The sequence below is a fragment of the Palaemon carinicauda genome, chromosome 20 (genome assembly GCF_036898095.1).
Source record: "Palaemon carinicauda isolate YSFRI2023 chromosome 20, ASM3689809v2, whole genome shotgun sequence".
Lineage (NCBI taxonomy): Eukaryota > Metazoa > Arthropoda > Malacostraca > Decapoda > Palaemonidae > Palaemon > Palaemon carinicauda.
The window spans coordinates 110,615,956-110,688,044 of record NC_090744.1 but is presented as its reverse complement, the minus strand read 5'-3'; the positions used below and the strand labels follow the sequence as shown (position 1 = coordinate 110,688,044).

General features: G+C 42.1%; 1 long non-coding RNA gene across 1 annotated transcript; it reads right to left on the bottom strand.

Moving 5' to 3' along the window:
* Positions 1 to 40,287: 40,287 nt before the first annotated feature.
* Positions 40,288 to 71,500, bottom strand: LOC137659602 (uncharacterized). Its single transcript, XR_011047596.1, has 3 exons — positions 71,435 to 71,500; positions 52,442 to 52,558; positions 40,288 to 40,479 (listed from the first exon to the last, which is right to left on the bottom strand). It is a non-coding gene; the product is annotated as an uncharacterized lncRNA (long non-coding RNA).
* Between the last annotated feature and the right edge of the window lie 589 nt (positions 71,501 to 72,089).

The window sequence follows — 72,089 nt, the reverse complement described above, 5'->3', positions numbered from 1 at the left end:
AAAGGAGCCATGCAAGCTATGCAGGAATTTTCCCCTCTTCTCAAAGGACACTTGGTGGTGTTGATGAGCGACAACACCTCTGTAGTGATCTACTCAAACAAACAATGAGGTACTGTACAATGTCTCGGTAGCTTTACCTACTAGCAGTAAGGATACTCCAGTCGACGGAGACCAACATGATTAAGCTTTTGACCCATTCCATCCCAGGCAAGAGGGACGTTGTGGGAGACAAGCTGAGCAGGATACAAATAGTTGGGGAAGAATGGTCTTTGTGTTCTCAGATAGCAACAGAGATCCTGAATGTAGTGTTCCTCGACGATAGAACTCTATGCCACAGCCCTGAATAACAAACTGTCTATTTATCGCTCACCAGTTCCAGACCCAGATGCCTTCCAACACACTTGAGATGGCCTTGACGTCTATGCTTCTCGCTATTCTGCCTGTTAAGAAAAGTCCTGAACTGAGTACAAGCAATTCTGACCCCTCTGATGACTTTCGTAGTCACCTAGTGGCCATAGATGGAGTGGTACTGGGATCTTCCATTTCTCCTGTCAGAAACCCCAAGAGCTTCCTCTTCTCCCCGATCTGTTACAACAGCCTCATGTCAGGACATTTCACAGGGCAATGAAGTTCCTTCAACTTCATGCAAAGTTATCCAGCATCTCCTCTCACAGAGGCTTTTCTCAAGAGACTGCGCAACAGTTGTCTGGATACTTCTGCAAATCCTTGGCAGTAGTTAACCAGGTAAAATGAGCCTTCTTAGACAATAGGTGTTGTAGGAAGGGTATCCTTCCTCTCAGAGCCTCTGTTCCATTGATAGCAAATTTTTTGTACTGCCTGCATTCCATTGATAGCAAATTTTTTGTACTGCCTGCGTAAGGAGAAACTCTACGCCATTTCTGCAGTAAAAGGCTATTGCTCAGCATTGAGTCAAGTCTTTAGACTGAAGGGAGTAGATACCTCTTCTTAAAAAATATTTCTATGCTCTTTCAAAGTTTGAACGGACTTGTCCTCAAGTTGAAGTGATGCCACCTTCATGGAATGTAGTGAAAGTTTTGCATTCTTTGAAGAGGGCACCTTATGAACCATTGAGGCAAGCCTCAGATAGGGACCTACCCTAAAGATTTTTCTACTGCTCACCTAAGCCTCAGGTAAGTGAGACAGTGAGCTTCATGATCTGAGGCGAGCCTCAGATAGGGACCTACCCTAAAGACTTTTCTACTGCTCACCTAAGCCTCAGGTAAGTGAGACAGTAAGCTTCATGATCTGAGGCGAGCCTCAGATAGGGACCTACTCTAAAGACTTTTTCCTGCTCGCCTAAGCCTCAGGTAAGTGAGACAGTGAGCTTCATGATCTCTTTCAACATCACTCATTCAAGGAGTAGAGTCAGGTTTTGCTTTCCTTTGCTCCTAATTTCATAGCTAAAACCCAAAATCTATCGTTGCCTGATTCCAGGTTTTTATCCTTTCAGATCATGACTCTTAGGGAAGTCACCAATGATCCTGATCAGCTATTACTGTGCCCTGTGAGAGCACTAAGGTGCTATCTCAAAAGGAGTAGATCAGTTAGACCTCCCCTGCAACATTTCTTCAAAAAATCGAAGAAGATTTAGAAGAACAATTTCGTTCCGGCTAAGAGAAGTTATTTCTGAAACTCTGATGACCCCTTTCTCGGAAGGGGTACGGGTGAAAGCTCATGATGTAAGAGGTATCATTACTGTATCTCTTTAGCTTTCAGAAGAAACTTGTCTATGATGCAGGTTCTTCAGGTGGATGTTTAGAAACGCCAAACAACATTAACCACCCACTACCTGCGTAATGTAATCCATAGGTCCATGGATACGTTCTCCCTGGGATCTGTCATAGCTGAACATCAAGGAATCTAGCTACCTCAGCTCCTCTTATAGAAACAGTAACTGCAAATCTAAGGCTGAGGTTATGTGTGAGTCTGTGATAAAAGTGAAAATTAACTGGTCTTCCCTTTCACTCTTTCCCTCTCTTGGGGTACAGCTTCGGAAAACCTCGCTAGCTGGACTTGATCTACTAGTTAGGTACTGTAAGCTCACTCAGCTTGTAGTTATTCCGTTTACAAATATGGGAGCGTCTTTTCCCCACACTCCTTACTAAGAGGAGTGTGAAGTAACCAGGCAAACCCAATAATCCATAATATTTTCTACAAGTAGTGCCAGCAAACCCATTGCTTTGCCAGGCTTACAACACAGAGGTTCTGGTTCGGTTAAAACCATTAAAGGCAGGTGGCATGATGCCCTCTGGAAATTTTCATCTGGTGCTCAAGGTGTATGGAACCTTTACTCTTTCAGCATCACAGATGTACAAGTTTCTTGCTTGTTGGAACAGGGACTTCCTCCTACCTGAATATGAGTCTTCTTGGTACAGGACAATAGTTTGTATTTGTATAAGAATAAATCACAAATTTTAGAAATAATTTGTATTTTTCCTAACTATACAAACCTGAATCTTTTATTAAAATTTTCCTGCCAACACCAACACCATACGAAAGTCCTGGGTGTCTTCTCAGGGAGTTATCAGTGAGCTAACAGGAGTGCTGCTGCCTCCCTACAACTTGTCGGTTGTTTACGCCTCGTTAGAAGTTTTAACTGCCGTGTTCCAGCTTTGCTGTTATCTATTCTCCTAAGTAAGGAACTCAAGTTTGTATAGTTAGGAAAAATACAAATTTCTTTTATAAGTATGAAGTTTCCTTGTAAATTCTTTTAAAGATTTGTTCACAAGCATGACTAGAATATCACCTACTGTATAGAATTACCTGTTAATCTCTAAAGATATCTCCTTGAGTGATGAAGGACAAATGAATTTAGGAATAGTTGAAAATCAGTAATATTAGCCGAAAGAGGGAATTTCTAAAGAAACTGAGAAACTACGAAACACTTTATTTCAGATTTAAGTAATTCAGCTATCAATTGTACATACTGTACAAAATAAGGCAAATCTGTATGGGCTGTAGACGAGTTTCTTTTGAAATTTTAATAGAAGTGTACAATCATTTTAGATACTATAATGTGTATTTTTCAATATTTAACTTAGCCGGTGATTATATAAGCTGCAACTCTGTTGCTCGACAGAAAGCTCTACGTTAAAAATCCGCCAGCGATCGCTATGCAGGTAGGGGGTGTACTTCAACAGCGCCATCTGTCGTGCAGGTACTCAGTACTCAATGTAAACAAAGAACTCAATTTTCTCTCTGTCGGGCTACCGGCAAGACCTACTAATTCGCTGTTGCTAACTGGATTTGTTTTCACAACTATTGGTGAAGTACACTATTCTAGTTTTGAGCTTTCGCTATGCAGGTGTTTTATCTTCATCTCAAAACTTGAACTCGTTTAGGATAGATTTAATTATGGTGACAAAGAGAGTATGGACTTTCTTTCACTTTTAAATGGCCGACCCTTCCCTTAGACGGAAGTGTGTTTAGGCTTTTAGTAATTATCTTATCACGTTATAGATTTTCCTCTATATATTTTATATCTCTCCGCCTTTATTAGGCCTCTTCTATTAACTTTCCATTTTTTATAAACATATAAATAAATTTTAATGCTTTGTTTATATAGACCTTTCCTGAGAGTAGGCGGTCCTAACTTGGAAACCGAAGTTAATCAACATTGAGCCCTTTATATCGTCTTTAGCTTTTAAAGGATTTAAAACTTTTTAAATGTAATATTTTATGAAAGAATTTCTTTGATAGTCTTCGTACTGTTTTCAAAGATGAACTAACGTTTAGTTTTTTATGCTACGCAGTTGTTGACGTTCAGGACGTTCAACATGCGCTCTATCGTTACGATAGAGAGAGAGTGTATCACGGTTTCACTTTGCAGTAAGAGTAAATCGATTCTGACGTTTTGTTCATTCTTTCTTAGCTTAAATGTTTTAAATTCTAATTTAAAGGAACTTTTTATTTGAAAAACCTTTCAGTTTTTTTCCTTTAGTCAAATAACATGTTTTTTTTGACGATATATAATTGGGCTCTTCTCTTAGGTGCGAAATCAAGAGAGAAAGAGAGAGAGAGATAGAGACGGAGGGAGAGAGAGGAGAGAAAACGTTCCGTTCAAGCGGGTAACGTTGTTCTCGTGTTACTCTCGTCCCTAGTCTCTGTACGGGGAGGAAGGATAAAACGTTTTTAGGTTTTTATTCTCGTCCCCAGGCTATGTGCGGTGAGAGATTGAAAACGTAGTTATATGAACTAGTGTTTAGTCTCTTTCCTAGCCACTGATTTTTTTTTTATCTTAAAATATGTTTTCTGTTTTTTGCTGGTATTATGAGCTTGCATTATACCACTAATTTCGCAATTACTACCTTTTAATGAAGGGTAGAATTGCGTGTTTCAGGTAGAAATAAGTGCAAAACAGAAAATCGAAGTGATAAAGTGATATGCGCAAAGTGTTACAGTGTTGCGTCCGAGGCGCAAAGTGTTACAGTGTTGCGTCCGAGGCGCAAAGTGTTACAGTGTTGCGTCCGAGGCGCAAAGTGTTACAGTGTTGCGTCCGAGGGTTCGTCTGTTCGTGCCTGTCGTTCACCTAGTCCGGGACCTCTTGCAAGCTCCCAAGCCCAGGGGAGAAGTAATGTCAAAAGACTTATGGGTTCGAGAGGCCTTGACCAACGAACAGACGTTTTCCCTCTATGGTATCGGGTGTTTCTTACCAAGATTTCCCCTACCATAAGACGAGAGAGACGTTGTTTCTCCTCGCCATCCGTAGGCTTTTCGCATAAGAAACCTGTCACAAGGTTTCGAAGCCCTTAAGCGAAAGTCAGTCCTTTCAGGACAGGTCCAGCGTCCTGGTTACAGCCATTAGGACAGCTCTGACCCTATGCAGTCATCGGATAACTGCTCGCCGCCTAACAAAAGCGTAGCACAGACTCCGAAAGTCTTTTTTTGTAGGCAAAGTGTTGCGGTCACAGACGTTACCCTCGTCTATTACCACAACCATTTCCGTTGATCCTTAAGGGGTTGTATGGCAAAACATGCAGTACAGTATATGCTTGCCTCCCTTATGGAAGACTATTCTGCCGATTAGTCCGTTGAGTCTAGCCGTTTATCTCATCGATATCCTGGCTTTCAGCCAACCTAACGTTCCTTTGTGCTTACTGTTGACGTTGGCGTAGCTTAGTCACGTCAGTCAGGTTGTTTAGAACCACACTCGATGCGGTCTCGTGTGGTTTTTCAGCCGCATTTGGACGTTAGGCCACTGGCTGATGCTCCTGTTGACGTTCTAGACGTTCACTAGCAATCGGAGTTGACTTGTTTTGACGCTGTGCGTCAACCTCCGCATTCTAGAGTTGTTTTGACTGCTCAGTCTAGGCAGTCAAAGCAGTCTCGAGTGGACGCTGTACGTCCTCACGCACCTGTTGTGGTTGACAGTTCAGTTGTTGACAGTTCACAGACTGTCAAGCAGTTACATGACGTTGCGTTCTGGTCCGCTACTAATGCACCAGTGAGAGACTCAGCTTTTATCGGACAAGGTTCCTGTAGATGAGGAAGTTGCTGTTCTCCCTCCTACTGATATTCCCTTGAGGACTCTGTCAGATGGAGAGGAGCCTTAAGCTGCTTAGCCTCCTATGGACTTTAATTAAATCATGATGATTTTTTTTAAGGATCTTCGTCCGGATCTTGTAACTGCTGCTCCTCGTTCGCCTAAACGTCAGAGCTTACACTAGGCCTAGCTACTTCGAAGCCGTTGTTTTTAAGCTAGTGCTCTCTCGCTCTCCTAGAGAGCGTTACGTTGGCTAGGCGACTGGTTTTTCACCAGGAGGAGTTTGGGGGATACAGCCTTTGCTTTCCCTTCTTTTTAACTGGTTTATAGAGCGAGAGTCTGATATGACACGAGAGAAGTTCTCGGCTTGGGAGTTCATGCCTCTGCCCAGATAGACTTCTCAATTCTGGTAGACTCTCCCTGGCGCCTAGCCAGGAGACGCTCCAAGTTGTTTACAGGTCAACTTCTCAGCTGTTGTCGAGCCTTTGAAGTTTTGCTGTACTATTATGTCACGCATAACAAGGCTTTCAGGGATGGTAAACGGTTCCGCCTCAGTCGCTAACCCCGTCTGTTGCCACACCTGCTCCCGTAGACCCTAAATGGGCTTTGCTGCAAGACATGCAGTCCAAGCTTGCGTCCTTGATAGAGGACTTAAATGCGGAGAAGAACCTTCTGGCCAACAACCTTCCAACCGGTCGGTTGTGCGCCCTGTTGACGCTGAGGTAACCTACTCGCGTCTGCCAGTTGAGGTGGTTCCTCCACCGATGCGACCCAGTGTGGGTTGCCAGCCGCACGTTGACGTTAAGCGACGCTCGGAGGTGGTTGTTGACGTTCAGGACGTTCAACAACCAGCAGAGGTGACTTGTTGTGACGCAGTGCGTCAACCTCAGCAACCCGGTAGGGTGTTGACTGCACAACCCAGACGGTCTAGACAGTTTCGGGTTGACGCTGTGCTTCCTCGCGCACCCATGGTTGTTGACAGTTCACAGACTATGCAGCAGTTCCATGATATTGCGTCCGGCTCCGTCACGCATCCACCAGTGCGAACGGATTCAGCGAGTCAGACGTTGCCCACTCCGTTGCCGTTTCCTCATCAGTTTCGGATGAGGAACCCTCTGATGAGGACGTTGCTGAACAAGACGATCAGCCCCCAGCCCTGCTATCCATCCAGAAGATGCTGAAGAAGGAACGCTGCTCAGTCAGGCTGTGGATGAGTCTGGTAGGGACGCTGTCATCCGTGGATCAATTTGTGTCACTAGGAAGACTACACCTCCGTCCTCTTCTATACCATCTAGCTTTTCACTGGAAAAAGGACAAGACGCTAGAAGCGGTCTCGATCCCGGTTTCCGAAAAGATAAAGTCTTGTCTGACTTGGTGAAAGGACTATATCAACCTAAGAGAGGGTCTTCCCCTGACTGTTCAGACTCCCAACCACGTTCTCTTCTCGGACGCATCGGACGTAGGCTGGGGTGCGACATTAGACGGTCGGGAATGCTTGGGAATATGGAACTCGAGTCAAAGGACAATGCATTTCAACTGCAAGGAGCTACTGGCAGTACGTCTGGCCTGGAAAAGCTTCAGGTCTCTCCTTCAAGGCAAAGTGGTGGAGGTGAACTCGGACAACACCACGGCTTTGGCGTACATCTCCAAGCAAGGAGGGACCTACTCTCTGACGTTGTACGAGATCGCAAGGGACCTCCTCACCTGGTCAAAAGGTCTAGACATATCACTAGTAACGAGGTTCATCCAAGGCAACTTGAATGTCATGGCAGATTGTCTCAGTCGGAAGGGACAAATAATTCCAACAGAATGGACCCTCCACAAGGATGTATGCAAGAGACTTTGGGCCACCTGGGGCCAGCCAACCATAGATCTCTTCGCAACCTCGATGACCAAGAGGCTCCCAATATTTTGCTCACCAATCCCGGAACCAGCAGCAGTTCATATAGATGCCTTTCTCCTAGATTGGTCACATCTAGATCTATATGCATTCCCTCCGTTCAAGATTGTCAACAAGGTACTGCAGAAGTTCGCCTCTCACGAAGGGACAAGGTTGACGCTAGTTGCTTCCCTCTGGCCCGCGAGAGAATGGTTCACCGAGGTACTTCGATGGCTAGTAGACGTTCCCAGAACACTTCCCCTAAGGGTGGACCTTCTACGTCAGCCACACGTAAAGAAGGTACACCAAGGCCTCCACGCTCTTCGTCTGACTGCCTTCAGACTATCGAAAGACTCTCGAGAGCTAGAGGCTTTTCGAAGGAGGCAGCCAGAGCGATTGCTAGAGCAAGGAGAACATCCACCCTTAGAGTCTACCAATCAAAGTGGGAAATCTTCAGAAACTGGTGCAAGTCAGTATCCGTATCCTCGACCAGTACCTCTGTAACTCAAATAGCTGACTTCCTCTTATATCTGAGGAAAGAACGATCTCTTTCAGCTCCCACTATCAAGGGTTACAGAAGCATGTTGGCATCAGTCTTCCGTCACAGAGGCTTAGATCTTTCCAACAATAAAGATCTACAGGACCTCCTTAAGTCTTTTGAGACCACGAAGGAGCGTCGTTTGGTTACACCTGGTTGGAATTTAGACGTGGTACTAAGATTCCTTCGAACCGCTACAATCAGCCTCCCTGAAAGATCTCACCTTAAAGACTCTTTTCCTGGTATGCTTAGCCACAGCTAAAGAGTCAGTGAGATTCATGCCTTCAGCAAGAACATCGGATTCTCATCCAAAACGGCTACATGTTCTACAACTTGGTTTTCTAGCCAAAAACGAGCTGCCTTCTCGGCCTTGGCCAATATCGTTCGATATTCCAAACTTATCGTATGGTTGGAAATGAACTAGAAAGAGTCTTATGCCCTGTAAGAGCTCTTAAGTTCTATTTAAAACGAACTAAACCTTTACGAGGCCCGTCTGAAGCTTTATGGTGTTCAGTTAAGAAACCATCTTTGCCTATGTCAAAGAATGCTTTATCCTATTTTATCAGACTGTTAATACGAGAAGCTCATTCCCATCTGAATGAGGAGGACCAAGCTTTGCTGAAGGTAAGGACACACGAAGTTAGAGCTGTCGCAACTTCCGTGGCCTTTAAACAAAATAGATCTCTGCAAAGTATAATCGACGCAACCTATTGGAAAAGCAAGTCAGTGTTCGCGTCTTTTTATCTTAAGGATGTCCAGTCTCTTTACGAGAACTGCTACACTCTGGGACCATTCGTAGCAACGAGTGCAGTAGTGGGTGAGGGCTCAACCACTATAATTCCCTAATTCCATAACCTTTTTAATCTTTCTCTTGAAATGTTTTATTATTGTTTTTGGGTTGTCCGGAAGGCTAAGAAGCCTTTCGCATCCTACTTGATTTGGCGGGTGGTCAAAGTCATTTCTTGAGAAGCGCCTAGATTAGAGGTTTTGATGAGGTCCTGTTGTATGGGTTGCAACCCTTGATACTTCAGCTCCTAGGGGTCGCTCAGCATCCTAAGAGGATCGCGAGGCTCCGTAAGGATGACGTACTTAAAAAGGCAGAGTAATTGTTCAAGTCGACTTCCTTACCAGGTACTTATTTATTTTAAGTTTGTTATTTTGATAACTGCTAAAATGAAATAAAAAAATCCTTAGCTCATAATAATGTAAACATTTATTGCTGGTCTCTACCCACCCCCCTGGGTGTGAATCAGCTTATATAATCACCGGCTAAGTTAAATATTGTAAAATGTTATTTTTATAATAAAATAAATTTTTGAATATACTTACCCGGTGATTATATATTAAAGGACCCTCCCTTCCTCCCCAATAGAGACGCAGTGGACCGAGGAGAAAATTGAGTTCTTTGTTTACATTGAGTACTGAGTACCTGCACGACAGATGGCGCTGTTGAAGTACACCCCCTACCTGCATAGCGATCGCTGGCGGATTTTTAACGTAGAGTTTTCTGTCGAGCAACAGAGTTGCAGCTTATATAATCACCGGGTAAGTATATTCAAAAATTTATTTTATTATAAAAATAACATATTTATTCACTCTCTCTCTTATTACAATTTGAAACGGTCATAAATGAAACTACTTTGAAGAAAATCTTGCAAGCAAATATGAAATTTGAAGTTTGAAAATTTTTATTATTTTCATAAAAGTTATATAAACAAACAAGTTGAATATTGTATAACTTAGATCTTTTGTAAATAGAACATTTTATTAGTTATACTACTCAATTTAAAAAATATAATAGGGTATATAGTATTTAGTTAATTGATATTAATAAATAAGTTAATTCCATATTCAGAAGTCTTGAGTTTTCTAATATTCTAAATGTTGCTCCTTCTTCAATTACTTGAAACACTCCTTATAATTTCTAGACAATTTTGTGCATACCAGTTGATCCCCTAATTTGCATTTGTTAAAGCTAATTTCCATCTAAGAACACTGTTTTTAGAAACTCAGGAATCAGATCAGTTTTGTTTGAAATCTAAATTATTAATTTAGATCACATGTTAAAACATTTTTATTAATTGAATCTATTGAACGCCTGTGTGCTTGAATTTTGGTTTTTATGAATATCTATGAACAGAAAAATTATTTTTTGTTATAATCTGATCTAATAGCAATTTTTATATGATATTTTATGTTTGAGTTTGCTTGTCAAAACATGTTATTTGGCTTAAATTCTAAGAGGAGATGTTCATAAAATATTTTTTTCAGGATAAAATATGTCACTTGCTTGAGATTAACAATTGTCTAACGTCTGACAGTTGATATAACGGTGATGTCCACTAACCACAAGAAAACTTCTGAACTTCTATGCCAGTGGAATTTTGGATCTGTGACTTCAAGAAAATAAAATTCAAGCCATAGTTTTAGCTGTGGGGATAATTAATAATTTTCAAAATTCTTGTGTAGATCTGTTTACATCTAGGCTCTTAAGTACCTTGATATTGTTTAATTAATTTCTTTAGCTGTTAGAATTCAACTGCAAAACTGATATTTTTCTGTAAATGCTAAAATCTGTTGTTCTCTTTGCCTTATAGTAGTCTTCTGACATTTACTGATTAAGTCTTAACTACCGTAAATGCTAATGTCAGTTTTTATTTGAAAATTTCAACACAAAACAAAGCATAAGAGTAAGTTATATTTTCTTTGCAATTTTAAATATCACTCAATCACCATTTCAACAACTTCGTTCACCATTTTAGTCTTTTGCTATCTCGTGTCATACTAAATTTACTAAAACCCTCAGTATTAACTCTCACTCTCATCAATGTATTGTCATCAATTGAAAATTGTACTTACAATATTTTTCGTCTTTCTACGAGTTATAAGAATGTTGGTAATGCCTCATTTTATCAGTACTATAGAAAAGGTTATATAATTTTCAGTTTTGTCATACTTTATTCTAATTTTATTTGACCACACTGCTTGTATGTTTGCCATTCTTCTAAGTACATGTAGGATAACGTTTTTATGTTACTTTAATTTGTACTTCCGATAATTCATAGTTATAATTTCTATATATCATTTAAGATGACAAAAATACATGATCATAGTACTATTATAGATCAGAAAACATCAGCTAAAGCTTTTGATACTAATATTAAATAGCTATTTTTTTTTACAAACAAGCATTGTGGTATTATAAGGTCATTTATTTTTCTTCGAAATTATGTTTAAAATCTTTAATCTAATTATATGGTGTAATAGATGTTTTAAAAACTATATAATATAACAAGTTAAGATATTTCATCTTAACTTTATTTAATATACTTTATGATGAAGTTCAACTGATCACCTGTTTCTAATCAGGTGAGGTCCTTTTGGGTGATAATCTTCATTTTAGAGTGATTTCTATTCTTCATTGTATTTCTATGATACTGTGCTCCTGGTGACACCTGTGGATATTGGACTAAGGCTGATAGGTTGGAAAGCTACTTAACAATTAAAGTTTTTATTTACCCTAGCTTGGAAAGCTACTTAACAATTTAGGGTTTTTTACCCTATGTTTTAGCTAATGATATAAGGTTTTGTTTCTATCCTTAGCTTCCATTAGTCCCGTCTATTCTGTGAATGTTTGTTGGTCATTAAGCTTTGCCTTTAATTAGAACACACCATATGCAGTTTGATGGCATAAAACCTATGAGTATTTTTATGTTTTTGGGGAGTTTTCTTACTACAGTTTTAGAAGCTTAATTTAGTTCCAATTTTTGTGCTGTTTGATGTAAAGCGTGCTTATGGTGTTGAATGATATGGGGAATTGTGCTTGATATAAGGATAAAACAGAGAATGCAATCTTAGAAGTACAGGGTGGTTTTAGAAGAGGTAGGGGTTGTATGAATCAGATTTTTACAGTTAGGCAGATATGCGAGAAATATTCAGCAAAAGGTAAGGAGGTGTACAGTATGTTGCGTTTATGGATCTGGAGAAAGAATATGAGAGTTGATAGGGAAGCAATGTGGAATGTGATGAGGTTATATGGAGTTGGTGGAAGGTTGTTGCAAGCAGTGAAAAGTTTCTACAAAGGTAGTAAAGCATGTGTTAGATTAGGAAATGAAATGAGAGATTGGTTTCCGGTGAGAGTGGGATTGAAACAGTGATGTGTGATGTCGCCGTGGTTGTTTAACTTGTATGTTGATGGAGTGGTGAGAGAGGTGAATGCTCGAGTGCTTGGACGAGGATTGAAACTGGTAGATGAGAATGACCATGAATAGGAGGTAAATCAGTTGTTGTTTGCGGATGATACTGTACTGGTTGCAGACGCGGAAGAGAAGCTTGGCCGATTAGTGACATAATTTGGAAGGGTGTGTGAGAGAAGGAAGTTAAGAGTTAATGTGGGTAAGAGTAAGGTTATGAGATGTACGAGAAGGGAAGGTGGTGCAAGGTTGAATGTCATGTTGAATGGAGAGTTACTTGAGGAGGTGGATCAGTTTAAGTACTTGGGGTCTGTTGTTGCAGCAAATGGTGGAGTGGAAGCAGATGTACGTCAGAAAGTGAATGAAGGATGCAAAGTGTTGGGGGCAGTTAAGGGAGTAGTAGAAAATAGAGGGTTGGGCATGAATGTAAAGAGAGTTCTGTATGAGAAAGTGATTGTACCAACTGTGATGTATGGATCTGAGTTGTGAGGAATGAAAGTGACAGAGAGACAGAAATTGAATGTGTTTGAGATGAAGTGTCTAAGGAGTATGGCTAGTGTATCTCGAGTAGATAGGGTTAGGAACGAAGTGGTGAGGGTGAGAATGGGTGTAAGAAATGAGTTAGCAGCCAGAGTGGATATGAATGTGTTGAGGTGGTTTGGCCATGTTGAGAGAATGGGAAATGGCTGTTTGCTAAAGAAAGTGATGAATGCAAGAGTTGATGGGAGAAGTACAAGAGGAAGGCCAAGGTTTGGGTGGATGGATTGAGTGAAGAAAGCTCTGGGTGATAGGAGGATAGATGTGAGAGAGGCAAGAGTGCGTGCTAGAAATAGGAATGAATGGCGAGCGATTGTGACACAGTTCCGGTCAGCCCTGCTGCTTCCTCCGGTGCCTTAGATGACCGCGGAGGTAGCAGCAGTAGGGGATTCAGCGTTATGAAGCTTCATCTGTGGCGGATGACAGGGGGAGGTTGGGCTGTGGCACCCTAGCAGTACCAGCCGAACTCGGTTGAGTCCCTTGTCAGGCTGGGAGGAATGTAGAGAGGAGTGGTCCCTTTTTGTGCGGGGGGTGGGGGGGAGTGCCTTGGTATATAATATGTATGTATATTTCATTTGGTTAGATCATAATTGTTATATGTTGATTGACTGGTTTGAATGTGCGATAACAAACTTTGCTAAGCTATCAAGTCTATGATAGTAAATGATTTTATATGAAGGTCGAGAAAGTAATTATCTCAGAGAATCTATAGTCGGATACTATAACAATAGTCTTCTGTAGTCTCTCTAAATTTCCTTCGTCTTGTTGAAGGCTGATATTTTTTTGTTGGTTAATAGTTGATGGTTTGATGAGTTGGAAATGCTAGTGTTTTTAAGGACTTAGGGCTTTCTGCAAAATTCAAAGTCCTGTAACATGATAATTTTGACTTTCTTAAAATTTACTTCTTTTCATAATAGGTTTATTACATTTTTCATTGAAAATGTGGAGCTCAATCAAAGATGTAATGATGATTTCATAGTTTAGTTTACTTTTTATCTCATTTTTTTCTGAAGGCTTCCTGTTTGTCTCCTCCTTAAGGAATAGTTCAAATAATTTTGCTCCAGTGGTTATTGAAGCAAAGTATTGAAATTGAATTTGTTTTTAGAGTATTTCTAGATACAGTTTCTGGAGAATTAAATGGTACGCTAAAGTCAGTAGCAACCAATAACTAGTTCTTGATAATGGTAATAATTTCTCATTCTGATTTCCTGGGATATTCACCTAAAAGACACAAGAATATATATGCTTTTCATCCCTGGGATACTTATTAATGGTTTTAAGCCTTTTTAGGAAAATCAGGTAAACGGTTATGATCTTCCCATATCATTTCAGAATATTTTTCCTTCATACAGTACTTAGTATTGCAAAGTTTTACAGTGCTTTTTCCAAGTTTCAGGATTATGCTTGACTTGAGAACATTTTTAGGCCACTCTAGCTGACAGTTTTAAGAGGGTCAGCTTGGTTTCAAGAGATTGAAAATTTTTCCAGGTTTTTATGGACGGGTTTATGGGGCCTGGTTTAAAGTATCTCCTAGACTAAATTTTAATATCCTGTGCATTTATTCCTGAGTCACTACAGGGTATAAAAGGCTTTTTGTAGTATTAAGGCTTCTTTTTGGCTCTGTCTTTTTAGAAGTCATGCAAGGTTCCCCTTGTTTTATGAGTTTTCTCTGAGAAAAGATTAGTTACGGTATTGTGTAATGCTGTGATTTACCTATTTTTTGTGATATGCTTCTTATTTCAGATTTCCTTAAAACTTCTTTCATAGCACCCCTTGGTCTGTGTAGGTATTTGAGGAACTCCTGTGCCATGGATTGTGGATAAGTTCAGGCTCTACGAGGTTTTTTAAGGTTATTTTGGATACTCATTTGTATATGCAGTAATTTGGGAATCCTATATCTATGGAGTTATTCAAGTGTTTCTTGATTCAATAAGCTTTCTTAGGCACTTGTTCAGTTGACCAATTTTTCGTATTTCCTCGTTTCAAGATTTTTTGTTGCACACTGGTTTATTTAGGATAGCACTCAGGCTATGGAATTATTTGAGTGTCATTCCTTGGTCCAATCAGTTTTTCATGACCCTTCTTGGTGTTGGAAGTTATTCTGGACACTTTCATCTTTAGTGTTGATTTGAACACTTCTATGGGGTTGTTCTGGACACTCAATGGATTATGAAGTTATCTTGGATATTCGTTGATACTAAGTTATTTGGGACATTGTATTGCCTATGGAATTATTTAGAGCAATTCTTTGTGTAAGGAGTTACCTGCTACACACCTTGGTCTAGGGAGCTGTTTAGTACATGGATTGAATTGATTATTTCTTATCATTCATTATTCTCGTGTTTCTATTCAATTTTTGTCAATTACTTTTGTTTTCAAGAGTTCCAGTTTTCTTGTTAATCTTTGTAAGTGGTAGATATGAGATTTATACATATTTTCTACCAATTTTACATTTATTTTTTGGGATATTGAAAAGAGAACTTCTTTATCAATTGAATTCAAGGTATGTTGCTAACATGTAGCACTTTAAATTTTCCATCCTATGCTATCTCCTAGACGATCATAAAACTAGCAAGAGATTTGCTACATCCCCTTTCATATCTTAAATAAGAAAATATTAAAAGTATAATATCCTGTAAATTATTGTTTGTTGTTAAAAGAGACCCATGCACAATAATTAACTTTAGTTTTTCAATATTAATCTTACCCGATGATCATGTAGCTGTCAACTCTGTTGCCCGACAGAAATCTAAGGTCGGGATACGCCAGCGATCGCTATACAGGTGGGGGTGTACACAACAGCGCCATCTGTGAGCAGGTACTCAAGTACTTCTTGTCAACAAGAACTCAATTTTTCCTCTGTCGTGCCACCGGCAAGACCTACTAATACGCCTTCCCTAACTGGATTTGTTTTCACAACTTTTTGGTGAAGTACACTATTCCAGTTTTGAGCTTTCGCTATGCAGGGGTTTTATCTTCATTTCAAAACTTGAACTCGTTTTGGATAGATTTAATTATGGTGACGAAGAGAGTATGGACTCTCTTTCACTTTTAAATGGCCGACCCTTCCCTTAGACGGAAGTGTTGGTGACGAAGAGAGTATAGACTCTCTTTCACTTTTAAATGACCGACCCTTCCCTTAGACGGAAGTGTGTTTAGGTTTTTGGTAATTTTGCTTAACAAAGTTATAGATTTATTTTATATCTCCCCGCCATTTATAGGCCTCTTCGATTAACTTTCCATTTATTATAAACTTATAAAAATTAATTTTTATGTTTGTTTATATGCGACCTTTCCTAATAGTAGGCGGTCCTTACTTGGAAACGAAATTAATTAACATTGAGCCCGTCATATCGTATTTCCTTTTAAGAATTTATGCTATTTTAATTTTAATGTTTTTGAAAGAATTTCTTTGATAGTCTCGTACTGTTTTCAAAGATGAACTAACGTTTAGTTTAGTCTCCGCAGTTGTTGACGTTCAGAACGTTCAACATGCGCTCTATCGTTACGATAGAGAGAGAGTATTTCACGGTTTCACGTTGCAGTAAGAGTAAACCGATTCTAGCGTTTCGTTCATTCTTTCTTAGCTTAAATGGTTTTAATTCTAATAAAGGAACTTTTTATTTGGGAAACCTTTCAGTTTTTTTCCTTTAACAAATAATATGTTTTAACGATATATAATTGGGCTCATCTCTCAGGTTCTAAGTCAAGAGAGAGAGAGATAGAGACGGAGGGAGAGAGAGGAGAATAAACGTTTCGTTCAAGCGGGAAACGTTGTTCTCGTTTTTTACTCTTCTCCCTAATCGCTATAGGGGAAGAAGGTAAAACGTTTCTAGAGTTTTATTCTTGTTCCCAGGCTTTATGCGGTGAGAGATTTTAAACGTAGTTTATTTGATCTAGTGTTTAGTTTCTTTTCCAGCCACTGAATTCTTTATCTTTCATTATGTTTTTCTGTTACAATGTAAAACTGTTTTTGCAATTACTACCTTTTAATGAAGGATAGGATTGCGTGTTTCAGGTACAAATCACTTAAAGTTTCGAGTTCAGTGAAATAAGTGCAAACAGAAAATCAAAAGTGATAAAGTGATATGCGCAAAGTGTTACAGTGTTGCGTTCGAGGGTTCGTCTGTTCGTGCCAGTTGTTCACCTAGTCCGATACCTCTTACAAGCTCCCAAGCCCAGGGGAGAAGTAATGTCGAAGGACTTATGGGTTCCACAGGTCTTGATCGACGAACAGACGTTTCCCTCCGTGGTTTCGGGTGTATCTACACACGTTGCCGACGTGATCACCCCACCCACACAAAGACGAGAGAGCCCATTTATTCCTCGTCTGCGGAAGAGGTTTCTCGCAGAAACCATGGACCAAATCTTGCAGCTTTTAAGTGCAAGTCGGTCCCTTCCGCGCAAGTCCAACGGCCTAGGTGTAGCCACTGGGTCAGTTCGGACTCGCTCCAGTCATCCGACGACTGCACACCTCCCAAGAGAGGCAAGGTGGTACCGCAACAGGCAGTAACTCCGTCTGTTGCCGCACCAGCTGTTTTAGACCCTCAGTCACAACGGACAGTAGCTCCGTTTGTTGCCGTCTTTCATAGACCCTATTGGTCCATGCTGCAGACTATACAGTCTCAGCTTGCTCCTTCATGCAGGAGTATCGTGCTGGAAGGTTGACAATGCACCTGTTAATCTACAACCTGCCACGGTTGTGCGCTCAGCAGATACTGCGGCTGCCTGCTCCCACACTCCACCTGTGAGAGCTCCACCTCCGATGCGCAGTCGACCCTGCCAGACGCATGTTCATGCTGCACCCTCCATTGACATGCGTGAGCTACCGCATCAGCAGTGGGAAGGTGCTGTAGAGCTGCCGTGTTTTGACACAATGCGGCATGCTCCGCAACCCATGCGGCATGCTCCGCATCCCATACGGCATGCTCCGCAACCCACGGCAGTCCCTCCCACGCACCAACACTCCGCTTTTGTTGTTGCCAGCTCCCACACTCTGACTGCGGAGAAGGTTGACGATGCACCCGTGGGCCTACACCTACCACGGTTGTGCGCCCGACATGGCTTCCTGCTCCCACACTCTTGTTGTGAGAGCTCCTCCTCCCATGCACAGTCAACCCTGCCAGATGTATGATGACTCCCTCAGACACACGGAGCACTCCGTTGCCGTGCGTGAGCTACCACAAGCTGCCGTGTTTTGACACGGTGTGTCAGCCTCCGCAACACACTGTGGTTACCGCCACTCGCCCGCAGCAAACTAGTCAGTCAGGAGTTGAGGCTTCCCCACACAACTTTGGTTGTTGCCAACTCACAGACTGTCAAACAGTTACATGACGTTGCCTTCTGGTCTGCTACTAATACACCAGTGCTGTATGTCCTCACGCTCCTGTTGTGGTTGACAGTTCAGTTTTGACAGTTCACAGACTGTCAAGCAGTTTCATAACGTTGCCTTCTGGTCTGCTGCTTTTGCACCAGTGAAACCCTCACTGAGATAACCTAGCTTTTCTCGGACATGGTTCCTGTAGATGAGAAAGTGCTGTTCTCCCTCCTTCTGATATTCCCTTGAGGACTCTGTCATTTGGAGAGGAGCCTTAAGCTGCTTAGCCTCCTATGGACTTTAATTAAAGCATAACATGCTTCCAGGGAGGGTAAATGGTTCCGCTTCAGTCGCTAACCCCGTCTGTTGCCACACCTGCTCCCATAGACCTTGGGCTTTGTTGCAAGACATGCAGTCCAAGCTTAGTCCTTGATAGAGGATTTTTTACGGAGAAGAACCTTCTTGCCAACGACCTTCCTACCGGTTGGTTGTACGCCCTGTTGACGCTGAGGTATCCTACTCACGTCCGCCAGTTGAGATGGTTCCTCCACCGGTGCGACCCAGTGTGGGTTGCCAGTCGCACGTTGACGTTAAGCTACTCTCGGAGGTGGTTGTGGACGTTCAGTGTGTCTCTGGGAAGACGTTCAACAACCAGCAGAGGTGACTTGTTGTGACGCAGTGCGGCAACCTCAGCAACCCGATAAGGGGTTGTCTGCACTACCCAGACAGTCTAGACAGTTTCGGGTTGTCGCTGTACTTCCTCGCATCCCCATGGTTGACAGTTCACAGACTGTGCAGCAGTACCATGATCTTGTGTCCGGCTCCGTCACGCATCCACCAGTGCGACCGGATTCAGCGAGTCAGACGTTGCCCACTCCTTTGCCGTTTCCTCATCAGTTTCGGATGAGGAAACCTCTGATGAGGACATGGCTGAACAAGACGATCAACCCCCAGCCCTGCTATCCATCCAGAAGATGCTGAAGAAGGAATACGGCCCTGTCAGGCTGTGGATGAGTCTGGTTAGGACACTGTCATCCGTGGTTCAATTGGTGTCACTTGGAAGACTACACCTCCGTCCTCTTCGGTTTCATCTAGCTCTTCACTGGAAAAGGACAAGACGCTAGAAGCGGTCTCGATCCCGGTTTCCGGAAGATAAGTCTGGTCTAACCTGATGAAAGGACATTATCAACCTTTTATAAGGTCTTCCCCTGACTGTTCAGACTCCCAACCACGTTCCCTTCTCAGACGCATCGGACGTAGGCTGGGGTGCGACCTTAGGCGGTAGGGAATGCTCGGGATTATGGAACTCGAGTCAAAGGACAATGCATTTTAACTGCAAGAAGCTTCTGGCAGTACGTCTGACCTGGAAAAGCTTCAGGTCTCTCCTTCAAGACAAAGTAGTGGAGGTCAACACGGACAACTCCCTGCTTTGATGTTCATCTCCTAGCAAGGAGGGACCTACTCTCTGACATGGTGCGAGTTCGCTAGTGACCTCCTCTCCTGTTCAACAGGTCTAGACTTTTCACTAGTAACAAGTTTCTTCCAAGGCAACTTGAATGTCTTAGCAGATTGTCTCAGTAGGAAGGGACAATAATTCCAACATATTGGACCCTCCACAGAGATGTATGCAAGAGACTTTGGGTCACCTGGGGCCAGCCAACCATAGATCTCTTCGCAACCTCGATGTCCAAGAGGCTCTCAATACTTTGCTCACCTATCCCGGACCCAGCAGTGGTTCTTTTAGATGCCTTTCTACTAGATTAGTCTCATCTAGATCTATATGCATTCCCTCCGTTCTAGATTGTCAACAAGGTACTGCAGAAGTTCGCCTCTCACGATGGGACAAAGTTGACACTAGTTGCTTCCCTCTGGCCCGCGAGAGAATAACTTACCGAGGTACTTAGATGGCTAGTAGACGTTCCCAGAACTCTTCCCCTAAGGGTGGACCTGCTACGTCTGCCACGCGTAAGAAGGTACTCCAAGGCCTCCACGCTCTTCGTCTCACTGCCTTCAGAGTATCGAAAGACTCTCGAGAACTAGAGGTTTTTCGAAGGAGGCAACCAGAGCGATTGTTAGAGCAAGGAGAACATCCACCCTTAGAGTCTACCAATCGAAGTGGGAAATCTTCCTAAACTGGTGCAAGTCAGTATCCGTATCCTCGACCAGTACCTCTGTAACTCAAATAGCTGACTTCCTCTTATATCTGAGGAAAGAGCGATCTCTTTCAGCTACCACTTTCAAGGGTTACAGAAGCATGTTGGCATCAGTCTTCCGTCACAGAGGCTTAGATCTTTCCAACAATAAAGATCTACAAGACCTCCTTAAGTCTTTTGAGACCACGAAGGAGCGTCGTTTGGTTACACCTGGTTGGAATTTAGATGTGGTTCTAAGATTCCTTATGTTAGACAGGTTCGAACCACTTCAATCAGCCTCCCTGAAAGATCTCACCTTTAAGACTCTTTTCCTGATATGCTTAACCACAGCTAAAAGAGTCAGTGAGATTCATGCCTTCAGCAAGAACATCGGATTTTCATCCGAAACGGCTACATGTTCTACATCTTGGTTTTCTAGCCAAACACGAGCTGCCTTCTTGGCCTTGACCAATATCGTTCGTTATTCCAAACTTATCGTATGGTTGGAAATGAACTAGAAAGAGTATTATGTCCTGTAAGAGCTCTTAAGTTCTATTTTAAAAACCTTTACGAGGCCCGTCTGAAGCTTTATGGTGTTCAGTTAAGAATTCATCTTTGCCTATGTCAGAGAATTCTTTATCCTATTATTTTCAGACTGTTAATACGAGAAACTCATTCCCTTCTGAATGAGGAAGACCAAGCTTGGCTGAAGGTAAGGACACACGAAGTTAGAGCTGTCACAACTTCCGTGACCTTTAAACAAAATAGATCTCTGCAAAATATATTCGACGCAATCTTTTGGAAAAGCTAATCAGTGTTCGCGTCTTTTATCTTAAGAATGTCCAGTCTCTTTACGAGAACTGCTACACTCTGGGACCATTCGTAGCAACGAGTGCAGTAGTGGTGGGGGCTCCACCACTACAATTCCCTAATTCCAGAACCTTTTTAATCTTTCTCTTGAAATATTTCTGGGTTGTCCGGAAGGCTAAGAAGCCTTCCGCATCCTGGTTGATTTGGCGGGTGGTCAAATTCTTTCTTGAGAAGCGCCTAGATTAGAGGTTGTGATGAGGTCCTTTAGTATGGGTTGCAGCCCTTCATACTTCAGCACCTAGGAGTCGCTCAGCATCCTAAGAGGATCGCTAGGCTCAGTAAGGAAGACGTATTTAAAAAGGCAGAGTAATGGTTCAAGTCGACTTCCTTACCAGGTACTTATTTATTTTATGTTTGTTATTTTGAATAACTGCTAAAATAAGATACGGGATACTTAGCTTCTAATGTTAACATGTATGCTGGTCTCCACCCACCACCCTGGGTGTGAATCAGCTACATGATCATCGGGTAAGATTAATATTGAAAAATGTTATTTTCCTTAGTAAAATAAATTTTTGAATATACTTACCCGATGATCATGAATTTAAGGACCCTCCCTTCCTCCCCATAGAGAACCAGTGGACCGAGGAGAAAATTGAGTTCTTGTTGACAAGAAGTACTTGAGTACCTGCTCACAGATGGCGCTGTTGTGTACACCCCCACCTGTATAGCGATCGCTGGCGTATCCCGACCTTAGATTTCTGTCGGGCAACAGAGTTGACAGCTACATGATCATCGGGTAAGTATATTCAAAAATTTATTTTACTAAGGAAAATAACATTTTCCTTTAATCAAATATAGTGTAATCTTTTTTTTTATGAATAGAACTTACCTGGCAGTTATATATACATAGCTAATAATCTCTACTTTTGGCAGAATTTTTCTAAACACGGCAACCGCCTTGTGGTGGTTGGGTGGTTACACCCGTTAAAGGGTGGTACGAGGAATCATTCCCGTTTTCTGTTTTTCAGTTCATCTCTGCCGGCCGGATCGACAACACGTTGGTCCGTCATAAAGAGTTTTTCTTCGCTTTCCCTGTATCACTGTACCAGTCTGCTATTTGGTGAAGTACTCTGATTTGGGGATTTGGCAATCATGTTTTTGTTATTTCTTTGCTTTTTTGCTGTTATCATTATGAGTGAAAAAAGTCATTATCGTGTCTGTGCGAATGAAGAATGTAAGGCGAGACTACCGAAAATGGCGGTAGACTCTCACACCGTGTGTTTGAATTGTAGGGGTTTTGAATGTGCCCTTAATAATAGGTGCGGGGAATGTAAAGTTTTGGATGAAAAGGATTGGTTGATTATGAAGCGCTATGTGCGTAAACTAGAGCTCAATAGAGTTAGGAGAGCTTCTAGGTCTAAATCTAAGTCTGTTAGTGGAAAGGAAGACGAACTTAGTGTAGATTTATCTTTTGAACCTTTAATTGATTCCTCTTTGGAAGTTGATCCTTCCCTTGAGTTAGTAACTCCTGCCCCTCCTACAAGATCCGTATCTGCGGATGACCCTCGGTACGCTAGTTTGGCTGCCGAGTTGAAGGCCATTAAAGAACAACTTGAGGCCTTTAAAGGTAAGAATAGTGAAAGTGCTTGTGTTAGTGCAGTGGAGGTGGCGACTGACCGAACCTGTCATTACCCTAGGCCTAGACCTCTACCAAGCTCCCAGGACCAAGGGAGAAGGTACGTCGACAACCGAAAGGGGGTGAGAGGTACGTACCCTCGGTCAGCCGTCGCTTCAAACAGCCCTGTTGCCGACTCCCAGGCTGTTCTTGACCGTCACGGAAAAGACGTGTCGGATGTGTTAATTTCTTCTCCGAATTCTCCCAGACGTAAATGGAAGTTTGAAGCGTCAAGACCTACAAAGAGGAGATGGAACCGCGACGAACTGTCTTGTTCTTTCTCTCCCGGTTCTAGCAGCTATGAACCTTGTCCGTCAGAGGATGATTTCGACTCCGTGCCTGTGAAAAGGGCGAAGCCTAAGCCTGCAAGTCAGGATTTTACAGCTGAAGATCCTCCCCCTTCTACGAGTGTTATTCGTCAATCCTTCCTTTCGAGACCGCAAGACCCAGCTGATGTTGCTAAATCCTTTATGTCTGTCATGCAGGAACAACTTTTTACGTTAGTGCAAGCATTTAGCCGCCCTCACGCCCAGTCTGATAGACGTAAAGACAACTCGTTACCTATTAAGAAGTCTACTTCTAAGAGAGAACGGAGTTCTTCTCTTAAGAAAACTTCTCCCTCTCTGCGCCAGGATGATGAATGTGCGCTTTCGCAAGGCGATACTTCTTTTCGATACCAGGACGATACGGTGTCTCGTTCTAGATACCAGGACGATACTATCTCTCGTTCTCGATGCCAGAACGATACTGCTTCTCGTTCTTGATGCCAGGACGATACTGCCTCTCGTTCTCGATGCCTGGACGATACCGCCTCCCGTTCACGATACCAGGACGATACCTCCTCTCGTTCACTTCACCAAGACGATACCGCCTCTCGTTCACGATGCCAGGACGATACCGCTTCTTGTTCATGACGCCAGGACGATACCGCCCCTCGTTCTCGACACCAGGACGATACCGCCTCTCGTTCACGACGCCAGGACGATACCGCCTCTCGTTCACGACGCCAGGACGATACCGCCTCTCGCTCACGGCGCCAGGACGATACTGCCTTTCGTTCTTGGCGCCAGGACGATACCAGCCTGCCTCTTCGGGATGATACTGCCTCTCGTTCCAAGGACTCTTCTAGCGCTGGGCTCCAGGATGCAAGCCATCTTTTGCAGGACGATTCCTTTGATTTGCCATTGTCGGATTCTAAGGAGCCTTCTTCTCGTTCGAAGGATGTTGCAGATGTGGATCAGGACCTCGAGGAGGTCTCTGATGACGATGATAAACCTGCCGACGCAGCTGGAGATTACAAAGTTCTCTCTCGCTCCCTTCTTGAACTTTTTGGAGAGGAATTCCAACCTGCTGCCCCTCAATCTCCTCAATCCCAATTTAACAGAAAGAAGGCCAAGAAACAGTCGGCCTTCATCAAGATGAAACTGTCGATTTCCGCAAAGAAGGCTCTTGCGAAGATTGATGACTGGATGAAGGAGCGGAGACAAGCAGTTAAGACTTCCTTCTCGTTTCCACCAGCTCGTCTTGCTTCAAAAGCTGGTATGTGGTATGAAACTGGGGAACCTTTGGGTCTGGGAGTGCCTTCCTCCTCCAAGGGTGACTTCTCTGGCTTAGTGGACTCGGCTAGAAGGCATGCTCTTAACTCAGCCAAGGTCATGTGGTCGATGTCGGAGCTGGATCATCTCGTCAAAGGTATTTTTAGAGCCTTTGGGGTTTTTAGTTTTCTAGACTGGTCACTAGGGACTCTGGCAAGAAAAACTGACCAGATGGAAGGAACTCGGGACCTTACCAGTATTATGTCCTGTATGGACAAGGCCCTCAGAGATGGGGCGAATGAGTTGGCTGCGCTGTTCTCAGCTGGGATCCTAAAGAAGAGAGCCCTGCTTTGCTCTTTTACTTCAAGGTCTGTTACCATTGCGCAGAAGTCTGAGCTTCTTTACGCCCCCCCCTGTCTCAACATCTTTTTCCCGAGTCCCTGGTTAGAGACATTACGCTTTCGCTGGCCCAAAAAGCCACCCAAGACCTATTATCTCGTTCAGCTCGTAAGCCCTTGGCAACCACTCCTCCTTCTTCGAAACGAGAGGAAAAGAAATTTCAGCAGCCCTTTCGGGGCAGGACTACTTCTTCAAGACCAGATTTTAGAGGAAGAAGGCAAGAGTCAGGACCAAGATCTACCAGGGGTTCGTTCAGACCTCGCTCCAGAAAATGAAGTTCGTCTCCTCCAGACAGTAGGCGCAAGACTGTCAGGTTTTTGGCAGTCTTGGAAGAGGAGAGGGGCAGACACCTGGTCCCTCTCAGTCATCAAGGAAGGATACAAGATCCCCTTTCTGAAGAAACCTCCTCTCGCAGATGCTCCGCTGGCCTTAGTAGCCCGGTACACAGATCCGGGGAAACAGAAGGCCCTAATAGACCTAGTCGACCAAATGCTAGACAAGGGAGCGATAGAACCGGTTCGGGATCTATCCTCCCCAGGCTTTTACAATCGCCTGTTTCTAGTCCCCAAGAACTCGGGCAGATGGAGACCCATCCTGGATGTCAGTTCTCTCAACGTCTTTGTGGAGAAGACAAAGTTCTCCATGGAGACGACTCAGTCGGTGCTGGCATCAGTACATCCAGGGGACTGGATGGTGTCCCTCGACTTGCAGGAAGTACCTGAGATTTGTAATGCAGGACAAGTGCTTCCAATTCAGAGCTCTTTGCTTCGGTCTCAGCACGGCTCCTCAAGTCTTCACCAGGATAATGGCGAATGTGTCAGGCTGGCCGCATCAAGAGGGAATAAGGATATCCTTCTATCTGGACGATTGGCTGATTCGTTCACGATCGAGGGAGAAATGTCTGGAGGATTTACGAAAGACTTGTATGATGGCTCAAGATCTAGGCCTGGTCATCAACAGGGAGAAGTCTCAGATCAAGCCGAATCAGACTATTCTCTATTTGGGGATAATTCTGAATTCAGTTCTTTTTTGGGCTTCTCCCTCTCAGGAAAGACAGACCAAGTGTCTCGAAAAAGTCAGAAGTTCCTGGACAAGAAGAGGTGCTCAACGAAGGAGTGGATGAGTTTGCTGGGAACTCTATCCTCCCTCGAACAGTTTGTCTCTCTGGGGAGACTCCATCTAAGGCCTCTACAGCACTTTCTTTCGAAAACGTGGAACAGAAAGACGCAGGAAGACTCCTTTTCCTTCCCCATTCCAGCAGAAGTCAAGAATCTTCTGAAGTGGGGACTGGATCCAGCCTTGTTAGGGGAAGGTATCTCCTTACACAAGAAGAACCCAGACCTAGTGTTGTTTTCAGACGCATCAGAGTCAGGTTGGGGTCTCAGGCTATTGGGAAGGAAATCAGCTGGAATGGCACATCAACAACAAGGAGCTGATGGCCATTTTTCTGGGGCTAAAGGCCTTCAAAGACTCGGTGTCTGGGAAGATTGTGGAGGTCAACTCAGACAACACCACAGCTCTTGCTTACATCAGAAAGCAAGGGGAGACTCACTCTTTGTCTCTGTTCGAAACAGCAAGGGAGCTCCTTCTTTGGGCGAAGGAGAACAAGATAGATCTGCTGACGAGGTTTGTACAGGGACAGAGAAATGTGAGGGCGGACATGCTCAGCAGGAAAGGGCAGGTCCTTCCCACAGAATGGACCCTCAACCAACAGGTCTGTCAGAGTCTCTGGAGGCTGTGGGGGAGACCCCTCATCGATCTTTTCGCCTCTAACTTAACCAAGAGGATCCCCAACTATTGCTCCCTGGTTCCGGACAAGGAGGCAATAGCAGTGGACGCCTTTTTGATGGATTGGACGGGGATGGACACATATGCCTTTCCCCCGTTCAAGATCATCAATCTGGTAGTCAGCAAATTCGCTCTCCTCGATTCGGGACGAATGATCCTGGTAGCTCCTTTCTGGCCGATGAGGGAATGGTTCACGGAGGTGGTGGACTTGTTGATGGACTTTCCAAGAAGCCTTCCTGCAAGCCAAAGCTGCTCAGACAACCCCACTTCGAGAGGTATCATCAAAACCCCCTCGCTCTCAATCTGACTGCCTTCAGACTATCGAAAACCTCGTCAGATCGAGAGGATTTTCAGCGCAAGCTGCGAAAGCTATCGCCAGAGCGAGGAGGGTCTCTTCACAGAGAGTCTACCAGTCCAAGTGGGAGACTTTTAGGGCTTGGTGTAGGAAGCACAAGATTTCCTCATCCACTACCTGTGTGAGCCAGATTGCTGATTTCTTGTTGTACCTCAGGCAGGACGCCAAGCTGGCTGTGTCCACAATCAAGGGGTACAAAAGTATGCTCGCTTCAGTCTGTCGGCATAGAGGCTTGGACTTGTCTCACGATAAGGACTTACATGACCTCTTGAAGTCTTTTGAGACAACCAAGCAGGTCCAGTTAAAGCCCCCTTCTTGGAACCTTGATGTGGTTCTTAAATTTCTATGCACCAAGAGATTTGAGCCCATCTCACAAGCTCCTTTTAGGGAGGTTACGAAGAAAACCCTCTTCCTTTTGGCCTTAGCAACAGCTAAAAGAGTCTGTGAAGTCCATGCAATTGAAAAGCAGGTAGGCTTCAATCTGAATGGGGCAGTTTGTGACTTAAGAATAGACTTCCTCGCCAAGAACGAGAACCCTTCAAAGCCCTGGCCAAGGACCTTTGAGGTTCCTAACTTGACTAACCTAGTGGGTCTAGAGCAAGACAGGCTCCTCTGTCCAGTACGAGTCCTCAAGGCCTACTTGTCTCGCACAAAAAATGTGAGAGGCTCTTCTAACTCCTTGTGGTGTTCTGTGAAAGATCCTCAGAAGCCCCTTTCCACGAACGCTATGTCTTTTTTCCTGAGGGAAGTTATAAGAGAAGCGCATCTCTTGTGTGAGGAGGAACACTTCGGACTTTTAAAAGTGCAGGCTCACGAAGTGAGAGCCATTGCGACCTCGCTTGCTTACCGCAAGAACATGTCGGTCAGACAAATTATGGATGCGACATTCTGGAGGAGCAACTCTGTGTTCGCCTCTCATTACCTCAGAGAGGTGAGAGTGGATTATGAGAAATGCTATACCTTGGGCCCATACGTAGCTACGGCTTCTGTATTAGGCAAAGGAGTTACTACCTCCCCTCAACCTTAGTTTTGTATACTTGTGCGTGGGTTGGTGTTTTTAATGGTTATCTGAGGACTTCGACTTGTGTACAGTCACCTCAGTCTAGTTAGATAATTTTTATCTACTTTGCAAAGGTTAGGTGGTTGGTTTTGGTAAGGTTGCAGTTTTTTTATATTGGGCAATAGGTAGTCCTGAAGTCTAGTCAGATTGTTGGTCTCACCCCGTTGACAGACTCGATTTAGTGTTTTCAGCACTGCAGGTCACATCCTGGCTGACACTCCTAAGGGAAAGCGACTCAAGAGGCAGGAACCTTTGAATTCAGCTACCTTAGCTGGTGAGGAATCAAGGTGTTTTTTATTCTACAACATTTTTGGTTGTTTCCCCAACGATGTTTACTGTCTATCACCCTCCTCCAAGTGTGTTAATCAGCTATGTATATATAACTGCCAGGTAAGTTCTATTCATAAAAATGGAGTTTTTATGATAAAACAAAGTTTTATGAATACTTACCTGGCAGTTATATATACATTCGAAGGCCCACCCACCTCCCCTCAGGAGACAGGTCGGGCATAGATGAACTGAAGAACAGAAAACGGGAATGATTCCTCGTACCACCCTTTAACGGGTGTAACCACCCAACCACCACAAGGCGGTTGCCGTGTTTAGAAAAATTCTGCCGAAAGTAGAGATTATTAGCTATGTATATATAACTGCCAGGTAAGTATTCATAAAACTTTGTTTTATCATAAAAACTCCATTTTTACAATTCTATGTTTTCTAAGGATGAAAACAGACTAGAAATTTTTTTTTGATTGATATGTTAAAGCTAAAGAATGATATGACATCTTTTATTTCTTATTCTTTAATTTGTGAATAATTTTCAAACATTAGCCAAATTTTGTTTCAATACCCATCCTCCCTTTGACACCTTTGTTTTGTTTTGCAACAGTTAGATCTCTCTCTCTCTCTCTCTCTCTCTCTCTCTCTCTCTCTCTCTCTCTCTCTCTCTCTCTCTCTCTCTCTCTCTCTCTCTCTCTCTCTCTCTCTCTCTCTTTTGTGGGGCTACTTGAACATACCTTGAAGAATAACATGCCAGTTGTTAAAACTAATTGGAGATTTTGTACAACTTTTCCAGTAAGGTTTGATGATGAAGTTCTCTTTTATTTCAACCTGATGCTCTCCTCCAATTTCAGATCTCCCACTCCCCATCCTTGATCCTTCCTTATCCCAAAAATGGAAATGTTAAAAAAAAAAAATACTCTCGCCTCATATGGCTGATGAGTCTCCCACGGCCCCCCTCCTCTTTGAGTGTCAGCATTTGCCAATTTATTCCTCGCCATAAAAAGGGCTAAAGGGTCCATGAAGTAGATCCTGATCTTAACTAGAGTAATCACTTGTTCTTTTAGACTGTTATTTTATTTCCCATGTACAGAGCTTGTTCAATCTTTTACTAGTGTCTTGAGAGCTGTAACTTAATGTGTTTACTTGAATATGTTTTACTTGTCAAAGGCCAACAGCCTGTATTGGTAAACATGTTGGATTTTAGTCTGCTTATTTATCCAGCTGTCTTGTCAGTGTAGGTTTTATCCTGACAGCTAAGTCATGAAAATTTGTCTGTATTATGCCATTATTAATTTGCTCAAAAGCCTCAAATTCTTAGATTTTGTAATGGATTATCAGATTCTAGAATTTGGTATAAACAATCTTATTCAAATCAAATACATCAATGTTGAAGAAGCTTTCATTGTAGGAGGTTATAATGTCAAATGTACAGGTTTTGGTAATATTATTTTTATTTCTAGCAAAGTTGTATGCACTTGTATCAATGACAATAACTTGAATTTTTTTTTAATGAAATGTGTAATGTAAGTAGTGGAAATTCTATCTAATGTAAAAGGATTGTGATTTAATGTAATCCAGACATGTTTATGATCTTTTTGAAGTTAGTGTAATCAGTGGTAACTTATTTCCAAATTTGTCATAAAATCTTCAAGTTCAAGTATGATTAAAATAAAGATTAATAACAGGTGTATTTAACGTAAGTGTTTCAAGGAACTTGGTAAGAGGGTCATTTTGAAGTCTTGCATTTCAGAGCTTTCTATTATGGCGAGATACCTGGGCTCTCTGAAAAGGTGCACAGCTCGGTTCATAGATTCCATTTTGTTTCTTGTCTCGTGTCGTTTGTGCCCATGACATAAAGGAGGGATAAATAACACTTTAATCATCTTTACATGAATTGTGTAATAAGTTCTTGGATGTCTTGTCGTTGGCGTGATAGCAGTCTAGGTGTTTATGCTTGTGTGTCTGTGCTGCTTAAAGTGTGGGAAAACTGGTTTGGTATGAAGAATAGGTCTACAAATCGTTAGCAAAGAATCTCATCAGGTTTGTCCGTTTGAAATGCAAAGTTTCCTGGAATTTTGGCTAAGGTTCTTTTATTTATTTACATTGGTCAAGGCATGAAAGTACCATTTTCATAAAATTACTTTGTTTACATATCTTCATAATCTGATTTTTAAAGATGCATTGATTTTTGGGAATGTTTTTTTGATTAATGCAATACTGATGTGCAGAAATATTCCTGTCTTTAAACAGTATCCTTCCTTGAGGAGAATTCATAACGTTCTAAGAGACGTATTAGGTATTTTACATCTGCAAATTTCACAATAATTGGAATATCGTATTCAAAAGTTTGCTAATTTTCTAAATATAGGTAATTTTTAAGCCGCTATACTCAACCTTTTAATCCCTTAACTATCTTTATGATTAGATATCTTGACAATGTATAGAAATTGTACTGTAATTCTATTAGAGTATACACTAGATCGTGGGCAGATTCATGCCTGACATTTTTGGAGTAACCAATTTAGCTTTTGTTTGTTTGTTAGATTGTCTGGCTATTTGGCCACTTTTTATTTTAATTCATTAGATAATTGATATCAATTTATCCTATTTGAAATTAGCGTGAACTTTCACTAGTACAGTACAGGATTGTAATGATTAAAGTAATTCACAATCAGAACATGGATAGTTATCAATATAATAACAAACTTAATTCAATTTTTGTAATGAAAAATTTACAAATTGTCATATTAAAAGTGGTTAAAATTTAGAATGTTACTGTACAATATTAAAGGTTATGCCTTTTGGTGTCTCTTAAGGTTTTAATCTTTGTGAAAACAAAGTTTCCACTTCTGATCTTGTAAGTGCAGTAATCATTTCTGTGCCCACACCCTTTGAGGATACCATTGGTTTAGTTGTTTGCCCCCTAAGGGGAGGGTAGATTATCAGAGCTCACTCAGGGTAGAGTAGTTTCAGTATTGAGTGGAGAATTATAAAATTAGATTAAAAACTATTAATGGAACTGCAAAAGTAATTAAAATAGAATATGGGAAACTGAACATTACATAACCTAGGAACCTTAGTGTTACTTTTTTGTTCAAAATATTGTAAAATGTGTTACTCCAACCTCAACCCCCATCTCTCTCTCTCTCTCTCTCTCTCTCTCTCTCTCTCTCTCTCTCTCTCTCTCTCTCTCTCTCTCTCTCTCTCTCAACAACGATAAGAGGTTAGTGCTATCATTGCACCTCGCAGGATTCTTTGTAGGAATTACTTATCGGTCTGGCAACGTTCCTTCAGTCCTAATGTAGGTGCACTATCTGTATAGCCTTCAACTTCTTTCCTGTTTTATTCTTACGTCTTGTTGTCCAATCTCATAACATTTACTTCAAAGTGTACCTACATGGTTTTCCTTGGATTGCTATCGGGCACTTGAATAGCCTCATAGGCCCAAACATATGACTGTATTCACAAACTAATCCAATCTCCTTAAAAAACTAATCCCAGAATTCCCCAGTGGTTAATGTATTTTTTAAAATATTTAATTGGTAATTAGCTCAATTGTTTTTATGCAATTTCTAGTCTCTAAGATGGTTATTCATTGCACATCAGTATAGCAAAAGCATTAAAATCCAGTATATTTTGATCCTTGATATCAGTGTCTGATTTAATAGTAATGAGAATTTGCAAATATTGAACATTGGGGCTTTGTGCTATGGAAGTGTTATGAATTCCACTGCAAGGAATGACTGATTTTTGTGCTTGTATTGAGTGATTGGCTTGAGATTTTTATGGAAAAGTTATGTCGTTCTTTTGCTTATTTTCCATCAATAGATCATGTCCCCAGGGGGAAAAGGGAAATAAGGTTTTTGTCAATTTTCTTAAAGAAGTCAAACTGAAAGGATTTTACTTACAGCTTTTTTTTTATGTAGATGGGTACTAATTAGGATGGCAGGTTTTGTTTAGAGTTATTGTGCATTTTGATATACTGTATATTTAGTGTAGCTTATTGATAAATTTCATTTAACTATGTGAAAAGGTGATAAATTTCCTCCATCCAGTCAGGTCATTGGTAAGGTTTAAACTCGAGTTTCTTCATAAAAATATTTTGTTTTCAAGACTAGAATCCTGGGCTTTAGTAAACAGAAGATATAAAAAAAAAATTGCCATACTAAATTTATTAAAATCTTTGTTTTATAATCTTAAAACTGTTTGAGTAAACAGTATTTGAGTATTCTTGAATGTTATAGATTTTTTGAAATACAGTAACTATATTTTTAACTTGAAAGTTTAGTTTTTTATATGAATTTATGCAAAATAATGTAGAGCAAATTCTTCATGATTTTAGAGTTTTCAGGTAGCCTATTAATTTTACAATTTGCTGAACTATCTAAGGAGAAAATTTTAGTCATGAAGTCACTGAGAAAAAATTGATAGAAGATTATAATTTGTCTTTTTGCTCATAGAGATTTGAGTTTGATGCTTTACTCCTTATTAGTACATATTTTCCTAACATTAATTACTTTGAATAGAAATTATAATTGCTGGCCCTTTGTTCTTTGTTACGAAAACTTTTCTAGATTTTTTTTCATTCAAATTAAAACGGGTAATGAATTCATCATTATCTTGGGGAACTGCTGCGTGTTATAGAGAACTAAGTTGGCAACTATTTCAACGACCTTGCATTGAAAGGTATTAAGGATCTATCAAATTATTCTAATTACTAAAAATAGCTTTGTCATAACTACAGTATTTTGATTGTAACTTGTAGTTGTATATCAAGTTACACAGGACCTGCATAAAATAAGTAATAATGAATCATCTTTGATTATTGGCTAAGGATACCTAAGTAAGGGAATATAAGCTCTTGATAGTATATTAAGGGATTATAAGGAGGTGATTGTAGCCTATAGTTAGAGATTATAAGATGAGAGTAATGTAAATAGTTAAAAGATGTTGATGGTATATCAAGGGCTTATAAGTTGAGGATAATATATGGTAGTAACGTATTATAACCTAAAGATATTACTGTATATCAAAGGATTATAAGCTGACAATATTATTTAGTGGGGTTGACTTTATTTGATTCTATAAGTGTATAAGATATCAGAATTCAAAGTGTATTATATATTTTGGGGTAGTGGTTGTAGGCCTATGTTTGTTATTAGACTAGGAGCTATATTAACTTTGAATCAAAATCTTAATCTTAAAGCTGTAAGTAAATATTCAATTAGAATTATGTTTCATAAGATTGTCTATTTGCTTGTATAAAGAAAGCCATTGTCATAAGGTTATTACGGTATTTATTTTTTTAATAGTCTCATTAGCTTTATAAAGAGCTTCAGGTTAAACTTGCTTTCCAATGTTGTTTTCTAAGGGTTTGCATCTGAGAACTTTATTACACGGCTAAAGTGATTCAGGTGTCCACGTGTAAGATGAATGCGTACTTCGGTCCGATCTGACTGTCTGCTGGGAGGAGTAGCAAGGATGGTCAGGGCAGTAGTCTTGCACGGCTCTTCTCTTTTACCCGACTCAATTATGTGCATTAAAAGGGACGAGACAGGGAGGCACCTTGGCATTTGTGAATCTTGTCTGCTTTTCAGAGAGCTTCAGGTGTCTGTAGTAATGGATCATTCTGAAATTGCACAATAAGGCCTGAAAATTACTCTGTTGCTTATTTCAGATATTCTATTTGTTTTCTGTTTCAGAAATAGTTTTTGTCAGAGAGTATAATTTCATATTTCATTACAGAATTAACGTAATCGCTGGAATCTGCCTTATAATAATGTAATTAATGATATAAATGTGTTACCATATAACTTCAGGAGAGCTTCAAACTATTCCTGGAGTCTTTAAATTACAATCCTGTTATCATTGTTTGTAAAATTATTAATAAAAAACAAAAAAGAAGTTAAAGGAAAGCATTCAAGGGCCTAGTAACATTGCTTTCTCAGTAGAAATCTTTGCATTAAGTTTCTGGTTACTAGGTGGGACAGGGGATGGCCTTGGTGGGCTTTCCTTTTCCTCCTTTTTTTAAAATTAATAATTTTACCTTTCTATTAGAAAAAGCACTACTTACTTACATTCATTAAAATATATGAAACTTCAAATACTGAGCTTTAAAGTCACATAAAGTTGTTCTAGAAGAAAACGGACACTGGCCGGATAAACAAAGAAAAGAGGTTGTTTTGTCATTAATTCGTGTTGAATAAAGGAAGACTCGCCTAAGGGCCTTTCTTAATCGCATTGTGAGCTTAATGCAGGACAACCCGTTTTCTTTGAATCTAAGAGCTTTTAAAGCTTTCAGAAAGAGGTTTCATTTATTTGATATATGCCATTGACTAAAGTGTTTGTATTTCAATTATATAACTAAACATATTACACCAAAACCTGTCTATGTTTGACATTCAGTTTTCTACAATAAAAATCTAAACAAATTGTTATGTTTTGCTTCAGCCATATTGTGTTAATTGGAACTTTTAAGTTGCAGTATACTTTTGTTCCTGAAATTTTTATACAATATCTTGAAGATTGAATAAGAGGCTTTTGAGAAATATTAACTTATGGAAATAACAAGACCATTATTTTCATAACTTATAGTCAGGAAAAAACTTACTTGGCAGACAGTTGGTTTAAGAAGTGGAATTTGGTTTAAAGTGAAATACCAAGGCACAGTTGGCCATCTTGACATTGTACTTTTATTCATAAAACACTGGTACTGTTGCTCTCATCCTCCAGTGGGAGTCGAGTTACTCTGTATATGGGGGATCAATAATAGTCCAAATGGACAAGTGACTAGTTAAGAGAAAGGACTATTTCATGAGCCTTTGGCCCATTTTAAGTGGGGAATAAGGCATTTGCTGGTGCTAGAAGGGGCAGGGGGCCGTTTAAGGAGAACACTCGGTCATATGAGGTTCATTATAAGGGGAATACTCCATGTCATTAAATTTCTTAATTTCTTTTTTATTCTAATCTCATTCCAGGTTTTCTTTTTATTTACCAGGCTAACTAAATTAAAAACTAATACCATTTATATGCATTTTATTTTGGAATTCCTAAGATGTTACAATATGTTTATGGTAAAATTATTTATTACAGTCAAGTGTCATGACACATACAGAAAACACTTCAAGATGGGAGAAAGATTATTTCAAATATTTGGTTAAAATAGGCAGTCATAGATAAGAACTATTGCTTACCACAAATTGATATGGACAAAAATATTTTTTGATACAAGAGCTGTCTTGAAGGTAATTTACGGGAAAAACATGACATCAGTGTTACTAGTATAATTATATATATTGAATAGGTAAAGGGAAAATAGCCCAACTTTGTGACATTATTGGTCATTAAAATTGGAATTATTGGCTACTTTGGTCATAGCCTCTGTTCATTACTAGGATAAAGCTGGAAAGGGTTTACTAATTAGTATTAATATCACTAGCACTATGAGACTGTGCTAATCAAATTAGGTTTTTTTTAGTAGTAGTTTAATGATCAAAGGTTGTTCAGAGTCAATCTCATGTAAGACAAGGCTTAGCTTTCTTGAATTTTTGAGAAATTAACTAAACCTTAAGCTTTACCATTCTTATAGAAGGACATTAAGAATTAAACCTTGTTGCTAAACATCAGAATCTCTCAACTTAAGAAGTCTCATTTCCATTATAGATTAAGTTTATTCTAATTAGTTTATTCATGATATTGAGTAAACACTTTCCAGGTTTCCCATTGTAATGAAACTAGGTCATGACCATAATCAGTAATGCCAATTGTAATCACCACAGACGTCCAAATGCTGGGCCATCTAACTTTACTTATTTAATATATATATAATTAAACCATTAGCTCTGATAACTTTTCTCTTGCCATAAATTACCATTCAGGATCCTTGCTCTTGTATCTTCAAGAATTTTCATCCATACCAATTGTTCTTATGCAAGCATATTTACAACATATTTGAAATAACCAATGCACATTCATGAGTTACTCAAGCATCTCATGTCTCAATTAAATTTTAATGGTACATGAAACATTGTATCTTAAATAAAAAGCAACTGGTTTTAAGCATTCTATATCTGATATGCTCCCTAAATATGAAAACAAAAGTTCCACAATTACCATTTTAAACTCCACTCCTATTTATAATAAGCTTTTCTTTTATTTGAAAAAAAAAAAAATTACCTATAAAATACTCTTGGTAGGTTTAAAATATACAATTTATATACCTATTACAACTGAAAATTTCAACCATAATGCTACCCTTCAATCTCTGTAAATGTTATCTTTAAAATACAATCCTTAAAATACTACAAAATTCTACGCTGAAAATAATCAGTAAGCATTCGCTATCCTGTTACAAGAAACAATATGTTTTTGCAATTAATCCTCCCATTGTCCTAATTACCAGATTATTTTTCTTTCCTCTTAAGCAATGACTAGAGTACAATTCCTCTCTTCCCTTATCCCTCGAGTTCAACCTACGTATCAAACCAGATTTTTCTAGCCATTTTTTTTACATATTAATCTTAACCTTTCCATAAGGCATAGCTACTAATTTAAGCCTTTCATTAAAACCACTCTTCAGATCTACTTAAAAGAGATATTCCGTCGTGAATGTTTATTCAAAACTACTTCACTGATGGTTTCCTTCTCTTACAACTACCATAACTCAAATTACTATTTCTTTCATAAAATCTTTTACTTTAAACTCAATTGGTAAAATGCTCCAAACTTAACAGTTACAAACTATATAGGCTATTCTAGACTTAAGAGAATGAGACAAGTTAATTGCATCTTTTGTAAAAAGAATATGCAAAGCTTAAAACCAGTATACAAGAGATTTTATCCTTGTAATAGCAATTTTGCCATTCTAATGTTTTGAAACAAATTTCCATAATATCATCTACTGTAAACCAGCATTTGGAATGCTATATGGAACCAGAATACATAAAATATTAATATTTTTTGGAATATTAATTTCACAAAAATTACTAAAAACATCTAGGAAATTAGTTTCCAAATTTAAACTTATTTTGAAAAAAAATATTTTTTACTGTGAATATAACATTGATTCACACACACACACACACACACACACACACACACACACACACACACACACACACACACACACACACACACACACACACAGAGAGAGAGAGAGAGAGAGAGAGAGAGAGAGAGAGAGAGAGAGAGAGAGAGAGAGAGAGAGAGAGAGAGAGAGAGAGAGAGAGAGAGAGAGAGAGAGAGAGAGAGAGAGAGAGAGAGAGAGAGAGAGAGAGGAGAGAGAGAGAGAGAGAGAGAGAGAGAGAGTTATAATCTTAATAATTTTGATAATGATAGTAATTTTAATAATGATAACAAATTTAATAGTATTAATCGTTTTAAAAATATTATTAATTTTAATGATGTTTAAAAATTTATAAAATGACAATGATTTTAATGAGAGAGAGAGAGAGAGAGAGAGAGAGAGAGAGAGAGAGAGAGAGATTCTAATGCTTAGCACTACTATCTAAGACCTTAAATACAGTGATTTCCTTCACACACATTCAAAATTATTCTATTCATGATTTTCCTTGCTTGACGTCACACAAGATAAATGGATTGCGGAGTTTCTTCCTTCATTTAACTGAAATATGACAATTAATTTCTAGTACTTTTTTTAAATGAAAATTTTAGCTTAGGCAAAATATCGGTCACTATAGCAAAAGGGAAGTTATATGACTTACTTATAAGCATATAGACCAAAATCATCTATTAGTATTTTTTTTTTTACTTCTGTAGTATATTTATATAACCAATGCATAAAGCTGTTAATTGCAAGACTAAGATCAAATGATATTCGTCTGCCCAGGACAAAATTTGACCAACAGCACTGGCAAGATGTGGTTAATTAGAGCAAGACTTTTTTTTTTTTTTTTTTTTTCCAAAAACCTACTATTTCAAGCTAAGAGCCAACACTTATAAACAAAGTCTATTCAATTAATCTCAGCAAAAAGAATCCTTAGAAGCCTGATTTCTCAAAAAACAGAAATTTAAAGAGAAAAAATCCTACTTCACTATATTTGTGCTCCAATTGTAAAATGGTGGAATTTTAAGGCCTACCACACGTAAATTTGCTTTGAAAAATATGAGAAAACCCTTTAAAGAGACCTATATCTGACAGTGGTAAAAGAAAATTCAATGACAGTTGCTACTAAATAGATAAGTCTCGAAAGAGATTTGGTATGGCAAACATAGACAAAGATGAAATTATATTTTTAAAATAATTAGTTGAAGGTTATATTCACATGTAATTGGTGTATTTTAATATAGAAATTGCAGAATAAATTTGAGTCAATTGCTAAAAGCTAATAAAATTATTTCACCTGCTGTCATACATTGATACCTTGTTTACAGTACATTACACAATTCTAAAAATAATACGATCTACACGAACATTAAAAAGGTCCAGAGGAAATTGACTTTTTCTTTAACCAGTTGAGGAGCGCGACACATGACCTGCGGTGGGAATTTTGGAAATCTAGATCATTGCATTTTTGGCAAGGAGAACATCTATATCAAATGTTACAAATATTTTTCTAATAGAAATTTTTTAATGCTTTAAAAATCTTTTAGTATATTAGCGCGTGGCCAGTCATGTCGCAATCATTTTCTGACCTGGGTTCGTATTTGCTTCTTCAAACATTCCAGATATTTATTTCAATAGCCTATTCCTTATACAGTAATACTACCATTTTCTACAATTATCCATTTTTTTTTTAATTATATGGCAGTCTTTCATCAAAGTTTCCTACACGCAGGTTGTTCTTTCTTTCTTTGTTTATATATTCAAAATCTTTATGCTATGATTATGAGAAAAGATGCATGAAGTGTTAGACGATAATTAAAAAGGGCAAAAGCGTAAAATTTAACTAAAAATTACAAACTTATGTATTATGTTGGGCACATTTTCTAAGGTGTAAACACACTGGTACACATAGCATATATTATGTATGTCATTGAAAGGAATTCTATTGGTTAGTAAGAAACCATAAAATTTGAAGATAAAAATTTGAAAGTTAAGTTCCAATGATCTTCAATGGTGCGGAAACTTACAGCTACAAATCTACTAAATTCTATTCAATACCTCTGCAAAAATTAGAAATAAAAAAATTCTATTCAATACCTCTTGCAAAAATAAAAAACTTTAAAGGCCACTTTCAAATCCTAAGTTTTTTGGGGGGAGGGAATTGCATTAAATTTTTTATTTTAATTGAGATTTGTCATTTAACCATGAAAATATTTAGAATTTTAATCCCTATAATCAAGAAAATTCCTAGTATGAAAATCGAAACACTTCCATATGAGTCACATTAAAAGTGTCCTCTATACATTGATAAAATTATACCTATTAAAATAAATTAAAATTACTTCAATATTTAATTTTTCATATCTTTTTAAATCAAATTTTTTTTTTAATTTTCCTTAATTACAGTAAGGAAAAATGACAAACAAAAATGTAGATGGAGTTTGAAATAACCTGAAAACAGCATCGTTTTAATGGTGAGTTGTGATCCACTGATCTCAACTGGTTGTTAATATTCAATTTCCTCCTTTTTCAAAAAACATTAACAATACATAATATCAATACATTCAACATTACCCATGGTTCTTCCGGTTAATTATTCTAAGAGGTAACAGGAATCCATTATCATTCGGTACATTCATGTTAGCCAACTAGTTTTCAGACAAGTAAATGAATGACTGTGCTTGTTCATCATCAAATAATTAGGAAATTGCAATCTGAATTTTAATTAGAAAATCAAACAAGCTCATAAATGTTGATCTGGGAAATTTTCAAATTAAAGTTTGAGTTTAGAATATACTAGAAAAAAAATTGCATCACATGTACTTTTTAACAAAGATTCATCAAATTGAAAACTAAAATTAGCTTTTAATTTAAAAAAAATTATTGCAACATCGAGAATAAAATACTTGCTACTGGACTGAGTAAAAATAAATACAATAGCTTTAATAATCAAATTTACTGAAAAACATTAAATAATCTTGCATCATTATTGTAAAAATTTATATGAAGTCATTTATGGTTAACTCTACTCATTTATTCATTTTCAGTTAGTAATTACAATTGAATCTATAGGATTTAAATGGAGTGATCATTGTTAATAAAAAAAAAAAATTGAGCATATTATGATACTTGTGGTACTATGATGATAGTTGTCATAAGGGTATCCAGTAAAATTGATGAAGGACTGACTGCTTCAGTTGAGACTATTCAATTCTCCTATTGAAATCAGAAATCAATAAAATTAATCGTCGGAAACTTCCTGGAATCTTTTCTGCAGTAAATCACAGATTACTTGCTGCTGATCCTCATTTTGATATACAGTAACTATGAAGCTATCATATTACTCATTGTATATTTGTTTAGTTACTTGTTTTTTAGCAGGAGTTCCTTCTCTTTTGTTGGTTGTAGTCTGAAAAATAAATAAAAGATGTTAATTGTACAGATATATCAGTCATATTCAATTACAGTATTTTACTGTGCACTTCAATAAAAAAAAAAGACTATAGTTTTAATGAAATTATCTACGTGATACACTACAAAGCATATAAAAGTCTACTGTATTAAATACATGACTTGAAATTATGACAAACTAGACGTCTATAATACAAAGTATTACAACCAAAAATATATCTTGTAATGTGGAAAAGTATTACCTACTAAATCCTAACAAGGAAATACTTCACTGAGGTAATCTAATCACTGGTTTTAGGTAATCTAGTGACTAACAGGAGCTGCCCTAATCTTTCAATTATTCACTGAAATTTTTCTTTAATAAATGCCCAATAAACCATTATTCCCCGAAGAAAAATTTACCTTATACCCCAAAAGATACCTGGTCAAAATCACACTTTTCAAAATATTCTTAAACAATGCATGAATAAATTCAGAGCAGAAATAGGATCTATTCACACAGTAACAGTTTTTGGTGTAAAATATTGCTTATCATACAAGTATATACTGCTGGGCAATTGAATAACTGAAGTGGCCTTTTCACTCTAAGAACAGAAAAAAACTACCAGCAACTCCCTAGTTTATCAAGTAAATGTATCATCTTCAGAACTAAAATGACATATATATACTGTACTAAATTTCTATATATTGTATGGATCATTCATCAACTAACTACTGTATCCTATCCTACTAATTAATTCATCTCAATGGATTTTCTGGTTATCCTTCAATCAGTGAACCAGCTTATTCCAGCCATATTCACCATATTAGTTATATTGTTTTGAACTATGGAAAAACTTATCATACTCTGACTCGCTAACCTAGTCTCAACTAGTTCACTGTTGAGCTTATTCAGTGATATCAATTTTGACTTATGGGTATACTTCATCCATGGACAAATCTATCTAACACTATTAAACTGACAAACACTGAACTAAAATATGTCTTTTCCCAACTCTCCCAAACACACTATGCTTTCATTTAACAAAGGGTTACCTAGTTACCCAGGCTTTATGAGTTGATCACTACAGTATGTGTATGTTCTCCTTTATTACATAATTTTCCAGGGTCTTTTGAATTGTAGGTAGGAGGTTAGCCCGGCCACCAGCCACTCGTTGTGAAGTTGAAAGTTTTCATAGTTTATATAGGAATAATTTATTTTTTCTATGTTGGGGCCCCAGGGCTTACAGCATCCTGCTTTTCCTAATAGGGTTGTAACTTAGCAAGTAGTAATAATAATAATAATAATAATAATAATAATAATAATAATAATAATAATAATAATAATATTAATATGATATTTTGATTATAAAATAAATTTTTGAATATACTTACCCGGTGAATATATAATAGCTGACGTCTCGGACGGCTCGACAGAAAAACAAAAACTCGCGAGCGATCGCCATGAAGGTTGCGGGTGTGCCCACCAGCGCCGACTATCGGCCAGATACCGCATATACATGTAAACAGCCTCAGTTCTTCTCATTCCGCTGGGTCTCTATCGGGGAGGAAGGGAGGGCCTATAATTTATATATTCACCGGGTAAGTATATTCAAAAATTTATTTTATAATCAAAATATAATTTTTAAATATTAAACTTAGCCGGTGAATATATAATAGCTGATTCACACCCATGGTGGTGGGTAGAGACCAGTATTAATACAGTTTACAGCGTATATGCTTAGAGTTTTTGACAGTTATATCATAACAAAACCCAAATAAATATAGGTACCTGGTAAGGAAGCTGACTCTGACGATTACTCTGCCTTGTTAGTCCGCTTTCCTCACGAAGCCCAGCCATCCTCTCAGGATGCTGAAAGACTTCCAGGAGCTGAAGTATCCAGGCCGACAACCCATACAACAGGACCTCATCAAAACCCTTAATCTGGGTGCTCTCAAGAAATGACATTTGACCACCCGCCAAATCAACCAGGATGCGAAAGGCTTCTTAGCCTTCCGTACAACCTAAACCAGATTAAAAACATTTCAAGAGACAGATTAAAAGGATATTGGAATTAAGGGAATGTAGTGGTAGAACCCTCACCCACTACTGCACTCGCTGCAACGAATGGACCCAGTGTGTAGCAGTCCTCATAAAGAGTCTGGACATCTTTTAAGTAAAATGACGCGAATACCGACTTGCTTCTCCAAAAGGTCGCGTCCATAATACTTCGCAGAGATCTGTTTTGCTTAAAGGCCACGGAAGTTGCTATAGCTCTTACTTCGTGCGTCTTAACCTTAAGCAAGCAACGGTCTTTTTCACTCAAGTGAGAATGAGCCTCTCGGATTAAAAATCTAATAAAATACGACAAAGCATTCTTTGACATAGGCAATGATGACTTCTTAACTGAGCACCACAAGGCCTCAGATCCACCTCGTAAGGATTTGGTACGAGCTAAATAAAACTTAAAAGCTCTAACTGGACACAGTACTCTTTCAAGCTCGTTGCCTACGATCTCTGACAGGCAAGGTATATCAAATGACTTAGGCCAAGGACGAGAAGGCAGTTCATTTTTGGCCAAGAAACCAAGCTGAAGTGAACATGTGGCTTTATCTGTGGAAAAGCCGATGTTCCTACTGAAGGCATGGATCTCACTGACCCTTTTAGCCGAAGCCAAGCACACTAAGAAAAGCGTCTTGAGGGTGAGATCCTTCAGGGAGGCTGAATGTAATGGCTCAAACCTGTCGGACATTAGGAACCTTAGGACCACGTCTAAGTTCCATCCAGGAGTTGCCATACGACGCTCCTTAGAGGTCTCGAAAGACTTAAGGAGATCTTGGAGATCTTTATTATTGGAAAGATCTAAGCCTCTATGTCTGAATACAGACGCCAACATGCTCCTGTAGCCCTTAATAGTGGGCGCTGAGAGGGAGCGAACATTTCTCAGATGTAGGAGAAAGTCTACGATTTGGGCTACAGAGGTACTGGAAGAGGAAATAGATGCTGACTTGCACCAGTCTCTAAAGACTTCCCACTTCGACTGGTATACTTTGATGGTAGAAGCTCTCCTAGCTCTCGCAATCGCTCTGGGTGCCTCCTTCGAAAAGCCTCGAGCTCTTGAGAGTCTTTCGATAGTCTGAAGGCAGTCAGACGAAGCGCGGGGAGGCTTTGATGAAGATCCCCTACGTGGGGCTGCCGTAAGAGATCTATCCTTAGAGGAAGACTCCTTGGAACGTCTACCAGCCATTGAAGTACCTCTGTGAACCACTCTCTCGCGGGCCAGAGGGGAGCAACCAATGTCAACCTTGTCCCTTCGTGAGAGGCGAACTTCTGCAGTACCTTGTTGACGATCTTGAACGGTGGGAATGCGTACGCGTCCAGGTGAGACCAGTCCAGTAGAAAAGCATCTATGTGGGTCGCCTCTGGATCTGGGACTGGCGAGCAATAGTTCGGGAGCCTTTTGGTCAACGAGGTGGCAAAGAGGTCTATGGAGGGTTGACCCCAAGTCACCCAAAGACTCTTGTACACGTCCTTGTGGAGGGTCCATTCCGTGGGAATCACCTGACCTCTCCGACTGAGACAGTCTGCCAAGACGTTCAAGTCCCCCTGGATGAATCTTGTCAACAGGGAGATGCCTCGATTTTTCGACCAGATGAGGAGGTCCCTTGCGATGACGAACAGTGTGTGGGAGTGAGTGCCTCCTTGCTTGGAGATGTGCACCAATGCTGTGGTGTTGTCTGAATTGACCTCTACCACTTTATTTCGAAGAATGCTCTCGAAACTCATCAAGGCCAAATGAACCGCTAATAGCTCCTTGCCGTTGATGTGCATGCTCTTCTGAACCGACGTCCAAAGACCCGAACATTCCCGACCGTCCAGAGTCGCTCCCCAACCCAAATCCGACGCGTCTGAGAACAACACGTGGTTTGGGTTCTTGACTGCTAGGGACAGACCCTCCCTCAGACTTATGTTGCTGTCCCACCAGTTCAGGCGTGCTTTTACTGGCTCGGAGACCGGGATTGATACAGCTTCTAAAGTCTTGCTCTTGTTCCAGTGTGAGTCTAGATGGAACTGGAGAGGGCGAAGGTGAAGTCTCCCTAGCGAGACAAACTGCTCCAGGGATGACAGAGTCCCTACGAGGCTCATCCAACTTCTTACTGAACAACGGTCTTTTTTCAGCATGAGTCGGACTTTGAGCAGGGCTTGCTCTATTCGGGTGGCAGACGGAAAAGCCCGAAAAACTAGACTGCGAATCTCCATCCCCAAATAAGAGAATCGTCTGGGATGGAATCAGTTGAGACTTTTCTAAGTTTACCAACAGTCCCAACTCCTTTGCCAGACCCAACGTCCAGTGAAGGTCCTGCAGACAGCGATGACGGGACGATGCTCTGAGAAGCCAGTCGTCCAAGTACAGGGAGGCTCGAATTCCCGATAAATGAAGGAATTTTGCCACATTCCTCATGAGCCTCGTAAACACGAGAGGAGCAGGGCTGAGGCAGAAGCACAGTGCTCGAAACTGGTACACCACATTCCTGTAAACAAAAATCAGATACGGTTGAGAATCCGGGTGTATAGGTATGTGGAAGTACGCATCCTGCAGGTCGAGAGAGACCATCCAGTCTCCCTCTCTGACCGCTGCTAGGACGGACTTCGTGGTCTCCATCGTAAATTTTGTTTTCGTAACAAAAACGTTGAGCGCACTGACGTCCAGCACTGGCCTCCAACCTCCCGTATGCTTTGGGACTAGGAAGAGACGGTTGTAAAATCCCGGTGATTGAAGGTCCGAGACTTTCACCACCGCTCCCTTCTCTAGCAACAGAGACACCTGGTGAAGTAGAGCTTGTCTCCTTGACTCCTCTCGATACCTGGGAGAGAGGTCTAGAGGAACTATTACTAGAGGAGGTCTGCGTACAAAAGGTATTTTGTACCCCTCCTTGAGCAACAACACAGACTCTTGGTCTGCACCCCTCTTCTCCCAGGCCTGCCAGAAGTTGTTCAGTCTGGCCCCTACCGCTGTCTGAGGACCTGGGCAGTCAGACTCTGCCACGGGAGGACTTGGCTCCTCTCCTCTTGCCTCTCTTTCCGTCGGCACGAGCGCCTCCCCTGCTGGGAGCTCTGCCACGAAAGGGCGGGATAAACCTAGACGCAGGAGTATCGATTCTGGGTCTCACAACAAAGGATGAAGAAGGAGCTCCCTTGCAAGCAGAAGAAGCCATCAGGTCATGTGTATCCTTCTGTACAAGCGAAGCAGCAATGTCCTTGATCAGCTGTTGAGGAAACAAGGCAGCCGATAAGGGAGCAAAGAGAAGCTCCGATCTTTGACAGGGAGTAACTCCTGCTAAAAGGAAAGAGCAAAGGGTTTCCCTCTTCTTCAGGACTCCAGACGTAAAGGTGGAGGCGAGCTCATTGGAGCCATCGCGGATGGCTTTGCCCATACAAGACATAATAAGCAAGGAAACATCCTGGTCGGCAGACGAGATCTTCCTGCTTAATGCTCCTAGAGACCAATCTAAAAAGTTAAAAACTTCGAAGGCCCTGTAAACCCCTTTAAGGAGATGGTCAAGGTCCGAGGAGGACCAACAAATTTTAGAGCGTCTCATGGCCAGGCGACAGGGAGAGTCTACGAGGCTTGAGAAGTCACCATGGGCAGAGGCAGGGACTCCCAAGCCGAGAACTTCTCCCGTGTCATACCAGACGCTCGCTCTAGAAGCTAGTTTAAAAGGAGGGAAGGCAAAGGCCGTCTTCCCCAAACTCCTCCTGGTAACCAACCAGTCGCCTAGTAGACGTAAAGCCCTCTTAGAAGAGCGAGAGAGCACTAGCTTAGTAAAAGAAGGCTTGGCAGCAGCTAAGCCTAGCGCAAACTCAGACGGAGGCGAACGAGGAGCAGCAGTAACAAAATGGTCTGGGAAAAGATCCTTAAAAACCATCATGATTTTCTTAAAATCCATAGACGGTTGCGCAGCCTTAGGCTCTTCCACGTCTGATAAAACATCCAAAGGATTATCAGTAGGCGGAGGATCAGCAACATCCTCATCTGAAGGAACCTCGTCCGACAATTGATGAGTCTCAAGCAAGGGAGAGACCTGCCGTGGTGGCAATGCTTGACAAGCAAAGTCCACACGCAAAGGAGCATCAGTAGCAGTCAAGGAAGCTACATCATGTAACTGCTTAAAGGACTGACCAGCAACAACAACAGGAGCGGGAGGACGCTCGACGTCAAGTCGAGACTGCCTTGACTGCCTAGATTGAGCAGTTAAAACAACCCTTGACTGCGGTGCTTGACGCTCAACGTCAAAACAAGGCAACTGAGCTGGTTGGCGAACGTCCTGAACGTCAACACGAGCATGCGGCAGCGGCTGAACGTCAACACGAGACTGCGGCAGCGGCTGAAAGTCAACACGGGACTGCATCAAGTGAGGCTCCAAGTCACGTGACTGACGTGACAAACTACCGACATCACGTTTCGGAACGTCAACAGGATGAGTAAAGGCTCGTTTGGGCGGCTGAAGGCCAGGCTCTCGATCAGCGTAACGGCGAGGATCATCGTGAACCTGCTCAACGGTATACTCCTCCATAAGGGAGGCAAGCTTATTCTGCATATCCTGCAGGACAACCCATTTGGGATCAACGGGAGTCGGTACGGGCCGAGACAATGGTAACGTCTGTGACGGCAAAACATTGCCTTTACTGAGACTCTCAGAGCCCGTGTTACGCTTTCGTTTAAGTGGCGAGCAGTCTTCCGATGACTGCACAGGGTCAGAGCTGTCCCAATGGCTACAGCCAGGACGCTGGACCTGTCCTGAAGGGACTGACTTCCGCTTTAAGGGTCTAGAAACTTTGCTCCAAGGTTTCTTTCGCGAGAAGCCTTCGGATGACGAGGAGAAAACAGCCTCGCTCGTCTTATGGTAGGGGCGGTCTTGACGAGACATGCCCGATACCATAGAGGGAACGTCTGTTCGTTGGTTAAAGCCTCTCGTCCCCATAAGTCCTACGACATTACTTCTCCCTGGTGCATGGGAGCCTGAAAGAGGTCTCGGACTAGGAGAACGACAAGCACGAACAGACGAACCCTCGGTCGCAACACTAAAAACACTTTGCGCACTAATCACTTTATCCCCACGATTTTCTAATGTGGCACTCTGACACTTTAACACATTCACATCCGCCATGAGTTGATTACGGTCTGATGCTAAAGACTCAACTCTCTCGCCCAAAGCTTGAATGGCAAGCAACATATCCCGCATGGATGGTTCATGAGTGCTAGTAGAGGGTTCAGGTACAACTACTACAGGGGAAGGATTAGGTTCAGGGGCATGGGAGGAGGAAAAATCCAATGATCTAGAGGAGCTTCTCCTCACCCTATCTCTCTCAAGCTTACGAGAATACTTATCAAACTCTAACCAGTCGAATTGCGAAAGTACCACGCACTCATCACACCGATCTCCTAATTGGCAGGTTTTACCCCGGCAATTAGAACACACGGTATGTGGGTCGAGAGAGGCCTTTGGAAGACGTTTGTTACAATCCCTAGCATTACATTTACGAAATTTAGGAATCGGAGAAGGGTCAGCCATTTTGAAAAGTCAAAGAAAATCCAAAAACAATCCAAAGTCATCAACAATAAACGCTATCCAAAAAAGGGTTCAAGAGTTTTAATTGAAGAGAAAAACAACTGCACTGCGAAAGCTCAAAACCAAAAAGAAGTACTTCACCAAGAATGACGAAAAACTCCAGGTCAACAGCGAGTAACGGAATCAACTTGTCGACAAGACCGACAGAGAAGAACTGAGGCTGTTTACATGTATATGCAGTATCTGGCCGATAGTCGGCGCTGGTGGGCACACCCGCAACCTTCATGGCGATCGCTCGCGAGTTTTTGTGTTTCTGTCGAGCCGTCCGAGACGTCAGCTATTATATATTCACCGACTAAGTTTAATATTTAAAAAATGGGCTGCTCACCATGGGCTTTACTGGCCAGGAAAATTACATATTTTAAACGTACTTTGCATTTTTACCAACTACTGTAAGAAAAACCCAGAGTCCTTTAATAGAAAATTGATTCAGCCACTGCTAGAACTCGTCGATTAAAACTTGACTGACCGGTGGCGGGGAAGCCCTGCCCCCTCTGAGCAGTCATTTTGATTGAATCTGGGACTTTCAGGGGCAAGATGAAGGCAGGAATTCAAATTAAAGGACTCAGTTTTGAAGTTAGGAAAAATAAAAATTACTTTTCAAATTCTTATTTATTCCTACACAAATACATGCCTTTAACAGGAGCCTCATTCCTAGGTGGGTGGAAGACCCTAGTACCAAACTTTAACTGGTGGGCATAGAAATTTATCTCGAAGGGATGTTTACCTCATTAAGACTAAAGAAATGCCTCAAGACCGAGCAACAACCTTTTACCGCAGAATTGGAGTACTGTACAGTTTCTCCTATGGAAGTAGTACAAATAAAAAGCTGAGGGTGTGTACCAACCAAGAAGCTCCAAGGGGAGAGATAACCCTCCCTCGATACCATCTACAGAAAAGGGAACTTTTGGCCTGATAGAAAGCTGTCGAGGATTTGTGAAGGTATACAGACCATCTGTCGCACAGGCTCTTGGGGAAAATCCTCGAGAAAAGATGCTGGATAAACTCCAATTTGAAACCGCAGGGGCACCACTGCTCTGATAAAAATCCTGTAGAGATGTGGAAGTTCCCTCGGAGTCTCTGACACAAGATGGAGAAGGTCCGCATATCCTGTACCATTCTCAATGGAGATTTGTCATTGATTAGACTTTTGAGGATTCTAATTATAAGGCAGAACAGCAAAAAAAGCATAGGGGTCAAGGCCATCCACAAGGTGCTGGAACATGTTCTTGGAAGCTGCAGAAAGATCTGGAACTGGAAAGCAAAACTGATAACTTCCAGTTCAACAATATTGCAAATAGGTCAATCATTGGAGAACACCAGTCATGATTTCTGTCGCTATTTGAGGATGAAGACCATTTGCCACCAAAGATCTGTGTCCTCCAAATAAGTATCTGCTACTACATCTCTTTCTCAGAATAAAGTGGACTGAAAAGGAAATAGAATAGTCTTTTACTGCAAGATGGCACAGGCGATGAGACACCGTCCCCCACCCCCCAACCTCCATTTGCTAATGTCAGACTCAATGGAAGTGTTGTCATTGCTCATCAACAATAGGTGACCTAGCAGCTTCTGCCATGAAAAGCTGGTAACTGAGGACGCTGAAGGAAAGGGAACGCTACTCTTTGTAGCCGAGAAATTGTCTTCTAAGGGGAAGTCTTCCCCACCTTGAGTCAAATTCCATCCACAGGTAGATGAAGCTCTGCATTAGGCAAAGGAAGGACTTCTCGTGGTTTATTAATGCATAAGGCCTTGACAAATCTTGAGAAGCTTGGTTCAATGGATTAGACATGTCTTCACTGTATCCACTAGGATTAGTCAATCCTCCAGGTACTTAACTAAACAAATCACGTTATTGTGTGCCCAGGATGATAGGCTACCAGTTTAAAGATTTTTGTAAAAATCTATACACCCTCTAGATAACTAATAATCAAAGATACTTCCTAGAAGCCGCATAGATCGAAACCTGAAAGCAAGCATCTTTCAGGCCCAGCATGACCATCTCCTAGTGTGAAGGCTTCAATTACTGTGGCTGCTATTACTATTCTGAACTGCATCTGTCAGATGATAAAGTTCAGAGCTGAGAGGTCTATGACTGGTCTCCAGCCTCCAGATGTCTTTCTTACAAGCGAGTGTCAACTGTAGGCATCGTGTGATGCGTCCTCGACCTTTTGAAGAGCGTTCTTGTTGGGCATCGTCTGAATCCCTTATAGAGGTAGGTGTTCTAGGTGTTCCTGATGATAGGATACCAACATTATTGGGGAAGTAATTAGAGAAGGGGTAGAGCTGGTGAAAGGGACGAGATATCTGGAGAGCTGGACTTAGATGGTTCCGTCCTCCATTCCGTGGTACCACCACCATCACCAATTCCTTTGAAGGCATTCCCCCATGGGTGGTAGAGCAGGCGCATTGCCCTTCTAGCAAGGTCGCTTACCTCTCCCCGTCTTGGTTCTGTCGGGAATTGATAGGAAAGAGAAGGCCACTTCAGAATGGTATAAAGGAACCCCCCCCCCCCCCACTTGCAGCAAATAGTCAAGTCTTGGATCTTGAGGACAGGACACCCAGGGCAGTCTTGGTGTCTTTGCTCTCTCTACTACAGCTGCTTGCTGGGAAGGGAGGTTACTATCCTATATCCTTGGGTCTACTGTTCCCTTCTTGTCTAGAGGGTGGCTGATGGGTATACAATCGGTCCTTTTACTATTTGCTGGAGGCGGATGTACTTCAGAGAACTCTGTGTCAATAATTCTCCCCAAAAGATATTTTTCTTGGAGAAAACGAACTTCTGCAGATTCTAACACGAGTGATCCCTGTAGAAGGAGACAGGAATCATGCCCATTACGCCTTTAAGCATTCAAAATACTGGAAACAATACTGGGCGAAGAGAGGGGAAAAGCAGGACCCTCCATCATTGGAGCCCAAAAACTTGCTTGGGAGAGTAGCTGCAACTCTCTCCAAAGGAAAAAGAAGGCCAACTTCTTGTGTCTTGCAGAAGCAGGTGGTCGGTCACTTCTGGTAAGATTAGGATTCACCTCGAATGGTTGTCTGGAGTGCCTTGTAGGACCATGTTCCCCTTGCACAGAGCATGTCTTTGATGGTTCGACAGGAGAAGCAGAATTAGAGGGGGCTTTTTTACCCAAACTTTATTATACTGAAGATAAGCGAGCACGGCAAACATGACAAGTGCTCCTGACAATCTGCAGGAGAATGCCTTGGAGAGGCATATGATCACTTATGGTGACAAATTTTGTATCTAAAGTGAACAGGTGTAAAGCAAGGATCTTGTTCCAAGAGAAAAACGCTTGTAGCGATCAGGCGAGGGATATCGCCTACGACCGAGAGGCGAGTGTTGTGATCCTCTAACGAGAAAAGATCATAAGCTCGTTTGAATGCTGAGGGCGATTGAGGAAAGCTTTTAAAAGGTGGTGAACACCTAGAAATGCTTACTGGCCCTAAGAGAAGCCAAGAGACAAGCGCTTGAAGGATGCGTGCTACGAGGGACGAGGCACAGAGCATCCAGGAGAGGGACTTGCAAGAACACTTTTGACAGGTAAGGCCTGTAGATATCCAATAACCCAGCTCACTGTTATCCAACTTCCTATAGTAATAATGGTTTGTATTTGTGTTGGAACAAGAACTTTCACTCTGAGAAATAAGAAAAATGGTTAAACAGTCATGATAGGGAAACACCGGACATACGTTTGTATAACCCAGTAATGGTTAAACAGTCATGATAGGGAAACACCGGGCATACGTGTGTATAACCCAGTGACTAGAGTCAATAACTTCTCTGTGTGCTGGCGAGGGGACAGGTTCCCTGTCAAAGGAAAGTAACAACTGTCACCTCCTTATAGATTTTAACAGTCCAATTCAAGCCAAGCTGAAATCATTCTATTAAAGTTCAAGGTTTTGGTTTTGTATTTATAAAATGGAAATCCAACACTCATAATCTATTGGCAATCAAATCACCCCCTTAATTCATTAGTAATCCAATACTACTCTAGTCTTCCAACAAGAGCAGTAAAACCTTCAATTCCCTTCCTTGAGTAAAATCTAGAATCGGTCAACTAAAATCTTTTAACGCAGTACAGTAAGAAGACAATCCTCCAACAATCTAGTAACAATTAAATTCTGCCATGAATAAGTAATTAAGAATAAAATTGTCATTTAAATTAAATCTTATATAATCCATAAGCTGGCCTGTCCTAATGGGATCTTTTGACAATCAAAAGTATCAATCTATAAAAGGTCTAATCCAATATACTTCAGTCAATTTGACCTCAATCTACTATAAACTGACATTTTTATAATACCCTTCAACCTTAATAAAGGATGCTCTTTAAGAATCTTACCTTTGAAATTCTAGTTACTGCAGCTAGCCGTTTTCATAGACTATGCTTTCACTGACGAGCAGCAAAATTATAAACCTTCAATCTTTTGTCTTCCAAACCTCATTGCTCAAAATGCACCTGAAATAATAAAAATTTGCAAAATAATTCAAAAATTTTCCCATAATTTTGTTTAATCATAAAATAGAAATGAAATGACTTTTCTGGCTTTTACAATTACCTAAAAGGACCATTCAGAGAGCAATGTTACCTATTTACTGGTATTAGGAAGTGTGATTTTTCAATAAACAATACTAATAAATAATTATAGACTATGTATCCTTAGTAACCAAATAGTCGAAGATTAAATGATCCCCTCATGAAATCAAGGTACAGATACACATTCCCCATGAAGCTGAATGAGAGGATGTCTCCCTCTAAGAGCAAAAACCATTAAAGGAATGGAACAGTAATTAAAGCTCTGCCAACAGACGCATTTTAAGAATATGCAGAGTTGCTTTTTTATTTCATGTGATCAGTATATTAATAGAGAAATCAAAACTTTACAACTTCTGGCTCCTGCAGTCACCTTGCAGCACCATATAAAGTGTACCAGTAATGATCTACTGAAGATTTTGAAATTGAGTAATTGCTTTGAGTTTACTATTGGACTTGAATAATTTTCAAATATCTTAGTTCAAATATAATTCCTTATATCTGCATATATTCAAACAGCATGAAACATAATTCTGTGCCCCTTCAGCCCAAGCATCTTACAGCCTAAAGATTCCCGGTGCCTAAACATCACATAGCAAGCCAGAGTTTTGATGGCGTAACAGGTTCACAGCTGAAAATAATACAGACTAATCATCCCCACCTAGAACCCCCCCGACAAGAAATTGCAGGTCACTGGGTTCATGCTCCACATAACCTCACAAAGGTACAGAACATATTAAGATTAAAAATAGAAGATGCTTCCTATTTTACCTTTCAGGGCACTTCTTTCACTGAGCAAAAGCGAGTGTATACTCAACAAAAATACAAACCACTATAACAATGCAAAGTAAGATAAAGTTCAAACAGTGATGGTGAAAAATATGAGGACCATGGTATCAACAAATTCTTTAACCGAATAACCAAACAAAAGTGGCTCATTCTCACCTACCTATTTTTACCAACGTAGATTCCTTGTTAGTGATTTAATTGCCATTCCAGCATGTGTTTATGTCATCTCTTATTTATAGGGCAAAAGGTAAAGTTGAGGCATTACACTATTTCTTAATGGGGACCTCACAATTCTAGGTTACAGTGGGACTATAATGCATATTCAACAGTATTTGGGTTGTAGTTATTAGGATTATCATTATGTGCCAAATGTACAAATCACGAAATACTTTATTAGTTAAAATTTAGATAATACATTAAGCGAAAATCACATGTAGAAATACCTTGTCATCATCTGCATTTATTATCATATTTTACTTACTTTAATGTCTCGGAAGAGATATATAAAAATTAATTCATTTGAAACGTGAATCTTTTGAAACGACAATAAATCCATTCAACTAAATACAATACAGTACATCACAGAACATTTATTTTTGCAGGCAGTCTCCATGCTTTACTCAGTTAAATTGAATATATTGTATGCAAAGCTGTTCAAATATTTGGTGCAACATAGTCTGTTTATCTTAAATTTGATTTGTCAGATGACATACTATTTCTTTCCCTGAACCATATATAATTCAACGAGTTCCCTTTTGTATCCAGCATTTCCAACCATTATTTTGTATTCAAACCATTAAAATTTGTTCATCAACCCCTTAAAGAGATCCCATTACACCATGGAAGATCCTGGCATGAGGCTGGCATAGAAGGTAGGGGAGAGTAAGCCATTTTCTCAGGGTTTCTGTTATGAGGAACAGAAGGTCCAGGTACCACTCCAGTAATCATCCATTTCTTATAGTGAATTTCAGTTTCACTACAAATTATGCCAAAAATACAGCCAGCAAAAATGTCTGTTCTCACTGACAGCTGAAATCTCAAGTGATTTGTCAGCAAGCCAACATGACAAATTCGTAGATAATTTGTATTTTTCCTAACCATACAAACCTTAGCTATTTATTATAGGTATTACTTACGGTGTAGCTGAAATGACGAGCCATTAGATTTTTAACGAGGGTTTACTATAGCTAACTACCCCCCCCCCACCTGTGACTAGCTCACTTTGCTTAGAGCTAGGACTTCCCGGGGGACAGGGCTGGCGGGCAAGTTTGATTAAATAGCTAAGGTTTGTATGGTTAGGAAAAATACAAATTATCTACAAATTTGTCATTTGTTCCGGAACCGAAATACAAACCACTCTATATAATATGGGTGACTTAACCCTTAAGTAGGGTGGTAAGTCCCAGCCGTTTCTGGCTTTTGGCTTTTGCCCGGGGACTCAGTATCTGTGTGTGTCAGTGCTCAAGATAAGGAGTCCCTGCACCTCTCAAGTGCCTTGCTCTGCAAGGACCGCGGCCTACGTAAGCTGGTGTGTGAAGGAATGAAGTGTGACTCGTCCTAGGAAGTTGACCTGAAGTCCTTTAGATGGAATTCTAGGATAGGACGTTCCCAATACCACCTCGTAAGGGTATGGGGACGTGATAGTATTATCTTAATACTAGGAACACAGGGAACATGGTTTACCTGCAGTGGTTTGAGGTCAGCTGTGCAGAGAACCCAGGATGCTGCTTTCCCCAAGAGAGGGGAGGATGAAGAAAAGAATAAGGGCCAGGCATATCTTTTCATTCATGCAGACTAAAACAGGGTAACAATGCCCTCAACCATCTGCTACTTGTCCATTAAGGAGCCTGAGGTTTAAACCAGCTGTTGTGCAGCCACCACAGGGCCGATAGAGAACGTATCGAGCCTCCTGCGGGTCACGTCTTACAGGTAGTGGGCTGCGAAGGTCGTCTGACGCTTCCAAACCCCTGCTTGTAAAACCTGCGTCACTGAGTAGTTTCTCTCGAAGGCCAGGGACGTAGCAATGCCCCTGACATCCTGCGCTCTGGGGCGACGTGACGAAGGAGGGTCAGGATTCAGGGAATGATGGATAACCCTGCAAATCCAAGCTGAGATAGTGTTCTTAGTGACCCTCCTCTTTGTCCTTACGGTGCTAACAAACAATACCTGCACCCACGGACGAACTGCAGCTGTTCTCTTAAGATAGAGCCTCAGACTCCTCACTGGGCACAGTAGGAGATGGTTTGGGTCATTTGTTACAGAACGCAGACTCGAAATCCGGAAAGAGTCGAACCGAGGGTCCGGCACTCCTGGATTTTGAGTCTTAGCTACAAACTCAGGGACGAATCTGAACGTTACCTCCCCCCCCATCCTCTTGAATGGGCGATGTCATACAAGAGACCATGAAGTTCGCTAACTCGTTTGGCCGAGGCTAAAGCAAGTAAGAACACAGTCTTCAAAGCCAGATGGCGATCAGAAGCCTGGCGTAATGGTTCGAAGGGAGGTCTCTTAAGAGACCTGAGAACTCGAACCACGTTCCATGGAGGAGGTCTCACTTCTGACTGAGGGCAGGTAAGTTCATAACTTCGTATGAGTAGAGAAAGTTCCAGGGAAAAAGAAATGTCCATTCCTTTGAGACTGAAGGTAAGACTTAAGGCTGAGCGATAGCCTTTCACTGCCGAGACTGAAAGGCGCATTTCCTCCCGCAAATAAACGAGAAACTCCGCTATTGCTGGAATAGTGGCATTGAGTGGAGAGATACCCCTTCCATGACACCAACCACAGAAAACTCTCCACTTCGCCTGGTAGACCCCTGCGGATGACTTTCGCAGGTGTCCAGACATCCTTTCCGCAACTTGTTGCGAAAAGCCTCTCTCTCTGAGGAGATGCTGGATAGTCTCCAGCCGTGAAGAGCAGCAAAGCTACGGCTTTGTGAAAAATGTTGGCGTGTGGTTGTTTGAGTAGCTCGTGTCGTGGAGGAAGTTCTCTCGAGAGTTCCGTCAGGAGCTGCAGAAGGTCCGGAAACCACTCTGCGTGATGCCATAGCGGAGCTATTAATGTCATAGACAGGTTGACAGAACGGGGGAAAGGCGTACACGTCGATGTTGTCCCATCGTTGTTGGAAGGCATCTTGCTAGAGTGCCTTGGGGTCCGGGACTGGGGAGCAGTATAGTGGAAGCTTGAAATTCAAGGCTGTCGCGAACAGATCCACCGTCGGGGAACCCCACAAAGTCAGGACTTTGTTGGCTACTAGATGATCCAAAGACCACTCGGTACACACTATCTGTGATGCCCTGTTCAGACTGTCGGCGAGCACATTCCTCTTGCCTGGAATGAAGCGAGCCGATAGTGGAATAGAGTGGATTTCGGTCCATCTCAGTATCTCTACTGCAAGATGGGATAGCTGCTCTGAAAAGGTACCTTCCTGCTTATTGATGTAAGCCACTACCGTGGTGTTGTCGCTCATCACCACCACGGAGTGACCCACCAGGTACTGTTGGAACTGCTGAAGTGCCAGGAATACGGCCTTCATTTCTAGCAGATTTATGTGGAGGCACTTTTCTGATTCTGACCACAGGCCTGAGGTCCGGTGGTTCAGAACATGGGCCCCCCACCCTTTCTTTGAGGCATCCGAAAATAGCATAAAATCTGGGGGAGGACGAGAAGATCCACTCGCTTTTGTAGGTTCTCATCTGTCACCCACCACTGAAGGTCCGTCCGTTCCGCAGGACCCATAGGGACCAAGACGTCCGGGGAATCGTGTCCTTAATTCCACCGGGACTTGAGTCGCCATTGCAGGGATCTCATCCTGAGGCGACCGTTTGGAACTAGACGGGACAGGGAAGAAAGGTGACCGAGGAGACGTAATAACAATTGGGCTGCGAGTTCTTCCCGCCTGAGGAAAGGGTCTGCGACCCTCCCCAGCCTTGCTATCCTGTCGTCTGATGGGAAGGCTTGTGGAGATTGGTGTCTAAGATCACACCTAGATATACCAGTCGTTGAGTTGGAAGCAAAGAAGACTTCTCGAGATTTACCATGATCCCTAGATCTTGGCAAATTCCTAGAAGCTTGTCTCGGTGTCGAAGAAGGGTCGACTCAGAGTCTGCCAGGATCAGCCAGTCGTCCAAATAACGGAGGAGACGGATGCCGATCCTGTGTGCCCACGAAGAAATCAGGGTGAACACTCTGGTAAATACCTGAGGTGCTGTGGAGAGACCGAAACACTGCACCTTGAACTGGTAGATCTTGTTGTCTAGGCTGAATCTTAAGTACTTCCTTGAAGACGGATGGACTGGGATCTGGAAGTACGCGTCCTTCAGGTCCAGTGTACACATGAAGTCTTGTGGTCTCACTGCAAGTCTGACCGTGTCTGCTGTCTCCATGCTGAACAGAGTTTGTTTAACAAACCTGTTCCGAGCTGAGAGGTCGATGACTGGTCTCCAGCCTCCAGACGCCTTCTTTACAAGAAAGAGTCGACTGAAGAAACCTGGGGAACCGTCGACGACCTCCTGGAGAGCATCCTTCTTTAACATGGTCTCGACTTCTACCTGTAGGGCTTGCCCCTTTGCCGATCCCATGGCATAGGAGCTCAACGACACTGGATCCACTGTCAGGGGAGGTAGCGATGTTGTCAACGGGACGCGATATCCCTGACTGATCACGGAAATCGTCCAGGAATCGGCCCCGAGTTGCTGCCACCTGATCACGCAACTTTGTAGGCATCCCCCCACTGGTGGACATGCAGGGAGACTGCCAATCCTTGCGTTTGCGGCCTCTGCCACTCCCTCTAGGATTTTTCCCTCCCCTGGAGGATCGTGGGCACGCGTGGCGCATATCAGGATCAAGGCGTGCAGATGTGCGCTGGCGAGGAGAAGATCGCTGGAGCGCAGGTGAGCGTGGGCACGCAGGAGATCGACGGCGAGCAGGAGAGCGCTGGCGCGTAGTCCCTGACACAGGATGTTTCTGGAGAGAAGTCTCAGGAACAGCAGGCGAGCGCTTGTGCGCAATTGCGCGTAAGCGCGCAGGAGAACGTGAGCGCACAGGGGATACCTGGCACTTAAGGGACTTGCTCACAATGTGAGAAAGCCCCTTTTGGCCCGAAGGGACCGGTGCCCGTTGGATAACGGGGTGCGTGGGCGCCCACAGCGCGTCAGCAGCCAGGAACGGAGAAGGAAGATCAGCAGGTCTGGCAGGCGAAGGAGATCGCGAACGATCAGCAGAGAGGTCCAGGGATGCAGCTGCAACGGTCACTGCACGGCGAGGAGGATCCTCTGCGGGGGACTGCGAAGGCGAAGAACCGAAGAGGCGCCTCCTAACTCCCTCGTGGGGAGAAGGAAGGCCTCTACGGCGAAGAGGAAGACGAGCTTTACGTCTGATACGTCCTCTGGGGGCAGCAGGCAGACCATCATCAGTCCTCCGAAGAGGAGTCTCTGTTAGTGAACTCCCCCGAAGGGGAGAATCACCTGCAGGAGAGACCGTTGGACTTAGCTCCTCCCTCGAAGGATGTTCGGAGGGGGGAACTAGGCCTTCAGCAACATCAGCACCCAAGGCAGAGGTTTGACCTAACTCGTCGGAAGCCTCTGCCACAACAACGTCGACGATAGACAGAGGGTCAACCCCTGCTATCGCCGGCGACTGTTTGACAGCAGCCCCCAACCTGATTATGTCAAACAGGGCTTCCTTGGAGGGTGAACCCTGAAGCCCCAAGGAAGCCCAAAGCTGCAATAAATTATCATTAGATACAATAGCAGAAATTACCTCGCCCGGGGGAGGAGGAAGAGCTGCCTCGCTATGGGAGGCAACGCCGTCTCCCGCACCCCGAGGTTGGCGAACACAAGTACGGCCTACGCTACCACTCGACGACCTCTCGGAAGAGACCGATCGAGTGGGAGCTTCGGAGGAGGTTTGGGCTACGGAAGAAGAGTCCTTGGGATCTTCTCTCTTCAAGGAAACCCTTGAAGGAGAAATATCCCATTTGGAGGTAGACCACTCCCTACACTCACCGCATACTTTATTTATTCACGCCGTTGGCCCCTGCAATAAGGACATAAGGTGTGAGGGTCTGTGTCCACCGCCGAAATAAACGTTCCACAAGGGCGGTCAGGTAAGCCGGGACACTTGCGCATAGTAGAGGCCAACTTCCAAGCACACTGAAAAGAAAAAGAAAAACAAGATCAAAGGCTGTCAATAAGTGAGGGTGGGAGCAGACAAGTCTGTTCATCACCCGAGCCAAAAGCAAAGTGAGCTAGTCACCGGTGTGTGAGGGGGGAGGGGTAGCTAGCTACCCCTCCCTACCCCCGTGCTAACTAGCGAGGGGGTAGTAAACCCTCGTTAAAAATCTAATGGCTCGTCATTTCAGCTACGACGAAAATAATACCCATATTAAATAGCGAGGTTTGTATTTTGGTTACGGAACAAATGGGCGTTTCTGCCTCCTTGCTCCAAACAGGAAATTACCTAACAGTTGTTTACACCTTGTTAAAAGTTGGAATTGCTAGGTTAAAGCTTGTTATCTATCTCCGAAGCAAAGGATAATGGTGTGTTCATGAAGGAAAAATTATGATTTGAACAGGAATTTTTTGTGCAGTAGGTTAAATTAGGATATCAACCCATTACATGATTTTATCTACAGTATTGTACACCTACATCAAATTGGGATATACCCTCAATTTTATTCTATCTATAGCAAAGTAAGTCACATTAGATCCCTCTGTCCATAACTTGGACTCAAAATAGTTTTTGCTCCGTCTTGGCTTGCTACACTAGTAAAATTGGTATCATTACAGTTTCAACCAAATTCGGATATCTATTTTTTTTATTTATATATTTTTGAGATGATGAGTTGGAAAAAATTACTCAAGTCTTCCGCAAATTAAGGTTCATGGAAATATTTGCTGATTGAATCTGTATTAATTGATAATTAACACCAAATACTAGCCCACAGGGTTAACATGCATGGCAAAACATAGTCCGCTTGCTAGAACATAAGAGCCATGAGATAATGTTTTAATCATGAGCGAAGCAAGCATACGGCAGAGCAAAACCAAAAAATGGGTTGCTCAGTTAAATGATGAGGTATTTGAAATATAAATTGTTACAACAAACTAAACTCCATAGAAAATGGTATATAAAATCATGCTTTCTATGTGTAGGGAAGTCTGGCAAACAAATCCTCTAGTGTTCAGACCATCTCATTATTATTATCCAATTTTGAATCAAGTAACTTTTTTATTGCGATTGTAGTGTTCTGGTTAGACGACAACTCTTATTTTACCGGTTTTGTATATATTCTTCCACCAAAAAAAAAACCATGACTTCCAATGTAGAACCACATTATTGTACTGTAGTATTAACCGGGGAAGCCCTGTATGTCTAAATTAATTTTTGGGCTCAAGCCATGACGTCCTGATGGAAGGTTCCTTCAGTAGATTCCTTGGGTATATTTAACTACAGTGGATATTGCCAGAGAATTAAACTAAAGGTTATCACAGAATTCTAACTTCTGGTGCGAGTACCCTAAAGGTTTCCCTCTAGGATATCGTATATCAACAGGGGACGTATGTATTAACACGCCACATAGCTATCTGCACCCCATATAGAGTTAACACTTCGATATGGAAAGGTGGTTGAGTAACTGAGGAGCCGTTCCACAGTTACATTCATCCGTGGCTGCTTTTGGTACTCGAGACGTAAACAAACGGGCGCCATTGTTAAATGACGTCATGTCCGTCCTCATCCTTTTGCCTGTAGCTTCTTTGCTATGTAGGATTTTTCCAATTGCTTTGTTTATCAGCTTACATGGCCATTATGTCGTTACCTTCAGCCTCGTCTTCTTCTGGAAAGTTGAGTACCGGGTCCCAGTATTGTTTAAATAAGCTCTAGCCGTAAAGTAACTTCTACTTTTCGTAAAATATTGTGTTTTGTGGCAGAGCTATGCCGACACCGGACGCGCCATTTTATGGCGCCGCTGTTCATGTTGCATGCTTTATTTAGTTAGCCAGAACAGCCCTCCCCGGTCATTTAACTAATTAATATTTTTAGTTATTTAGTCTTCATAGCTAGGGAATCCTTATATCGTGTTTTAGCGCTCATCAAACTCGGTCGCTGTTTGACCCCATACTAGATCGCTAGCTTAGCCCCTAGGCTGGACAGCCTAGTGCTTGTTTTCATGCATGATATATACCAGTGTTCCTAAGTTATGAAGATTGTGGCATTATTAAACATACTTTTTACTGTGATGTAAGTGTTTTCGCCTTCGGGGACCATATAAGGGACAGTGTTGATTGTGTATCATCCCCTCCTAACCTAATGTAGGAACCCTTATATGCTCCCTATTCCCCCTGCCTGCGGGCATTCCCTCTGGTAGACTTGCTTCCCCTTCTATATAGGGGAATCTCGTCTACAACCAGAGTATTTATCGCTTCTCTACCTACCCTAAGGGAATGACCCTCCCTTAGGGTCGTGCCTGAGATAAGGAAGGGCCCTGCCCTTCCTCAGTTGCACCTGGTTGGGTTACTCATTCCTCCCTGCAACTAGCGATGTCGTTCAAGCTTTCCTAGCCTAGGAGTTAGCCCTCCTACTCTAGGTTAAGCTCTGGGGGTTGACTCTGCCTTATTATAGTTTGAGACGGTACATTAGTACCGTTCTCGATCTGGACTACCTAGCCTAGGTTAGGGAGCGTTCTCCCGTACCCTGGTGGCCGTTCTCATGCAGTCTCTCCTCTTTAGAAAGACCCATTCTTCTCCCTCCCCACCTATCCCTTTGGTGTAGGCTTGCCTACACACCTCTGTCCTCAGTCCTACATCTCCTCCCTTGGGTGGAGTGGTAGGGCTAACATTGTTCTCCTGCTGAGCTGGCCGCTCTTGGAGTGCCCTCTATCCCTCCCTTGGGTTACCACAGGCACCCGGCCACCTGCCGGCTCCCTGCCGCCAGGATGTTAGGAGTATCCACTCCTATCGTGAGTGCACTCTCTCCGGAAGGATAACGGAGGGGTATAGGATCTTACCCCTTCCATCCCTCCTTACCTTTCTCTCTTTCTATCCTGGTGCCGGTCCCTTGCCGCCTCTACTGCCGGCGATAACCGCCACTACCTCAGGTGACATTCTTTCATAAGATGCCTCCCCACCCTCTAAGATGTCAACCTTCCGTGTGCCGGAAGCTGCCGCCTTCCGTCGGCTTGCCGCCGACGTCCCACCCTTCGTTTTACCTGGTAGCAGCCGGCCAACTTTCGGAGTCGGCCACCCGCATGCCGGTAATCTAGGTACTGTATACGACAATATACACATACATCTTATGAATTGATCCAAGGCTCACCATGCCATCAGCCTTCGGCTGCCGGAGCTGCCGCCCCCTGCTGACGACCCGCCGCTGTGACGGCGGTCGCCACTATGGTATTATCCTTATAGATACTCAGTGTGTCTGTCTTGATGCCTTCCACCCTGCAGGACCGGCCTCCAATGTGCCGTCGGTCTACCGGCACCCTCATGAGACGTTAAGGGACATGCACCCCTTCCATGGCTGCCGGCAACATGCCGACAGTCAATATACTGCAGCCAGATGGCTTGGCCACTTACATATAGGTGTTGTCTTACCATCCAAGATTGTGGCTATGCTGTTTGTTTGCACATTACAAAATTCCAGCATACTCTGTGTATCTTAGTGCAGTTGATTGCCGGAACCTACATTTAATAAGGGGTTTATCCTATACCCCTTCACCCCAAGGGATCTGAGTGGTCTCAGACCCTATTACACTCTGCGGGCAATTTCTGTTAGAAGCCTAGCTTGGGTCACCCATATGGATTTCCCTCATTGTGACCTTCGGGCACAAAGGAATTGTCTACAGATAAGGTTACGGTAACCGGCTGGGCGGGACTCACAAGTACTGTATGTGTCTATCTACTTCCTTTCCCGCTCATTAATCTGAAGCATTAAAATGTTTTATAATTAAGTTATTCTTAATTTTAGATTAAGTTATCTTTAATTTTAGAGTAATGTAAGTCATTCTTAAGCCTTCCATGTACTCATGATCTCTTTCTTTTACAGGAGGAGTATATGAAGTGTGAGAGTAACTTCTGCGGGGTGAAGCGCCCGGACTTCTACGGGCACATGGCGTGCCGGACCCACGCCCCCTGCGCCGCCAAGAAAGACGACTTGAAGTATTGGGACCCGCAGAATTGTACAGTCTGCAAAAGTCTTCTTGTCGAGGCGTTCGACGATCCTCCTTCTGCGGAGGCAAGGGACATTGCTAGGGAGAAGCTACGCAAATGGGTGCGTGGCTTCCAGAAGAACGCCTTTGGACCGTATCTTCCCAACGAAGACTTGAGGGCCTTGCTTTTCCCAAAAGCATCGAAAGACTCAGTGGTCCCCCGTGATCAGATCCCCACCGTCCAGATCGTGGTGGAACCTGATGTCGTCATGGCTCAGTCCATGCATGATTGCCATCTTGATTCCCACAACGTGGAACGTATGTCGGAAGTGTCGGAAGGGACGGAGAGAAACTTCATGGGCGAGGAACTCGACTATGAGGAAGATCAGGTGGAATAACCTGATTCGGAGACCAAGGTAGCTCCTGCTCCCCCAGCAACTCCTGCACCGTCTGAGGAACCTGTTCCTTCGACTTCTGCCACCCCGGACCCTCTTCCACAGGCTACTCAAGAGGTCTTCAAGATGCTTGAAGCCCTCATGGAAAAGAAGCTACAAGAATCTCAGGAGCAATTCCGGATGACTCTTGTCAGCTTCAAGCAACCGAAAAGGACTTCGGTTAAGGACTTCCCTACCTGCTCGGAAGCTAACCCATGGAGATACGCCGAGCATATGCCAATTACAACTGGCAAAATTTACATTAGTGAAAGGGTTGGCTCTATATTGCTGGAAGAAGTGGAGTTCTTCCCAAATTTCGAGGCTTATCCGGACTGTTATGACCGGCTCAGGTCCGAACCAGCCTCAAAGGAGGAGACCGAACCAAAGGAAGTTATTGTGTTCGATCTCACGAAGGCCCAAGCTATGTTAGCTCAGGCGGTGAAGAGTAGGGGTTTCACTAACTCCAAGATGCCGGCGCTTAGTAAGAAGCATCCAACCTTCGTTGCGCCAAATTCTGCGACCTTCCCCTTCATCGAAAAGGCCTTCACAGCGGTCATAAAGGCAGTGGAGGAAGGGAAACCTTGCCCTGCACTGGAGGAGTGCAGACCCTTCTCCATTACTCTTCCCCCCGATGATAGGCACTGGAAAGACATCCAGTCGACCTTCACAGTAGGGAAACTAGAGCCTGACGTAGCCAGTCGTCAATTTAATGAGGACCTCCCAAGACTGAACAATCACCTCCTTCGTAGGGAACAGGATACGAAGGAGAGACTTGCCGCGTCGCTGTCCCACCAGGTACAGCTTGAGCTCATGGCCGGGGATACTAGAGTCCCGGACTTTTATATGGTCCTAGCTAAGTCGCACTTGGCGACTGTAACCAAGGACCTATATAGCTTCACTAGGGCTCGCAGAGCCTGTCATGAATTCGTGTTTGCTAACGCGACAGTGAAACACGAACCCCGGAGGCTGATTTCCTCCAATATCTGAGGCAAGTATCTCTTCCCATCTACCTTGGTGAAAGAGATTGTGGACAAAGCTGCCACGGAGAATAGGAACCTTCTCCATAAGTGGGGCATGTCCCGAAAGAGGAAGTCCTCTCAGGATGATGGCCCTCAGCCTAAGAGGAAGACTTCTTAGCCAAAACCCCAGCAACGTCAACAGAGACGACAGTTTCCGGGTCCCGCTACTCCCCAAGTGGCTACGCAGCCGCAACAGACCTTTCAGTTGGTCCCCCAACCGGTGGTGTCGCAGTCGCCGGTCTTCACCCCTGCATATGAGCAACACTCAACTACCTTTCGTCCCAGAGGTAGGGGCTCAGGCAGAGATTCTTCTCGCCGTCCCTCCAGAGGCAGAGGAGGAAGGGGAGCTAGCGGCCGAGGTGGCAAACCCTCGGGACACCAGAAGCAATGATGTGCTTCCGGTGGAAGGAAGACTCCGCCAATTCTAGGATCGTTGGACCTTTGATCAGCATCGTCAAGAAGGGACTAGGCTGGAGCTGGACTCAACCACCCCCAGCCTTCCAGCAATTCTTCCAACAGTTAACCCCCCTCCTGGAAGAATATGTCCTGGAACTCTTGAACAAGAAGGTGATCAGGAGGGTAAAGTCAACCAGGTTCCAAGGGAGACTATTTTGCGTTACCAAGAAAGACTCCGACAAACTCAGAGTCATTCTAGACTTATCCCCTCTCAACAAGTTCATTGCGAACAACAAATTCAAGATGCTGACTCTGCAACAAATAAGGACCCTTCTGCCTCAAAGGGCCTACACGGTCTCCATAGACCTGGCGGATGCCTACTGGCACATTCCAATGAATCATTACGCTTCCTCCTACCTAGGATTTCGACTCCAAAGGAAAAGTTACGCCTTCAGGGCCATGCCCTTCGGGCTCAACGTGGCTCCACGGATCTTCACCAAGCTGGCAGACGCAATCGTCCAACAGCTCCGTCTTCAGAGCGTCCAAGTGATGGCCTACCTAGACGACTGCTTAGTCTGGGCGACATCGCCCGAAGATTGTGTAAGAGCCTGCAACAAAGTCACCCAGTTCCTAGAGCATCTGGGCTTCAAGATAAACACCGAGAAATCTCCCCTCTCTCCAGCTCAGAAGTTCCAATGGTTGGGAATCCATTGGGATCTTCAGTCACACCGCCTTTCCATCCCACAGAAGAAAAGGAAGGAAATAGCAGGGTCTGTCAGAAGGCTTCTAAAATCCAAACGAATCTCAAGACGACAGCAGGAACAAGTTCTCGGCTCTCTACAGTTCGCCTCTGTGACAAACCCAGTATTTCGCGCACAGCTAAAGGATGCCGCGGGAGTCTGGAGACGTTTCGCATCCATCGCTCGAAGAGACCTCAAGAGACGGCTTCCAAACAGACTTCGTCTACTTTTAAAGCCGTGGTCGGAAGCAAAGGCCCTGAAAAGGTCCATTCCTCTTCAACACCCGCCTCCATCGATCAACATCCACACGGACGCTTCACTGGAGGGTTGGGGAGGTCACTCCCACCAACGACAGGTTCAAGGAACAGTCTCCCCTATTCAAGACGTTTCACATCAACATCTTGGAGGCCATGGCGGTTCTTCTCACCCTGAAGAAACTCTCCCCGCCTCCCTCAATCCACATTCGTCTGACTCTGGAAACTCGGTGGTAGTCAGATGTCTCAATCGTCAGGGCTCGAGATCGCCCCAGATAAATCAGGTACTTCCGATCTTTCGTTTGGCAGAAAAGAAGAAATGGCACCTGTCTGCAGTTCACCTACAAGGATTCCGCAACGTGACGGCGGACGCTCTATCAAGGACAAGTCCAATTGAGTCGGAATGGTCTCTAGACGCAAGGTCATTCTCCTTCATCTCTCACCAAGTCCCGGAACTTCAGATCGATCTCTTCGCGACGAGCGACAACAATCAACTTCCTCGATATGTGGCCCCGTACGAGGACCCCAAGGCAGAAGCAGTGGATGCTATGTCACTGGATTGGAACAGATGGTCCAGGATATACCTGTTCCCTCCTCCCAACCTTCTGCTGAAAGTCCTCTCCAAACTGAGAACCTTCAAAGGGACAGCGCCCCTAGTGACTCCCAAGTGGCCCCGGAGCAATTGGTACCCTCTGGTCCTGGAGCTGCAGCCCACGCTGATCCCCCTACCGGGCCCAGTTCTCTCTCAACAAGTACAGAAGTCGACTGTCTTCGCTTCATCACTGAAAGTCAGGGACCTTCATCTCATGATTATCTCTCCTTAGCCGCAAAGAAAAGGTTTGGAATCTCGAAGAAAAGCTTAGACTTCCTTGAGGAATACAAGACTGAATCTACAAGACGGCAATACGAATCTTCCTGGAGAAAGTGGGTCTCTTTCGTCAAGGCAAAAAATCCTGCGGAAATCACAATTGATTTTTGTATGTCCTTCTTCATTCACCTTCATGGACAAGGCTTAGCGGCCAACACGATTTCCACCTGCAAATCGGCTTTGACTAGACCACTCCTGTACGCCTTCCAGATTGATTTGTCCAGTGATATCTTCAATAAACTGCCAAAGGCATGCGCTAGACTACGCCCAGCACCTCCACCAAAACCTATCTCCTGGTCCCTGGACAAGGTGCTCCATTTTGCCTCTAACCTGGACAACGATTCGTGTCCTCTGAAAGACTTGACTCAAAAAGTTATCTTCCTTTTTGCTCTCGCCTCGGGAGCCCAAGTCAGTGAAATAGTGGCATTATCAAGAGAAGAGGGTCATATCCTGTTCGCAGATACAGGAGAGCTTACCCTCTTCCCTGATCCGACGTTTCTCGCTAAGAATGAACTACCCACCAAGAGATGAGGCCCTTGGAGAATCTGCCCCCTGAAGGACGATGTCTCTCTATGCCCAGTGGAGTGTCTTAAGGTCTATCTTCGAAGAACTTCAGACTTCGGTGGAGGACAACTCTTCAAAGGAGAAACATCGAGTAGCGACCTGTCACTGAAACAATTAAGAGCGAAAATCACCTACTTCATTCGCAGAGCGGATCCTGACAGTACACCCGCAAGTCATGATCCTAGAAAAGTCGCGTCTTCTCTGAACTTCTTCCAGAGGATGGATTTCGAAAGCCTCAAGAGCTTCACAGGCTGGAAATCATCGCGCGTTTTCTTCAAGCACTACGCAAAACAAGCGCATGAAGTTAAGCATTTCGTGGTTGCCGCAGGTAGTGTTATGAAACCTGCTGTTTAACTCTGCATAGAACAGTGAGTTACTTGGGACTTTAACTCTACGGGTGCCTGTGTTGACCCTTTTGTGATACAGTGATTTCATGGACAGTTAATGTTTCTAATACTGTTCTTACCAAGGTGAAATGTCATAGACTTTACATGAGTGCCACATGCCCTAGGGCATGATGTGTTTTCTTTGAAAAAGACCGACGTTCCTCAGGAACTTATCTTTCTAAAAAGTAAAATTTCTTTTCAGATTCAAGATTGAAGTCTTTATTTTCCATGTACATTATTCTTTTATTATTGTAAATAAACTCTATATTCATTATTGTAATTACTACCATAATGATCTGCAATCTTTGAAATAAAATGTCTATTTTATTCCATGTGCGTCTCTCTCCGCTCCTACTCTTTATCAAGAAATATACGATTGTTATAGTTTCATTTACCCCTTTTTTCTCTAGATAATGAGAAGAATAATATATGTAATTATGTTATATGCTCACTCATGCCTTGATAATATTCCTATTCGAATATTAACCTTTGTCCTGCCTTCGAGACTAGATTGCTCTCTCCTCCAGGGAGAGTAGTAAATGTTATTTACTTACCTATGCTTGATAATATTCCTACCTGAATATTAACCTTAGTCTTGTCTACGAGTCCGGCACGAACTCTCCCTAGGGTGAGTAGCTCTTCAATGATCGCTTCGAGATGTTCCTATTGTCCACCAGGACTTCCCTGCCAGGGGGGCAGGAAGCTAGTTCATTATAGAATCTCTGGTAAGGACATGTTCTATACCTCTGTTCGAAGCCCTTGGCACTTACATAAAAAGGGGGAAAAATTCCACGATACATTAATTCTCTGGTACACTTCCATCAGGACGTCATGGCTTGAGCCCAAAACACGGATTTTGAGCGAAGCGAAAAATCTATTTTTGGGTGAGATAGCCATGACGTCCTGATGGACCCTCCCGTCTATTCTAGTTCAGCCTTTCAGGCCACGCCCTGACCTGCTGTATCATGGAGATTAGCAGAAGCTGGGCTCAGGATGAGGACGGACGTGACGTCATTTAACAATGGCGCCCGTTTGTTTACGTCTCGAGTACCAAAAGCAGCCATGGATGAGTGTAACTGTGCAACGGCTCTTCAGTTACTCAACCACCTTTCCATATTGAAGTGTTAACTCTATATGGGGTGCAGATAGCTATGTGGCGTGTTAATACATACGTCACCTGTTGATATACGATATCCTAGAGGGAAACCTTTATGATACTCGCACCAGAAGTTAGAATTCTGTGATAACCTTTAGTTTAATTCTCTGGCAATATCCACTGTAGTTAAATATACCCAAGGAAGCTACTGAAGGAACCTTCCATCAGGACGTCATGGCTATCTCACCCAAAAATAGATTTTACGCTTCGCTCAAAATCCGTTTATTTGCGGAAGAACTAAAGTTAAATTCGTTGAAAACACGCTAAGATAGAAAAAATATATTTTCATATTGGATACCAGAGTTTGGTTGAAACTGTGATTTTACTACATAATTAACATTACCTCACTGCTCCTCTGTTACAGCAAGGAGCACATGAATTTGCTGCGCAACACCATCCACATGGGTCATTAATTCTGGAATATTTTTTACTTTCACATGAGCAACAGTAGCAGTAAATTTATAGAAAAACATGGGGCAACATCTCTAAAAACAAACAAAAACTTTCACTACAGTAAATGATGTGCTTCCAACGACTTTGATCTTTATTTCCACTGCAAATAGGCCGTCTACCGTCATGGAATCCCACTTCCCAACAGACACAGGTGAGAACCTGGGATTTTGGATGCGTGAAAACTGGACAAATCATGATTTTAAACTTTTGAGATTTATAAAAGGGTACAGAACCTTACAAACCCACCTAACCTAACCAAGTAGTTTCAAAGTCACAACCCCAGGTAATGATAGTCATGCTGGAATGGAAGGGTGGAGCAAATACTGTATGACTGTTATAGAACAACATCCAGAAAGCGAGCATAAATAATTGGAAGCTCGTGAAATGTTGCCCTGTCCTTATCTAGAATTATACCAGCTCGTGAAATGTTGCCCCGTCCTTATCTAGAATTATACCAAAGATCATAATCGGGTAAAATAAAAGCCAGCTAAGGTTTACGTCAAACGAGAAACATAACAGCTGGCAAAAGCGAATGTAAACAACCTATGAGTAGGAACTTATAATCATAGTAGCAAAAGTAAACAACGAACTTAAAAATAGACCGGATTTTAATCGATTGATACAAAAATTATTATTCCTCAGCCCCAGGTTATCACAGAGAAAAATATCAAAAGGCAACAATCGTCCATTTCTCATGCCGAACTATAGTTTCGCTAGAAATGAAAGTATATATTACCCTTTTATACTGTTTTGTATTTTCCTCCGGTTATTATAATTTCAAGAAGGTAATATATAGAGAAGAAAAGGCTTGTTTTACGTTTATATATCTATTCCCCAGTATGTTTTCCCCACCCAAAACCCCGAGTTCCCACTGGGGGTCCCCCATTATTGGAGGATATAGATGTATATATATTTCTGAAACTATTCATTTGCGACGGGAACGAGTGTCATTTTCGAAGAGAGCTTAATTTTTTCAATAAGAAAATGTAGTTGTTTTTCTAGGTTACATTGCCCTGCAATACACTACAATAAAACCCCCTTTTATAAAAGGGGGGAGGTTTAGGAAAATCTGGGAGGAAGACAAGAGTAGCGTGAGTTTGATCGTCGATATTTCGACTATTATTGATTTTCACTAAATTATCTCACTGGTATACCATTATATACATACATTCCTACATATTCTAGTAAAAATAAATTGAATATCAGTGATATCTTCATGCGGCCCTCTCCTAGACATTAACCTCGAGATGAATCAAGATTACAGTTAAAAAAAGGAAATAATGGCATGTAAAGAAACACATCGAAGAATGCTGCTATAACACAGAGGCCTCTAATTTGTTTCCGTTCTAGGCATGTTAAAACTAAATAGGACTAAATATTCACTATACAATACATTAGACTTTGACATGTAGTACATAAGATTTGGACCTGTAAAGTTACGCCATTTGTGAAAATGTCTTGGCCTATGACAGCAGACTCAAAACAGGGTAGGCCAATATCGCACACACCATATTTATATTTTTTTCTTTTTTGTTAAAAAATAACACTAAAGCCACTTTGATACACCCAAATTATATATCTAAATTAACGGTACCAACCTTTGAAAACTGTGGAATCGAAGAAGTCGTAGATAAGGAGGGGAATTCCTGGAACTGTTTTTCTCCTGCACATTGCAACAACCGGTGTTCTAATAACACACACACGTGTTACCAGATAGGTTTGTGTAAAAATCCCCAAAACTAGCTATAAAAAATCCCCCAAAACAACCCAATGTTTGTTGGGAATATTCCGTACAAGTTTCTGTGAAGAAGAAACAAAGATGGGTAAACCTTTATATTGTTGCACTTAGTTTGCTTGTGCTTATATGAATTATAGTGAGTAATTTCAATGTTAGTAAAGCCTACATGATGAGAAGAGAATATATTTGTGGAAATAGGGATTTTTGGGTTGTTGTTGTTGGGGTATTAAAGCCAACACTTGTTGTTGGCACGGGCCTTTCCCTTGGTTAGGAAAAGGCCCGTGCCAACAACAAGTGTTGGCTTTAATACCCCAACAACAACAACCCAAAAATCCCTATTTCCACAAATATATTCTCTTCTCATCATGTAGGCTTTACTAACATTGAAATTACTCACTATAATTCATATAAGCACAAGCAAACTAAGTGCAACAATATAAAGGTTTACCCATCTTTGTTTCTTCTTCACAGAAACTTGTACGGAATATTCCCAACAAACACCCAAAAATCCTTAA